The 72089-nt window shown below is 39.3% G+C and overlaps 1 protein-coding gene and 1 pseudogene across 1 annotated transcript; one reads left to right on the top strand and one right to left on the bottom strand.

Annotated features, from left to right (window-relative positions):
- The first annotated feature begins 27813 nt into the window (after positions 1-27813).
- On the top strand, positions 27814-62219 carry BTLA (B and T lymphocyte associated). Its single transcript, XM_055570082.1, has 5 exons — positions 27814-27901; positions 47916-48239; positions 54978-55118; positions 56594-56640; positions 61746-62219. Exons 1-5 carry the CDS (start codon positions 27814-27816, stop codon positions 62019-62021), a joined length of 876 nt encoding a protein of 291 aa, XP_055426057.1. The 3' UTR covers positions 62022-62219.
- Positions 43853-46042, bottom strand: LOC129642908 (Y-box-binding protein 1-like; annotated as a pseudogene).
- Positions 62220-72089: the final 9870 nt, after the last annotated feature.

Here is a 72089-nt window from a genome sequence, read left to right as displayed (position 1 = left end):
TCCCTGCTTGGGGAACTAAGATTCAACATGCTGCCCTGTGGTGCAGGCAAAAAAAAAAGTAAAAGATCTAATTATCAGGACTCTCAAGTTGCAGATCATTAAATGTAATAAATTTAGAACTTTTGGTATAAGTGGCTGCCATGCCTGTTGCCATTCTGAGTGATGATTATCAGTGTATCACCAGTACATTAACTTTAAAAAATTCAAATAACTTACTCTTTGTGACATTGAAGGAACTCTGAAAATAAAAAAATTATATGTATGTACTCCAAGTAAGGCTTGCCTTCTCCTTAAAAAAACTCAGACTTTTAAAATCATGAATGAGTATTGAATTTTATTAAATGCTTTATTTTTACCCACTGAAATTATCAAATACTTCCCCCTCCCCCATTTTTGTGAATTACATTGATTTTTGAATGTTAAACTAACCTTAATACACACTATTTGTTTATAATGTATTATCCATTTTATATGTAGCTGAATTTGATTTGCTAATATTTTGTGGATATTTTACACCTATGTTCATGAGATATATTGGTCTGTAATTTTTCCCTTTCCCTTCTCTCCATCCTTTCATTCAGTCTCTCTCTGTGTCTGTCTTTCTTCTTTCTCTATATTTTGTAATATTTTTGTGAGGTTTTGATATTTTGGACACACTGACCTCATAAAACTAGTTGGGAAAACTTCATCTTCTATAAACTGACCAGATTTATGTAAGATTATGATAAAATATATGTAAGATTTTGGGCTTCCCAGGTGGTAATAGTGGTGAAGAACCCACTTGCCAATGCAGGAGACTTAAGAGACATGGGTTCAATCCCTGGGTTAGGAAGGTCCCCTGGAGGAGGGCATGGCAATCCACTCCAGCATTCTTGCCTGGGTCGCAAAGTGTTGGACGTGACTGCAGCAATTTAACAGCAGCAGCATCTAAGATTCTATATTCCTTAAATATATGATAGACTACACTAGTGAAGTCACCTGGATCTATAGTCTTTCTGAGAAAATTTTGATAATAGATATAATTTCTTTAATGGATGTAGGGAGGCCTATTAAAATGTCTGTGTCTTTTTGTGTTTGTTGGTGTTATTTTTCAAAGAATTTGTCCATTCATCTAAGATGTCAAATTTGTATAAAGTTATCCGTTATATTTTTATTGTCTTTTTAATGTATGTGAAGTCTGTGGCAATACTTTATTTCATATATTGAAAATTCTTTCTAGCTAGAACTCTATCAATTTTGTTGATCTTTTCAAAGAACTTACTTTTGACTTTGATAACTTTCCTTGTTGTTTGCTTGTTTTATTTCAAGGTATTTATATCTTCTCTTTATTATTTATTTTGCTTTTCTTTTGTTAGTTCTTTGAGCTCTAAACTTAACCCATTAATTTGACCTTTCTTCTTTTCTGAAATCAGCATTCAGAACTATAAATTTTTCTCTAAGCACTGAGTTAGCTTCATTTACATACTTTGATCGGAGAAGGTGATGGCACCCCACTCCAGTACTCTTACCTGGAAAATCCCATGGACGGAGGAGCCTGGTAGGCTGCAGTCCATGGGGTCGCTAAGAGTCGGACATGACTTCACTTTCACTTTCACTTTCATGCATTGGAGAAGGAAATGGCAACCCACTCCAGTGTTCTTGCCTGGAGAATCCCAGGGATGGGGGAGCCTGGTGGGCTGCCGTCTATGGGGTCGCACTGAGTCAGACACGACTGAAGCGACTTAGCAGCAACAGCAGCAGCAGCACATACTTTGATAAGTTATATTTTCACTATCATTCTATTCAAAATAGTTTCTAGTTTTTCTTATGATTTCTTCTTTGACCCATAGGCTATTGCGAAGTCTGTTGTTTAATTTCTAAATTAGAGAATTTTTCTAAATATCTTTCTATTGATTTATAATTTAATTCATTTGTCAAAGCAGACTCTATGATTTCAGTCATTTTACATTGATCGAGACTTGTTATTCTATCATTGGTCTACTTTAAACCATGTGCACTTGACTTGAAAGAATACCTATTCTATGGTTGCAAGATATATTTTTGTATAAAAATCAATTAGATCAAAGTGATTGATAGTGTTATTCAGATCTGTCTTTACTAACAATTGCAAGTATATAGCAAATATGTTAATCACTTCAGGCTATGTAGCATGTATGAATAAGAAGAAAAGAGGGGAAAAGCACCTTTTATCTATGAGTTTGATATTTTAGAACTTGACTTTATTGTAATTTTATATTAAAGATTTCTCTGTATAGTTACTAATTATAGGAGCTACTGGTTGGGATAATTATGGTTAATTACCCATTCATGCTAATAGAAATAAACAAAAGGCCCATGTTAAGGACCAGTGGGAGGAAAAATAGTTAAAAGTAGGAAGGATTAGATTTATGATAGTTTGTGTCATGGTAGGGTTTCCCTGAAAGCTCAGTTGGTAAAGAATCCACCTGCAATGCAGGAGACCACAGTTCAATTCCTGGGTTGGGACTATCCGATGGAGACAGCGATAGGCTACCTACTCTAGTATTCTTGTGCTTCCCTTGCGGCTCAGCTGGTAAAGAATCCTCCTGCAATGCTGGAGACCTGGGTTTGAATATTCATTGGAAGGACTGATGTTGAAGTTGAAACTCCAATACTTTGGCCACCTGATGCGAAGAACTTACTCATTTGAAAAGACCCTGATGCTGGGAAAGATTGAGGGTGGGAGAAAAAAGGGATGACAGAGGATGAGATGGCTGGATGGCATCACCAACTCAATGGACATGAGTTTGAGTAGACTCCAGGAGTTGGTGATGGACAGGGAGGCCTAGCATGCTGCTATCCATGGGGTTGCAAAGAGTTGGACATGACTGAGCGACTGAACCGAACTGAACTGAACTGAGACATGGTATGTTGTGTTGTGGCAAGTTTGCTATGCAGTCCCTTTCTATTGAAGAAAAGCAATCCACTATTACTGAGTTCACTCTATTTGCAAAACATTGTGCAATAAACTTAACACATGTATGAAGTAGATATAATCATCACTATTTTCCAAGTGACATAACTAAGAAAAATTAATTGTCAGGTTTATGAGGTTAGCATAGCAGAAAACAATGTTTTGTGTTCATCAATATTTATATTGTTTTCCTGCCTAGACTTGAAAAGTTTGCTTCCCATCTCCCTTGTAATTAAGTGGAGCTGAGTAATAGTTCTTATCAATGAGCTATAACAGTAAAAAGTCCCTCAAAATTCTTCAGTGTTTCCCCTCTCCTGGTACTCAGAGATTAAACTATGAATGGAGAATGCCTGAACTGTTGAATCACCACTGAAAATATGGTGCCCTGTGGTTGCACCAAGCAGATATTTGAGAACTGAGAAGCAAACTTTGGTTAAACACTGAAAGGTGGGAGTTGTTAGTGTATAAAAAAATCTATCCTGAATAAAGTAGAGGGAGCTGGAGTTTGAATTCAGGTTTATTAAACTGAAAGCCATGTTTTTTTTTTAAATACCTCTGCTGTTTCCCCAAAGGTCCAAGAGTCAGGGTAGATACAGAAAGAGTGAGGGTTGCACTATAAAGAAAGCTAAGCAGTGCAGAATTGATGCTTTTGAACTGTGGTGTTGGAGAAGACTCTTGAGAGTCCCTTGAACTGCAAGGAGATCCAACCAGTCCATCCTAAAGGAAATCAATCCTGAATATTCATTGGAAGGACTGATGCTGAAGCTGAAACTCCAATATTTTGGCCACCTAATGCAAGGAACTGACTCATTGGAAAAGACCCTGATGCTGGGAAAGATTGAAGGCAGGAGGAGAAGGGGATGACAGAGGATGAGATGGTTGGATGGCATCACTGACTCAATGGATATGAGTTTGAGTGAACTCCGGGAGTTGGTGATGGACAGGGAGGCCTGGCATGCTGCAGTCCATGGGGTCACAAAGAGTCAGACACAACTGAGTGACTGAACTGAACTGATAGACATCTTTCATTAGCCAGAGGGATTGGAATGGATGTGTATATTAAGGCTGTATATTGTCTCCCTGCTTATTTAACTTATATGCAGAGTACATCATGAGAAACGCTGGACTGGAAGAAACACACGCTGGAATTAAGATTGCTGGGAGAAATATCAATAACCTCAGATATGCAGATGACACCACCCTATGGCAGAAAGTGAAGAGGAACTCAAAAGCCTCTTGATGAAAGTGAAAGTGGAGAGTGAAAAAGTTGGCTTAAAGCTCAACATTCAGAAAATGAAGATCATGGCATCTGGTCCCATCACTTCATGGAAAATATATGGGGAAACAGTGGAAACAGTCAGATTTTATTGTTTTGGGCTCCAAAATCACCACAGATGGTGATTGCAGCCATGAAATTAAAAGACGCTTACTCCTTGGAAGGAAAGTTATGACCAACTTAGATAGCATATTGAAAAGCAGAGACATTACTTTGCCAACAAAGGTTCGTCTAGTCAAGGCTATGGTTTTTCCAGTGGTCATGTATGGATCTGAGAGTTGGACTGTGAAGAAGGCTGAGCGCCAAAGAATTGATGCTTTTGAACTGTGGTGCTGGAGAAGACTCTTGAGAGTCCCTTGGACTGCAAGGAGATCCAACCAGTCCATTCTGAAGATCAGCCCTGGGATTTCTTTGGAGGGAATGATGCTGAAGCTGAAACTCCAGTACTTTGGCCACCTCATGCGAAGAGTTGACTCATTGGAAAAGACTCTGATGGTGGGAGGGATTGGGGGCAGGAGGAGAAGGGGACGACAGAGGATGAGATGGCTGGATGGCATCACTGACTCGATGGATGTGAGTTTGAGTGAACTCCGGGAGATGGTGACGGACAGGGAGGCCTGGCGTGCTGCGATTCATGGGGTCACAAAGAGTCGGACACGACTGAGTGACTGAACTGAACTGAACTGAAGAACTAGTTAACTATTTTTTGGAAACAGAAGTTGGGCTTTGGGGGGTTTCCTGGGCTTCCCTGTTGGCTTAGACAGTAAAGAATCCACCTGCAATGTGAGAGACCTGGGTTTGATCCCTGGGTTGGGAAGATACCTTGCAGAAGGGCATGGCAACTCACTCCCATATTCTTGCCTGGAAAATCCCCATGGACAAAGGAGTCTGGCGGGCTACAGTCAATAGGGTCACTAAGAGTTGGACACAACTGAACAGCTAAGCACACATACTGGTGTCCAGTGGTTAAGAATCCACCTTGAAATGCAGGGCACACAGATACAATGCCTGGTCAGGGAACTAAGATCCCACATGCCGTAGAGCAACTAAGCCCAGTGCCACAACTTGAGACACTGCGCACTGCAACAACTGAAGACCATGTGCCACAATTACTGTGCTCATGCGGCATGACTTGAGAGTCATGCATCACAATGAAAGATCCTGTATGATACAATCAAGATCCCAGGTGCTGCAACTAAGATGCAGCCAAATACATATTAAAAAAAAAAAAAAGAAAGAAATTGGATTTCTTAATCTGCTCTATGTACTTCTTTTTTTTTTAATTTAATTTAATTTTTTAACTTTACAATATTGTATTGGTTTTGCCATATATCAAAATGAATCCGCTACAGGTATACATGTGTTCCCCATCATGACCCCTCCTCCCTCCTCCCTCCCCATACCATCCCCCCGGGTCATCCCAGTGCACCAGCCCCAAGCATCCAGTATCGTGCATCGAACCTGGACTGGCGACTCATTTCATGTATGATATTATATATGTTTCAATGCCATTCTCCCAAATCATCCCACCCTCTCCCTCTCCCACAGAGTCCAAAAGACTGTTCTATGCATCTGTGTCTCTTTTGCTGTCTCGTACACAGGGTTATCGTTACCATTTTTCTAAATTCCATATATATGCATTAGTATAATGTATTAGTGATTTTCTTTCTGGCTTACTTCACTCTGTATAATAGGCTCCAGTTTCATCCACCTCATTAGAACTGGTTCAAATGTATTCTTTTTAATGGCTGAGTAATACTCCATTGTGTATATGTACCACAGCTTTCTTATCCATTCATCTGCTGATGGACATCTAGGTTGCTCCCATGTCCTGGCTATTATAAACAGCGCTGAGATGAACATTGGGGTACACGTGTCTCTTTTCCTTCTGGTTTCCTCAGTGTGTATGCCCAGCAGTGGGATTGCTGGATCATAAGGCAGTTCTATTTCCAGTTTTTTAAGGAATCTCCACACTGTTCTCCATAGTGGCTGTACTAGTTTGCATTCCCACCAACAGTGTAAGAGGGTTCCCTTTTCTCCGCACCGTCTCCAGCATTTATTGCTGGTAGACCTTTGGATCGCAGCCATTCTGACTGGCGTGAAATGGTACCTCATTGTGGTTTTGATTTGCATTTCTCTGATAATGAGTGATGTTGAGCATCTTTTCATGTGTTTGTTAGCCATCTGGATGTCTTCTTTGGAGAAATGTCTATTTAGTTCTTTGGCCCATTTTTTGATTGGGTCATTTATTTTTCTGGAATTGAGCTGTAGGAGTTGCTTGTATATTTTTGAGATTAGTTGTTTGTCAGTTGCTTCATTTGCTATTATTTTCTCCCATTCTGAAGGCTGTCTTTTCACCTTGTTTATAGTTTTTTTGTTGTTGTGCAGAAGCTTTTAAGTTTAATTAGGTCCCATTTGTTTATTTTTGCTTTTATTTCCAATATTCTGGGAGGTGGGTCATAGAGGATCCTGTTGTGATGTATGTCGGAGAGTGTTTTGCCTATGTTCTCCTCTAGGAGTTTTATAGTTTCTGGTCTTATGTTTAGATCTTTGATCCATTTTGAGTTTATTTTTGTGTATGGTGTTAGAAAGTGTTCTAGTTTCATTCTTTTATAAGTGGTTGACCAATTTTCCCAGCACCACTTGTTAAAGAGATTGTCTTTAATCCATTGTATATTCTTGCCTCCTTTGTCAAAGATAAGGTGTCCATATGTGCGTGGATTTATCTCTGGGCTTTCTGTTTTGTTCCATTGGTCTATATTTCTGTCTTTGTGCCAGCACCATACTGTCTTGATGACTGTGGCTTTGTAGTAGAGCCTGAAGTCAGGCAGGTTGATTCCTCCAGTTCCATTTTTCTTTCTCAAGATTGCTTTGGCTATTTGAGGTTTTTTGTATTTCCATACAAAACCTGACAAAGATGCAACAAAAAAAGAAAACTACAGGCCAATATCACTGATGAACATAGATGAAAAAATCCTTAACAAGATTCTAGCAATCAGAATCCAACAACACATTAAAAAGATCATACACCATGACCAAGTGGGCTTTATCCCAGGGATGCAAGGATTCTTCAATATCCGCAAATCAATCAATGTAATACACCACATTAACAAATTGAAAAGTAAAAACCATATGATTATCTCAATAGATGCAGAGAAAGCCTTTGACAAAATTCAATATCCATTTATGATAAAAACTCTCCAGAAAGCAAGAATAGAAGGAACATACCTCAACATAATAAAAGCTATATATGACAAACCTACAGCAAACATTATCCTCAATGGTGAAAAATTGAAAGCATTTCTTCTAAAGTCAGGAACAAGACAAGGGTGCCCACTTTCACCATTACTATTCAACAGTTTTGGAAGTTTTGGCCACAGCAATCAGAGCAGAAAAAGAAATAAAAGGAATCCAATTTGGAAAAGAAGAAGTAAAACTCTCACTGTTTGCATATGACACGATCCTCTACATAGAAAACCCTAAAGACTCCACCAGAAAATTACTAGAACTAATCAATGAATATAGTAAAGTTGCAGGATATAAAATCAACACACAGAAATCCCTTGCATTCCTATACACTAATAATGAGAAAACAGAAAGAGAAATTAAGGAAACAATTCCATTCACCATTGCAACGAAAAGAATAAAATACTTTGGAATATATCTACGTAAAGAAACTAAAGACCTATATATAGAAAACTGTAAAACACTGGTGAAAGAAATCAAAGAGGACACTAATAGATGGAGAAATATACCATGTTCATGGATTGGAAGAATCAATATAGTGAAAATGAGTATACTACCCAAAGCAATTTATAGATTCAATGCAATCCCTATCAAGCTACCAACGGTATTCTTCACAGAGCTAGAACAAATAATTTCACAATTTGTATGGAAATATAAAAAACCTCGAATAGCCAAAGCAATCTTGAGAAAGAATTTTTTTTAATAACAATTTCTCATAAATACAGAACTCTCTTCTTCAGTCCAAACTGAAGAATTTAAACAAGTCCTAAATCAGTCTCTCACCAAAACCATCTGAGCTTCTGTTTTATATTGTTTTCCCAGAAGCAAAATCAGTTCAAGGACTTGAGTATAAGCAGTTTTTTTCAGAAGTGTTTCCAACACAGTATGAGAATGAAAAAATTAGACAGGAATGGGAAGGAAGCAAATATGTGGTTTGTTTTCAAGACAATTACCACTGTAGATAAGGCACTTAATCCCCACCTCCAGAAACTCTGAGAGCAAACACAAAACATAGGGACTGAGGAAGCTGGTGCATATAACATCAGTTTTGTACCGCTCCTGTAACAAACTGTTACAGACACAGTGGCTTAAAATAACACAGTATCTTACAGTTCTGGAGGTCAAAATTCCAAAATGTGTCATATTGGGCTGAAATCAAGGTGACAGCAGGCTGCAGCTGAAAGCTCTTGAAGAGCATCCATTTCCTTGACTTTTTAGCTTCTAGAGGCCACTTACATTCCCTGGCTGGTGTCTCCTTTCTCCCTCTTCAAAGCTGGGACAAGGCCTTGGATTCAGAGCCAACTTGAAGAGGCTCCTATTGGCCAAAGATAAGATACATAAGCAAATAAATGGATAGCTGCAATATTTTAAAATCAATCAAATGTGATCAATGAAGTAGGCAGGAAGAGAATAAAGAGCATGTCTATCCTAGCAAAGCCAAGAGAGAAAGCTTAGTGTCACTTCAAGGGTTTTTCCTTCCATGTTAGATTGAGCATAGTGATTACTGAATTATGATTGACTGCAAAAATGATTCTAGAACAATCTATTACTCAAGAAAGATCAGAACAGCTTTGGGTCAGCTGGAACTCTACTCAAAGTAAGGAGTAGATTGCTGCTACTTAATAAAGTTTGAAGGAATGGTGAAAGATAAAAATAAAGTTATATTTTGATTATAATCCATGTGTCAATGTTATTCAACATACCAGCTACATGCATAAAATATGTGAACTCCATTCCCATGGAGCAGATAATCTAGGAAAGATTTTACATGTGCACAAATAACTATATTGCAAAATAATATGAAATAAGTGCCACAATGGAGGCACAACCAAAATTCTTTAGTTCAATAGGCAGAAATATCAGTTCTGACAATGCTGAGAAGAGCAAGATCTGAGCTGGGTTTTAAAGGATGAGTGGCATTTAGTGGGCAGAAATGAGGGGGAGAACATGCTAACCTGAAGAAATAACTTGAACAGAAATGCAACAGAGAAAATGAAGTGAATGTCTTAAAACCCGTTAGGAAATTCCACTTGTCTGGCAGCAGATGGTATGTGATGGAGGAGTAAGAAGCAAGACTGGAAACATGGATTGGGACCAGGAAATTGGACGTGGCCTTTATCATTGAGTAAAGGTTTGGAATTTATCTTACAGTTGGTCATTGAAGGTTTTTAAATGGGAAAAAGTTCTATCAACTAAAAGAGCATTTTAGGAATGCCTGAAGAATATGTTCAAAAGAAGGGCATGTGGAAGAAGAGAGACCAGCAAGGAGATCTCAGCCATCAAAGAACTGAACTGCCATGGTGGCAGAGGGGTGAAAGAAGAGGGAGGTGCCAAAAATATTTTGAAGGAAAAATTAAAATATGCTTTTGATGAACAATGATGAACGATTAGATAGGGCACTGAGAAAGTGGAAGGGAGTAAGGATAACTGAGGGTCAGAGACTGAGTGATTGTGCTAGGGAGAAGATAATTTTGTGCTTTATAAACTTGAAATAAGTTGATGAAGAGAAACAGAACAATGAAAATGAGAGACTGGAGTCACAGAGAGGGCCTGAGGCAGGAAATAGAGTTTGGGGAGACAGGTCTATAAATACAACCCAGAGAGAGGAAATGAGGACTCAAGGGAGAGGAGAGAAAGAAGAGAAGGGAATTAGCGACGAGCCCTGGGGAGAGACTGACATTTGTTGTGGCAGGAGGAAACGGATGGAGAGCAGGCTGCAGCAGGGCAGGGACCCAGCGCTGCTCTCTCAGATATGCCAGGGTCTCTCAGTGCTTAGGCTGCCCCCAGACATGGATTAAATCAACCCAACTACTCTACCAGGTCCTATCTGAGAGTTGGCACACTAATTGTGGTGAAAGACCAATTTTCTTCTTTCCAATGTGTTGCCATCTTTTGTAAAATCAATAAAAGTTAATTAATAGAAAAATGATCCAGTGCTTGGATGTTATGGCAATGTCAAACGGCTGTGGAACTTTCTGTGGGCTTTCAATTTCTTTATTGAAAATTTCTGTACTTACACATTTTGAAAATAAAATAAACACCAACACACCTGAGTAGCACTAAGAGGAAGTGAGCCAGGATGCTATTCTGGCCTGTGTCAATAGCACTCTGTGTAGGCAAGCTTTTTTAATTTCACTAGGCTTACATTCCCTTGTTTGTAAAGCTGTTATTCAGTTGCCAAGTCATGACCCCATGGACTGCAGCACACCAGGTTTCCCTGTCCCTCACCAACAAGGGAATTAAATTTGCTCTAAAGTCTAAAATGTGTGGTCCTTAAGTATTAGTTCACACTGAAAGGCCCTGACTAAATTATCATTTTTGCCCAGACTCTCTTCCTTGCCCAACTGAGAAAGGTGTTCTTCTCCTGGGAGCCTCCCCTCACCACTGACTCTAATATTTTGAGGTGTATTGCTGTATGTTGAGGCTGGAGGGCTAATCAGGAAAAAGCAAGTCTACAGGGAGCCTCATTTTCTTCAAAACTCTTCTGAGCTAATCTCTAATTATCTCTAACTGTGGCACATAATAAACACAGGAAATTTAAAACAAAAATATTAACCCTGAAACAAAGGTCCCAGATTACACAACAGGATCCATGACTCACTAGCTCAGGATTCCAGGCTACCGGCGTCCTGCACACATGTGAATGTGTGCATTCCCACATCAGCCAGCTGACTTGAGATGGTCAATGGCATTTACCATATCCTGTTCATCATCTATGGTCATCATATGTGTTCATATATGCTCATCATATATGTTTATCAAATGCTAACATAACATGAGGCATAGTGGAGATGTCCAATTAACTCTTTCTCAAATAGATAAATGAACGAGAAAGACTCGTTTCCTTCAAAAGCCCTCCATACTTCAGGCTAACACTACTAAACTTTTCTTTATTCACTGTCCCCCTGGCACTTATTCTGTGAAGAAATTACCTGTTTCTGGGACTTCCCTGGTAGTCCAGTGGCAAAGCTGTGGGCTCCCCATGCAAGGGGAGGAGAACTAGATCTCTCATGCCACAACTAAGACGTGGTGCAGCCAAAAAAAAAACAAAAAACAAACAAAAAAACACCCAAAACTGTTTCTTGCCATTTACTACAGGAATTGTGATTCGTAGCACAATAGAAAATGCCTATTTGGGCTAAATTGTGTCTTCCTTCACTTCCCCCTCTATTCCCCTGCCTTCCAAATTCATGTGAAAGCCCTAATCCCAGTGTGACTATGTTTGGAGATAGAACCTATGAGAAGGCAATAAAGTTTCAGAGAAACCATTAGGAGATAAGGCTGGTGGCCTGATAAGAAGAGGAAAAGATTTCCTTCTCTTCCCGCCAGTCTCTGCTCCCCCAGAGAGGACAGGCCTTGTGTGGACACAGTGAGAAGGCGGCCACCGGCAAGCAAGAAGAGTCCTCACTAGAAACAGATTTTCCAGCATCTCAGTCGTGGACTGTGAGATGGATTGTGAGAAACTAAATTTCTGTTAAGACACACAGTCTGTGGTATTTTGTTTTGGCAGCCCATGCACACTACTATAATACCCTTACTTGATTTCTTCCATGCAAACATCAGAAAAAGGTGACTGAGATCCCCTCACATAGAAAGCTTCTAATTTCCTTTACCACAACCTAAAGGGATCAGGGGATTATGTTTCTGGAGTTTATATTTCATACCTTAGAATCATCATTAATACAGGTATAGCCCACCTCTCAAGGACAAAGCTATTTTTATACAACATGAGCCAACTGCCTGTACTAACTCAATCGTTTTTACCCTTTTTGCAATCACAGACTCCTTTGACAAATGACAAAAGTTCTACAGTAGCAATGTCCTCCTGAACTTTCTAGGATGATGAAAATGCCCCATATTGGCATTGTCCAATACGGTGGCTACCTGGCCAGAAATGAACTATCAAGCTTTTGAAATGTGGTTAGTGACAGAGGATAAGATGGCTGGATGGCATCACCGACTCGATGGACATGAGTTTGAGTGAACTCCGGGAGTTGGTGATGGACAGGAAGGCCTGGTGTGCTGCGATTCATGGGGTCACAAAGAGTCGGACATGACTGAGCGACTGATCTGATCTGATATAGTGCAAACTAATGAACTGAACATCTAATTTGTTTAATTTTAATTCACTTAAAATTAAATAGTCCCCAGTGGCTAGTGGCTACCATATTGTATACCACAGCTCTTTAGTGTATAGACTTCTAAAAGTGCACATATATATTTACAATGAAAATGTTGCAAACCACTGTTCAGGGATCCAATAACAGCCATTAACAACAGTTTTATCTACTCAGGTCAGGTGACTTGTATTGAAAACAAAAACCTATGCAAGAATGAATTTTTTTTTTTTCAGTGTACAGTTGACGTGTGGTCAGTAATTAGAAGTACGTAGAACAAAGAGGACACTAATGGAGAAATATACCATGTTCATGGATCGGAAGAATCAATGTAGTGAAAATGAGTATACTACCCAAAGCAATTTATAAATTCAATGTAATCCCTATCAAGCTACCAACGGTATTCTTCACAGAGCTAGAACAAATAATTACACAATTTGTATGGAAATACAAAAAACCTCAAATAGCCAAAGCAATCTTGAGAAAGAAGAATGGAACTGGAGGAATCAACCTACCTGACTTCAGGCTCTACTACAAAGCCACAGTCATCAAGACAGTATGGTACTGGCACAAAGACAGAAATATAGACCAATGGAACAAAACAGAAAGCCCAGAGATAAATCCATGCACATATGGACACCTTATCCTAGACAAAGGAGGCAAGAATATACAATGGATTAAAGACAATCTCTTTAACAAGTGGTGCTGGGAAAACTGGTCAACCACTTGTAAAAGAATTAAACTAGAACACTTTCTAACACCATACACAAAAATAAGCTCAAAATGGATCAAAGATCTAAACATAAGACCAGAAACTATAAAACTCCTAGAGGAGAACATAGGCAAAACACTCTCCGACATACATCACAGCAGGATCCTCTATGACCCACCTCCCAGAATATTGGAAATAAAAGCAAAAATAAACAAATGGGACCTAATTAAACTTAAAAGCTTCTGCACAACAACAACAACAAAAAACCTATAAACAAGGTGAAAAGACAGCCTTCAGAATGGGAGAAAATAATAGCAAAAGAAGCAACTGACAAACAATTAATCTCAAAAATATACAAGCAACTCCTGCAGCTCAATTCCAGAAAAATAAATGACCCAATCAAAAAATGGGCCAAAGAACTAAATAGACATTTCTCCAAAGAAGACATACAGATGGCTAACAAACACATGAAAAGATGCTCAACATCACTCATTATCAGAGAAATGCAAATCAAAACCACAATGAGGTACCATTTCACGCCAGTCAGAATGGCTGCGATCCAAAGGTCTACAAGCAATAAATGCTGGAAGAGGGTGTGGAGAAAAGGGAACCCTCTTACACTGTTGGTGGGAATGCAAACTAGTACAGCCACTATGGAGAACAGTGTGGAGATTCCTTAAAAAACTGGAAATAGAACTGCCTTATGATCCAGCAATCCCACTGCTGGGCATACACACTGAGGAAACCAGAATTGAAAGAGACACATGTACCCCAGTGTTCATCGCAGCACTGTTTATAATGGCCAGGACATGGAAGCAACCTAGATGTCCATCAGCAGATGAATGGATAAGAAAGCTGTGGTACATATACACAATGGAGTATTACTCAGCCATTAAAAAGAATACATTTGAACCAGTTCTAATGAGGTGGATGAAACTGGAGCCTATTATACAGAGTGAAGTAAGCCAGGAAGAAAAACACCAATACAGTATACTAACACATATATATGGAATTTAGAAAGATGGTAACAATAACCCTGTATATGAGATAGCAAAAGAGACACCGATGTATAGAACAGTCTTTTGGACTCTGTGGGAGAGGGAGAGGGTGGGATGATTTGGGAGAATGGCATTGAAACATGTATAGTATCATATATGAAACGAGTCGCCAGTCCAGGTTTGATGCACGATACTGGATGATTGGGGCTGGTGCACTGGGACAACCCAGAGGGATGGTATGGGGAGGGAAGAGGGAGGAGGGTTCAGGATGGGGAACACATGTATACCTGTGGTGGATTCATTTTGATATATGGTAAAACCAATACAATATTGTAAAGTTAAAAAAAAATTCTTATGAGAAATTTATCATAAAATTTGCTTATGAGAAGTTTCCAAGGTGCAGGAATGGAGGAGCCTTGGGAAGTAAGTGGGAGCCTAAGACTCAGGTGACAAAACAGAGTCACTGCCTTTTTCCCCTCTTCTTTGTATGTCTTCATTGTGTGCGTCCTCAATACTTGGAGTAAGACTGTGTTGCAAGTCTCCAGAAGTGACACCTAGGGCTTCCACAGACACCAGGGACTATAAATCTGAGTTGGAATTTTAAGGCAGATACAGTAGGTTGGTTCACTGTACACCAGAGTTTCTCAACCATGGTACCATTGATATATTGAGCTGGATAATTCTTTTTTTGTTTATTTTTGGCTGCGCTGGGTCTTTGATGTTGTTCAGGCTTTTCTCTAGTTGTGGTGAGCTGGGGCTATTCCAGTCAAGGTGTACAGTGGCTTCTCTTGTTGCAGAGCACAGGTTCTAGGCATGCGGGCTCAGTAGTTGTGGCACAAAGGCTTCGTCATCTTATGGTACATGAAATCTTCTGGGACCAGGGATCAAACCCATGTCCCCTCCACTGGCAGGTAGATTCTTAACCCCTGGACCACCAGAGGAGTCCCTGGATAATTCTTTATCTGCAGTCCATCCTGTGCTTTGTAGGATATTGAGCAGCATCCTTGGCCTTCACCCTCTAAATGTTATTTTCACTCCCACCTCAGTTGTGACAAACAAAAGTATCTCCAGACATTATCCACTATCCTGAAGGGATGAAATCACCCTGCAGTGAAAACCATTCCTCATGGAACTCCAACTCCTTTTCCTCCTGCCTTCTGGGACCCCAGAGGCAGAAAGTGATGATCACATTCCCTGGACTCTCTTTAGACAGGATTCTGTGTGTGAGACTCAGAACATGGCCATGAACATACATCAAAAAGCAGCAGACAAGTGACTTTTCTGACAAGCACAGTCATTGAGGTGTTTGTTTTGTTTTGTTTCTAGAACAGTAGTGATGATGGCCTAGTCTCAGGCCTCACGTGTGTTGAGTGCAGTGGCAGCAGTGTGATTTTGTTATAACAATCCATACTTCGACCTCCTGATGCGAAGAGATGACTCATTGGAAAGACCCTGATGCTGATAAAGATTGAAGGCAAAAGAAGAAAGGGGGCAACGGAGGATGAGATGGTTGGACGACATCACTATCTCAATGGACATGAGTCTGAGCAAACTCCAGGAGATAGTGAAGGACAGGTAAGCCTGGTGTGCTGCAGTTCATGGGGTCATAAAGAATCAGACACTACTTAGTGACTGAACAACAACTGGATAACTGGATATTTCTCTTCGCTCTATTTCTCCTCATTATGTAACATCTACGTTGGCTTCTTGGCACTTCAAGAAATTTGAAATGAATTCTTTTCTGGTTAAACTGGCTACAGATGATTCTGTTATCTGAAATTCAGTCATTTTTACCAGGACTGTGTGCAGAAAGCATCACAACGTAAACTGGCTTTGGTTTCATGAGAAAGCTGGGGAAACAATACTAAGAATTTAGACTTTGAAGACTGGAAAGCTTGTGAACCTACTTATATGACGTTCAACAATCCTTAGATGGCAGAACTCATGCTGACCAAGCTTGTTACATTAATCAATATGTTAGGGAAAATGCAAAATGTTAATGTGTATGTGCTGGTTATTACTGCTTTCATCAAAGTCTGGCAAGATACAGATCAACTCAAACTATAGGCGAAATTAAATAGAACTTGGCTAAAAGAGGCCAAAGACTTGTTGACTGCAATCTAAGTATCTTGAGTCTTCAGTAATTTGGAATCTTGCAGAGTTAACAAAATTCAACTCTGGTGTTTAACCAAATGAGTTGAAAATTTATGTCCACACAAAAACTTCCACATAGATGTTTATAGAAGCTTTATTCATAATTGCCAAAACTTGAAAGTAGCCAAGATATCCTTCAATTGAATGGATAAATAAAATGGGGTATATCCAGACAATGGAATATTATTCAGCATTAAATAGAAATGAGCTATCAAGCCATGAAAAAACCATAAAGGAAACGTAAAAGTATTTTATACTGAGTGAAAGAAGCCAACTTGAAAGGGTGGCATACTGTATGATTCCAATTCTATAATATTCTGGAAACAGTAAAGCTGTAGCCACAGTGTTTGCCAGGGGTTAGACGGGAGGAAGAGAGAGACGAATACGCAGAGCACAGTGAGTTTAGGAGAGTGAAGCTACTCTGTATGATACTATGATGCTGCTGCTGCTGCTGCTGCTAAGTTGCTTCAGTCATGTCCGACTCTGTGCGACCCCATAGACGGCAGCCCACCAGGCTCCCCCGTCCCTGGGATTCTCCAGGCAAGAACGATGGAGTGGGTTGCAATTTCCTTCTCCAATGCATGAAAGTGAAAAGTGAAAGTGAAGTTGCTCAGTCCTCTCCGACTCTTAGCGACCCCATGGTCTGCAGCCTACCAGGCTCCTCTGTCCATGGGATTTTCCAGGCAAGAGTACTGGAGTGGGCTGCCATTGCCTTCTCCGTATGATACTATAATGGTGGCTAAATGTCATTACACATTTGTCAAAACCCATAGAAGGTACAACACCAAGAGTGAACCATAATATAAACTATGGACTTTGTGTGATAATTATCTGTTGATTTTTGTTCATCTGTTGTAACAAACCTTCTACTCTGGGGCAGGATATTGATGGTGGGAGAGGTTGTGCTTGTGTGGGGGAAGTGAGTATATAGGAACTCTTTTTTCTGCCCAATTTTGCTGTGAATCCTAAAACTGCTCTAAAAAAACAAAGTCTATTTAAAAAAAAAATCAACTGTTTTCTTACTCCAACAGTAAAGACTAATGTTTAGCCTTACAAAGAAATAAGTTTCAGATCTCAAGTTTTTTCAAGCAAGTCCCTTAAGAGTTGTTTGTCTGATACTGGGAGCTAGCTTATTAATAAAGAACAAACTAAGCATTATCTTCCCATTTAATCCTCTTTAAAACAGGTGCAAGATAGCTCTCATTAACAGAGCTGGAGGGTGGACAAAGGATAGTGGCCAGTAAGTCTTCTGGCTTAAAAATTCACAACACACGCTCAACTGTGGTCATAAAGGAAAAAGGACCGATGTGTTAGAAGATATGATGCACAATCCAGTCCCCCTTTAGGACTGAAGGACAACTCTTCAGCTGCTTGGAGTGGTCTCAGCTGTCAGTCTTATCTGGGAAATTACTGAAGAGAAGTATCAATACTTCACTAAGGGACACACCACCCTTCCTGAAGACAGCCTGCATCCAATGACTTGTTAACAGAAGTACGTAAAATCCCAGTCCTCTCAGCCAAACTTGAAACGTCTCTAAGGGACCAGTCCAGTTCCAGATGTTCCCCTTGTTGGCTGAAGCCTTTCCTGAGACTGTATCATAGCCTCATTATCCCTCTGCTTAATACTCCTGTCTTCTCTGTTGTTCTATTCAGTGATCCCTAGAGCACTCATTACTAAATTTCCTGCATGCTCATCTCAGCCTCAGAGACTGCTGTCCAAGAAACTCAATCTTCAAAAACTAGGAAGAGACTTCAGAGCCCAAAGGTTAGGGCAATCAGAAGCACAAATGTAGGAACTTGTCCACTGTTGCAGCAGGACATCATTGCTCTTATCAGTAGCTATCTGCATTTCCTTTATACCCTTTTCTGTATAGAAATGTGTGTTATCTTTTTCCTACAAGCTGAAAAGAAATCATATCAACATTTTTACTTTGGGTTTGAGGTATCTTTCTCTATAATATGGAACACTGAGGCACCATAGTCTAGAAAAGATATGGAGAAATATGTTATTTATATCACAATGGACAAAATATTAACTGACTAGAATTTATTATTGTCATATAATAATTTAAACTATGGGTACTATGTTCATTCTTCACTTGGGGACTCCAGTTGTTCTAAAAGCAGGCCTCCTTTATGTTGTTGCTGCTGCTGCTGCTAAGTTGCTTCAGTTGTGTCTGACTCTGTGCGACTTCATAGACAGCAGCCCACCAGGATCCCCCGTCCCTGGGATTCTCTAGGCAAGAACACTGGAGTGGGTTATATCATGCAAATAACACTTTACTCAATAATAAAAAATACTTATGAATTAAAAAAAAACACTATCATAGAAATGTAGGGAGCATATGCCTTAACTTTTAGTTCCTAAGTCATAGAACCATGAGAAGCCACATGCAAATCTGATGCAGAGAATATGTGTCCTCCAAATATCTCAACTTTGGACAAACTAGCAAGGTAAGATGTTGATATTGTCTCTTTTGAAGAGGGATGTGTGTTCATGGATGTTTAAGTGCTTAAAGCTTTGGGCCTTCTTAGTAATGGAATCTAGAAATTTAGTTGTGTAATATTTTTCTTGCCTAAAATGGAAGATTTTATTTCCAAGTCTTCCTTGCAGGAAAATATGGTTATATGATTAAGTCATGTTCAGAGTGTTGTTAAGTGAAAGTTTGGTTATTGGATTTCCAGAAAATCTCCCTAAAGCATCTCAGTCACCCCCAAGGTCTGTTCCCTTTGTCCTCTACCTCCTTCTTTGAACCTATAACTCAGACATGATGCCTGGAGCTGAGACCGCTCATCTTAGATATTGGCCCCAGAAGATGGATGTCACAGTTAAGATAGTGAAGCAGGAAAAACCAGGATTCAGGGGCGCTGATTAATGAGGAGCCACAATATCAGCCCTGTCCCACCTACCTCTATACTTCTTTTGCATGTAAAAGAAACAATGTTCTATTTTATTAAAACCATTACTACTTTGGACTTTTCCACTATACATAGTGAAAGTCGCTCAGTCGTGTCTGACTCTTTGCAACCCCATGGACTGTATAGTCCATGGGATTCTCCAGGCCAGAATACTGGAGTGAGTAGCCTCTCCCTTCTCCAGGGGATCTTCCCAACCCAGGAATTGAACCCAGGTCTCCCACACTGCAGGCGGATTCTTTACCAGTTGAGCCACCAGGGAAGCACATAGCTGAACTCTATCTAAACTGATATGGAACTCAAGTGATGTAATCTTAGAATAGCCCTTTGACTCATGCCATCACTTTTCCTAGGGAAGGTTAGGGAAGTGCTGCCTAGTGGTCTCCATAGTTGCCAGGTGCACGAAGCTTCACAGGAGATGAGCTAGGCTTGAAAATTTCTAGTTTCTTATGGTTTAGCCTCACCCACACTATTTCTAAAAGAAATTCCATGAAAGTTTTAGAATGTAGCAAGTTTCCTTTTGTATTAGCATAGAAGTTTACTGGACATTAACATTTTGACCTTTGCTGGGAATTTGCATGATGGAGAACAAAACATTATTCTTTACTTTTCTACTGCCACTGTAATAGCACAAACTGGCTTAAAACAGCACAAATGTATTCTTTTACAGTTCTAGAGAATCAGATATCCAAAGTGAGTCTTACAAGACTAAAATCAAGACGTCAACAGAGCTGGTTTCTTCTAGTGGCTCCAGAGAGAAGAATCCACTCCTGTCTCTTCCAGCTTCTAGAGGCTGCTGGCATTCCTAGGCTTGTGGCCATATCACTTCAATCTCTGCTTCTGTTGTCACATTTCCTTCTCTTCCAACCCTGACTCCTTCTGTTTCTCTCTTATAAGGATAATTGTGATCACATCAGACCTACCTGACCAATCCAGGATAATTTCTCTCAAGATCCTTAATTTAATCAAATCTGTGAATTAGCTTTTGGCATATAAGGTAGCAGGGGTTAAAGGGCCTAGGATGTGGACACATTTGGGAGGCTGACCCCATTTTTCTGGACATCTTGATTAGAAATCATCCAGGAAAGATTTTTTTCCTTATTTAAAAGCAGTACAAATTGTTAATTATGGTTACTGTGAGATAGGGTTGCCTTTAAAAAAGGTGCCTTCGGTAAATTGAAAACTACTATTAAAATGATTAATGGCAAAAACAATTTGCTGAAAGTATAATAGGCAGGATGATGAGAGTTTATATATTCAGCATATACACTATAAAAAATTTTTTTAAATAGTAAGAAAACTACTGATTCCATTATTTTGATAAACAGTTAATTATACAAGAATAACAATTGACAAATGATAAAAACATTAAGCATAAAAATCCAAAATAAATGGAAAGGTTTACTTTTAAAATTATGATGATAATAACAAGATATTACTAATGGTAAGGGTACAGTTAACCAAATCTGGATGCTTTCATATCTTGCTTCTAGAAATGTACATTGGTCTTTCTTTATGTAGCACAAGGTTTCAAGAATGCTAAAAATGCTCTACTCAGTAATACTACATTTGGGAAATCATCCAAAATGTAGCAGAGCAAAAATGTTTATCTTTATGTGAAAAATTAAGAAAACTGAAACATTCTGCAATAGGAAAATGACTAAATAAACACTGCTATAATTATAAGATGAAATATTACTCAGCTATTTAAATGTATGCTACTGGGGAGTATTTTTTCCTAAATCACTTGGAGAAATGCCTAAGGTAAGGGCATGGAAAGCAGTCCTACAAGGCAACTGATCAGCAGCTGAAAGTCTGCTCAGAAGTCGGGAGAACATGCTTTTCCTGGACCTGCTCTTTCTGAGTTTCCTTTCAAACCATCATGGGAGAAAATTTAAATATATAATTATCTAAGTTTATTAGCACTGACTCCAATTAGCATGAAAAGGATAACCAGACCCCAAATCTAGTCAGTTACCACTGATACCATTTATATGAGTCTACGAAATGCAGAATGAAATGCTATACTTCTGAACTGATTGGTGAATGGCAATTAGTTTCTGCCCAATTGAGTCCTCCCTGCTTTTCTGGTCCCCTGAGAATCTTCCTTTAGACCTCTCATTTGGGGATCTCTTCATTACCAAGCAACTGAAATGTCTGGCACAAATGGACATCCAGGAAGCTGCTGGATATATAACTATGTAATTTCAGATGTGCTGCAGTCCACAGGGTTGCAAAGACTCAGACACAACTTAGCAACTGCACAACATGTAACTTCAAGACAAATTTCTCCCAAATTCTTTCTTTGACTTATTCCAAAATAAAGCTAACTCCATTTTGCTTTGCTATGAAATACTATTTACTTCATTTGCATGTTGTTTTTCTCATAAAGCCATGTGCATAAGGAGAGGATTCTAGTGCTACAACAAATGCAAGTGAAGCATGTGCTGCTGCTGCTGCTGCTAAGTCGCTTCAGTCGTGTCTGACTCTGTGCGATCCCATAGACGGCAGCCCACCAGGCTCCCCCGTCCCTGGGATTCTCCAGGCAAGAGCACTGGAGTGGGTTGCCATTTCCTTCTCCAATGCATGAAAGTGAAAAGTGAAAGTGAAGTCGCTTAGTCATGTCTGACCCTTAGTGACCCCATGGACTGCAGCCTACCAGGCTCCTCCATTCATGGGAGTTTCCAGGCAGGAGTACTGGAGTGGGGTGCCTTCTCCCGAACATGTTCAGTACAGCTCTCAAAAAGACTTTCACTTTATTTGGTCTGATTCCCGCTGTGCTCGTAGCTACTTTCACTTTTATACTTAAAAGGATATGAATTTTTCAAGTTTCTGCCTGCTTTATATGCCTGTGTATTTTGGGTTTTTTTTTTTTTTACTACTATTCCCATTGGTTGGCTGATCTTCACAAATTTTCCCAAATTGACTAACTTAATACTGTGATTTCTACTAACTAGCTTTCATGTCTTCCCACTTTCTACAAAATAGACTCCCCTTATGAAGAATATTACCCATTGAACAAGGCATGTAGAAAAGCAAAATAAAAAGTTGTATATTCAACATTGTCATAACTGTGCAAAATTGATGTGTTAGACTGGGTGATCCAAAAAGCAGGCTCCTTGAAATATGCAAGGATTAGATTAGGGGAAATTCCTATGAGGAAAAAAAAGCCAGGGAGAACTATTAGATTACAAAGTAAGTGTGATCCTGAGTGAAAGCAGGAAGCAGGTTGCATGGAACCATGCTTGAGTGCTGCCTACTGCAAGGGAGGTTTGGCGAGATTCTAGGGGAGTCTTTAAGTTAAAGTAAGTCATTAAAATGATGCTGGGAAAGATTGAAGGCAGGAGGAGAATGGGACGACAGAGGACGAGATGGTTGGGTGGCACCACTGACTTAATGGACACGGATGAGTTTGAGCAAGCTCTGGGAGATGGTAAAGGACAGGGAAGCCTGGTGTGCTGCATTCCATGGGGGTCACAAAGAGATAGACATGACTAAGCAACTGAACAGCAAAATGGTACAGATGAACCCAGTTCCAGAGCAGGAAGAGAGACACAGATGTAGAGAAAGGACATGTGGAAACAGGCGGAAGGGAATGTTGGATGAATTGGGAGATTAGATTTGACAGAAATATACTACCATGTGTAAAATAGATAGCTAGTGGGGACCTACTTAGATAGCATAGGGAACTCAGCTCGGTGCTCTGTGATGACCTAGAAGGGGAGGATGGAGGCATGGTGGGAGGGAGGTCCAAGAAGGAGTGGATATATCTATCAGTTCAGTTCAGTCGCTCAGTCGTGTTTGATTCTTTGCGACCCCATGAATTGCAGCACGCCAGGCCTCCCTGTCCATCACCAACTCCCTGAGTTCACTCAAACTCACGTCCATCGAGTCGGTGATGCCATCCAGCCATCTCATCCTCTGTCATCCCCTTCTCCTCCTGCCCCCAATCCCTCCCACCATCAGAGTCTTTTCCAATGAGTCAACTCTTCGCATGAGGTGGCCAAAGTATTGGAGTTTCAGCTTTAGCATCATTCCTTCCAAAGAAATCCCAGGACTGATCTTTAGAATGGACTGGTTGGATCTCCTTGCAGTCCAAGGGACTCTCAAGAGTCTTCTCCAACACCACAGTTCAAAAGCATCAATTCTTCGGTGCTCAACTTTCTTCATAGTCCAACTCTCACATCCATACATGACCACAGGAAAAACCATAGCCTTGACTAGACGAACCTTTGTTGCCAAAGTAATGTCTCTGCTTTTGAATATGCTGTCTAGGTTGGTCATAACTTTCCTTCCAAGGAGTAAGCGTCTTTTAATTTCATGGCTGCAGTCACCATCTACAGTGATTTTGGATACACATATAGCTGATTGACTTTATTGTACAGCAGAAACTAATACAATATTGTAAAGCAATAATACTCCAATAATAATAATAATAATAATAAATAACAGTCCTGTGTCTTTCAGAAATGGACCTGCCTTGGTGTTTCTGTTGTACTCAGTCATTGGCTAGGAAGCAGAACCTCATGGCACAAATAGGGTGATCAATCTCAGTGTGTAGAACCTGGGGCTTTTAGTCAATTACAACCCTTATATTTGTAAATCTACAAGGTATGCCACCTGTCTTTTCCACGTAAACCCCCTAGTCCCTCCTGGAAGAACAAGTTCATGGCTTCAGACCCTAACATTTTGCTGAGATCTGAAGCTACAGGCACATCAAAGCATGTGCACACCCACAAAAGCAGAAGATGAAACAATTTTGCAGAGCAATGATGCATGCATAAACTGGTTTCCTGACAAAAACAATGAAATAAACATACAAAATGGCATAAAAATAGAAGCACATACAAATATAGCACACACAGGTGCCTAAGGAGAAGTTGTCTCTCTCCCTGCCCATGCTTCAAGGATACAAGTAAACAAGACATAAGCAATCTATATAATTCATCAGAGTGGGAGGAAAGAAAGGAAAACACAATTATCAGGATCCTAGTTTTGTGCTCCTGTGGCTATGGTAAGTGGTTTCATGTTTGTTAAAATATATGTTACTATTTTTGTCTCTTATTGAATACTTCATGACAAGGTTCCAGGTAAGTCTAATGATTCCTGCTTTACAGAGGAAATAATGGGACTCAAAGAGATAATAGATTCAGAATTAAGTAACTTGTCAAAGGACACACATCTAGTGAATAACAGAACCAGAATACATTTTAAGTCTACCAATACAGAAGTAAGGGGAGCAGGGTGTTTGGGCGTATTGCATGTATATATACTTTTTGATTGCAAGGAATTTTTTTTCCCCAAAGCATCTTCAATCTTTTGCAGCCAAGGGTATTTTATACCATCCACCTCATAGTATGAGACTGGTTCTCTCATCAAATGGACACTTTAAAGAGCCAAGGGGAAGAGCTCGATATCAAGTCAGCATCCTTGCCCATCTCAGGAGTGGTGGCAATAACTGTGATCCTTGTTTGTATTCCACTGTCAGTAAGTGACCCCTGCCTTGTTTACCCCTCCAGCCCTCCAGTCATGCTGTGAATACACAACTACTATACTCTCACCTCTTCCAGGCTTTTGGAGGATTACAGCTCTTTCCCTGAGGGACAGGCCCAATGGAGAGACCCTTTTTACATCTCCTGTTCTCAAGCCTCTAGTTCTTTTTGCCTTTCATTTCTGTGGCCTCTTTATGAAGCTGATCCATCCTTGTAAAATTTCTGGAATTCAGACCTTCTTTAAGCTGTTACATTTCTTCTCCTCTAATCAAAGCTTTTCAGTCCCATTCTCTGTGCAACGATGACTGCTATTAGCAAATAAGCATTTTCAACTTGTTCCACCATTTTATTAATACAGGGCTTACTGGTATTCATCTTGTCCAAAGGAACACCTATCTTTGGTTCAGAAATAATTATTGATACAAGTTACTGATCACTTTGCATACATTACCTCAGTTAGCCAAAATAACAGATATTACCATCTGTGTTCTAAGAACAGAAAATGGAGATGTAGAACAGATTTAGTTCTCTGGAAGCAGACATCAAAATAGACTACAGATCAACATCTGTGAAAGAAAGGTGGTTGAAGGGAGATCAGGCAGAGAAAGACGTCAAACTGTAAGCCTGACGTAATCTTAGCTGTGTCAGCTGGGAGCTCTGAGTCAAGTATTGGCCATCAGCATCCCATGTGGAGTCAATAGGGCTGGCCGTTTATATACTTTCCTTGTTCCATCACTGGATGCAGGCTGTTATGGGAAAGCATGAGCTTGGACAAGGGGAATCTCAGCTGAGCAGATCCTGGAGGAGTATACACCTGGATGCTCTCTGTTGACTGCATTCCCCACAGCTAAGAGCAAATCTGTCCTTGAAAAGAAATCTGAGTGGTGTGTCTGTGTCTACCGCAGGCTCTCAGAATCTGGGAAATGTATTAGAGAATCTGCAGCTAGTAAGTGGCAAAGATTCGACAGCAAGTCTTCTGTGACTCAAAAGTCCATGCTCCCTGATAACTTATATTTGGCTTACAAATATTTATCCAAACTGGTTATATCAGAATCACCTTTAAAATAGAGATTTCTTTAAAACATGAATATTTGGCTCTAAAGACTCCAGCTCTGGAGGTACAAAGAGCCAGTCATTCTGATAAAAGTCACAAAAAGATATCTTTTTAAAAATACATTAGGTGTTACATAATTTTTTCCAAATTTTATCTAATTAGCATAGACATTTTTATATGAAAAAATCTTTAGAATAGGGAATCATGAAGGTTTTAGCTGAGATAAACAACATTTTTAGAACTTCTTTCTGATTTGGGATATTCTGAGATCCTTGGCCTTGTGGCTTACGTCTTTTGACTTCTGGGACAATTTTAAAGGCACAATGAGCTTCCCTCAGCTGCTATAGGTCATTTGTATTCCACCTTTAGCATGGGGAAGAAAGCTGTGTAAATATTACATAAATATTTTGCAGGATGTTTACTCCAGTAATGGAAGTACTAAGAAGCTACATGTAGTTGCTCTGGGTTACAGTGTGGTGGTTGAAATGCCTGAATATTTAAGTCTCAACAGTAAAGGCTGATATGAGGAAAGTGCAGTGCTGATTGACAGAGCTCTTTAAAATCAGGAAAAGTGATTTTTCATCTTTGGGCCTCCAGCCATTCACAGTGTCTATCTGAATCAGTTAATACATGATAACTGTCTTTTAACCTGAGTATTGGTGATTTAGCCACTAAGTCATGTCAGACTCTTTGCAACCCTTGTTGTCCAAGGTTCCTCTGTCCATGGGATTTCCCAGGACAGAATCCTGGAATGGGTTGCCATTTCCTTCTCCAGGGGATCTTCCCAACCCAGGAAATGAACCTGCATCTGTTGCATGGCAGGCAGATTCTTTACTGTCTGAGCCACCAGGGAAGATCTTAAGTTAACCTCTAACCTTAAGTACTTAAAGTCATGAAATTTGGCCTTGGAAGAAAATCACCAGCCTCTCAGACAAAGACTTACAACATCAACTGTTGTCAATGACCACATATGTCACAAATCTAGATTTTTAACTTGGAATCTCAAATGAGTGAATTTAACTATCTTCTATTATTAGAAGTGGAGTTGATGAAAATGGTTCCACATTGATCCTGAGCTATCTGATCTTGAACTTTTCCATTTCTTCCTTTATTGTTTCTATTCTATTTAATTCAGATAGTAACCAAATGAAGAACGTTGAAATTGGAAGTTTCCTTTAGTTGATATTCAAGATGTTATTTAGCTCAAAACTTGAATATTTAGAGAAAACATGTAGCCAACACTAATGATGATCTCATCCCATTGATATTTATCTACAGACTGAAGACAGTTGCCTTTCATTCCTTTGTTGAGGCAGGGTTTCTTATCACTCATTTTCTGCATAACCTCAGATGAATCTCCACTGGCCTAATGACAAGAAGCATTCTCATCTTTTTATGACATGATGTTTGGGAAGATAAATCTAAAATTTCTAACATAAAAGAAGTTTTATAATCACAAACTGTGAAAAGGGGGGGAAATGTATACTTATCATAGGTAGTTTTTACCATGAATTTTCTGACCTTGGTTTGATTAAAATCTCAACCTAAATATTTCACCAATATAAATTTCTTTAGAATTTAATTGTTCATTTCACTGAACTTTGAATGAGAAAAACCCCAATGTGGGGCAAAAAGGCTGACACAAAAGGTGTATTTAAGGACTGAGCTGCTTTACGGATCGAAGCATTTGAAACTGAACAGCCAATTTGACAAGAAGCAAAAACCACAGAACAGAGTACCACCTAGTCTTTGTTTTGTTTTACAAAATATTTGGGCTCTTCTTACTGTCCTCTCCCACCTCCTTTCTCTTTATTTATTTTATAGATGTCATTGAAGCAGACAACCTGATCCAACTCTGAAAGATTCAGGGGAGAAAGGGAAGCTTTCTACCTGAACATCCCTGATATAAACAGGAAATGAAGGCATCACTCACCGTGCTTGGAACTGGGAAATTGTTCTGGGGCTTCTTCCTAATTCCTCATGTAGGCATTTGGAGTATCAATGGTAAGACACTGACTTCTTATATATTTCTCAGGGGATGTTGGAAGCAATGTTCTCCCTTGCTGATCTTAGTAGGATATAGTGTTTATGCCTAGTGGATAATGGTAGATGAAATCAAGGAGTTGGATTTGCTCACTGAAGACATGGTAGAAAGAACATAGACCAAATTAGAAAACAGTATTTAAGTCAGAGTTTGGCTGGTTTTCTTAAAAACATGTATAGACCAAATTAGAAAACAGTATTTAAGTCAGAGTTTGGCTGGTTTTCTTAAAAACATATTCTGATCGTAAGAACATAGAACTAGGCAAATGCTATAAATATTTCAGTACAAATTTATCACTATACTAGCTAAAGTGTTCTGGATGCCATGCTGTTGGTGAATAAATAGCTTCTTCTTTTCAAACTGAGACTAGAGGAGTGTTCGTTAGGTGTTGGATAACTGGGATTATACATGACTCCATGGTTACTCTGGAATGGTGGTTTAGTCGCTAAGTCATGTCTGACTCTTGCAACCTCATGTACAGTAGCTTGCCAGGCGCCTCTGCCCATGGGGTTCTCCGGGCAAGAATACTGGAGTGGTTGCCATTTCCTTTTCCAGAGGATCTTCCAGACCCAGGAACTGAACCTGGGTCTCCTGTGTTGCAGGCATATGGCTAAATAAAATCTCCTTAATTGCTTCATGGAGCATGTGTCTTGAGAATACTGAATGAGACAATGCTGAGAAATATGGGATCAGTGCATTCTGTCGCTGCTTGTATTATATTGAAGGTAAAAGGTGTCATGTGATACAGAAAACAGCTTAAATTCTGCATTGATGTTTGGCCAGTTTTGCAAAAATTTTATACAAGTGAAAAAGTGATGAGTTCACTTGTTCCTTTACTTTGTCAGAGATGCCCATATATTATAAAGAGGGAGGGGCTATAAAAGACAACAGAAGTTCCTAATTTCCTGGTTTCAAATAGCCTGCCTTATCCCCACAAGCACATACTCTTATAAGTTTCAAATCAGAAAATATGGTCACTGAAATCCTTTAGCATGTCATCTTCAGTTCTGAAACTGTGTTTTGGAATTTGTCTTCACGATACCAGGATGGCACACAAGCAGCTGCAAAATTAAAAAATCCCCTTCTCTTAAGCGTTTTTATGTTTGTAAGTATTTGGTATTAAGGGGCTTCCCAAGTGTGCAGTGGTAAAGAATCCACCTGCAATGCAGGAGACTCAGGTTCAATCCCTGGGTCAAGAAGATTCCATAGAGGAAGAAATGGCAACCCACTCCAGTATTCTTGCCTGGAGAATGCCATGGATGGAGGAGCCTGGTGAGCTACAGTCCACGTGGTTGCAAAAGAGTCGGACACAACTGAGCACAACAACAACAAAGCTGGTATTGTGCTGATGAAAAGTTTAGATGGCTGGCTGTATTTTTCACTTTAGTTACAACTGAGGTTTAAATATTATTAAAGAGAAATCATACCAGTTTGAAGAATGTGCAGTGCTGTATCACACAGGGAGTACAGTTCAACTCTGTTCCTCCTTTCAATATGTGTCAGAACTGGGTTCATTGACTGGCTCTGCCATTTTCTGCATGACCTTGATTTAGTTTCTTATCCTCTCTTATCCTTAGTTTCCTCACTTGTAAAATAGAGATAATAATAATTTACCTAAATTATGGGGCTATTGTGAAGACTACAGATACAAAAGGTAAAGTGCATAGCATAGTAAACTCACATAATAAAAGTTTGATAAGAGTTGGACACAACTTAGTGGCTAAACCACAAACATTAATGCTGTTTTTGCTAATATTCTTTATACCAAACAACCCACAGAATATTCAAATAAATGGGAAACAAGTTTTAACATTATCATTTAAAATAGTTGAGGTTTTGAAGCTAAAAATAGAATGAATAAATGAAGTATATTGTACAATATATTTAGCCCAAAGTATAGTGACTCGAATTAGTTGAACAATAAAACAGAAAGCCTTGGACAAAGGATTAGCCAGATAGCTTATATATGTTTTTGGATTGCAGCATTACTTGAATTAAATTAGGGATATAGGTTGTTGACAGAATGCACATCCATGGTATTCCCAGGTGGCGCTAGACTCAGTGGGCATGAGTTTGAGCAAACTCAGGGAGATAGTGAAGGATAGGGAAGCCTGGTGTGCTGCCATCCATGGGGTCACAGACAGTAGGACACTACTCAATGACTGAACAACAATGATATAGGTTGGTGAGATTTGTACTCCTGACAGCTGATGACTCTATTCCTTTAAACCTCATTTAGTTTAACCTTTATATCTTAGGGATTTCCTGTGATGTAGTTACTGAATTCTTTACACAGGCACAAAGTTTCAAAGTCTTTAAGAATAGTTTTAAAATAATGTTTCCTTTCCACTTCAAAGCAATGTGAGGTATGTGTATATCTTCTTAGGAATGTGGCTGCATCAATAATAAGGTTGTGGAAAAGGTAATGTTCTCTACAAACTTCCTGTTGAAGGTCCTCCTTCATAGTGAAATAATTCTTGCTTGCATTTTGTGTTTCTCAAAAAAAGTTAGGGGGAGCTTTGTCCCTTTGTATCTGGCATATGATTTCTGTCTGGATGAAAGTAATAGAAGTGTTAGCACATATACATGGACAGATGGGCTGATTATGCTGGCAAGAACAAGGCTCCAAGTGGAGATGCTCTTGTCAGTAGCCTGCCCCATCCTCAGTGAGTGACTCCAGCTGAGAGGCTCTGGACCACTTGATGCTCAACTTATTCAATTTGAGCATCAACCAAGGATTCCAGCATCAAGAAGCCAGGAGCACTGCAGTTAATGTCTGGCTACTGTGTAGACTATACACGTTCTAAACAAAGGCAGGAGGAAATCTTGAATCTGTACTCCACCTCCCTCCCAGATTGTGTTTCTCCAGTATGAGCAGACCATATCCTTGGGTCAGAGCAGAAACGCTGGGGCAAAAAGTGCTTGGAATCTCTCATTCCTTCATATGCTGGTTTTGTAACACAGTGTCTTTATCAGACTTATTTATCTGGATATGCTTATTTGTTCCTCTTGAAATACACATGTTTTATGCCAGAAATAGAGCTTAACCTTCTGCCAAATGCCTGTATATTGTTATCACTAAAGTGCCTGCTATAAGATATGACTGACTTATATGTAAATGTCTAGGAATACATTCTGCAGCTACAGGATTTCCTGGATTAAGGTTTGAAAAGACTAATTCCTGTGTTAATCACAGCCTTGAATAGACTTTTCTAACACTGAACTCTTTAATTAATTATTACTTCCTCTGTCCCACTATCAAAATTTCCTCTATTGTAATATTGAAGTCAGTTTATCTTACTTCTCAGAGACTTTCCAACTTAATTTCCATCATTTGTGAGTTTCACCTTTACTTAACATTTTAGAGCTGTTGAAAGAAAAATATTCACAGGCATTTGTAACCAGGTTCAAAAATGAAACCAATCTTGTTTTTTTCTTGGAAAGGCAATGGTAGAGCAGGTAAGATCATTCCAGATTACTAGATTACTCTCCCATCTCTGCCATTTACTGCTTCTCTGATTATAATCTCTCTGGTTCTCTTTCCTCATCTAAATAATGGGGACAACAATGATATTGAACTTACAGGGATGTTGTTAGTGGTAAGTGAATTAATTCTGTAAAACTGTTAAAATAGTACCTGAAGTTTATTCGCTAAAATTACACAGTAAGTGCTGTGTAAGTTTACTGATAATGGTTTAGCTTTCTTTTTTCCTCCATTTAGTACAAAACTTTATTAGCCTGATAGTCTCCTTAAAGCAGTATTGGGAGATCATCTCTCATTTAAGGCTTACAAAAAGTTGTCTATACACAACTCTTTTTACCAAAAAATATTATTTATTTATTTGGCTGAGCTAGCTCTTAGTTGCCACTTGTGGGGTCTTTTTCTTTTTGGTTGTGGCTTGTGTGATCTGGAGCTTCCCAGGTGGTGCAGTGGTAAATAATCTGCCTGCCAATGCAGGAGATGCAAGGTTTGATCCCTGGGTCAGGAAGATCCCCTGGAGAAGGGAAATCCCATGGACAGGAGAGAGGAGCCGATGGGCTACAGTCCATGGGGGTCTCAAAGTGTCAGATACCACTGAGCAACTGAGCACACACATGTGAGATCTAGTTCCATGACTAGGGATTGAACTTGGGCCCCCTGCTTTGGGAGGATGGAGTCTTAGCTTCTGGACCATCAGAGAAGTTGCTGTAAACAACTCTTGATATCATTATCTCCTTGGTTATGGACTCTGATTTCCATGCTTCTCAATGGAAGAAATTATTTGTTTGCCTGTGTACACATGCAGGGGAATCGTGTTAGTATGCTCAGAATCTAAACATGTACCATATGAGGTTCACATTGAACACAGACAAGAAGAGTGATAGAGGGGTCGTCTAGACAGTCATGGGGAAACATTAGGTTTGTCTGGTAGAGCTCTCTAACTTCTTTTCTCATTCCTGATAACCATGTTTATAAGCATAACATGGAACTTGAATATATCACAAACAACCCATTGTCCAGAAGTGGCTATGAGGAGGGCTGGGACATTTAGATTCTAGCTGGGTGGTGATTATCCTATTTCTTTTTGTTCTGTGATATTAGGAGAATTAATATTGGAGGACCATTGGCAGTTTCTGCCCACACTGATAATGCTAAGTATCTTCTAGGGCTTTGAGAATACCAATGAATCTCAGTATAATCTCTGTAGTAGAATATCTTAGGAAGGTGAGGAAGTATCTATAAAAGAAGTACAGATGGACTTTCCTTTTGTCCTTCCAATAGCACAAAATGGAAGGATGGTTACTCTGAACATCATACATAGCCACTCAAACACTGAAAGCAGTATTTAGAAATATTCATGTTGGTTTCTTATAAAATGCCAAAGGTTCTCTTGAATGCTACTGTTCACAGCTTCTAAGGTATGCTCTAGACTTTTCCTGTCCTGCTTTTTTTCCTAAGGTCACTGTGAGCAAGGTGGAAGGCCTAGCATCTCTGAAGGATTGGCCCAGCTATGCCAGAGTCTTCCTTGCCCAGAACTATCCTCTAAATTGTCAACAAGAATCATTTTTCTGTAGGGTCTATTGAACTGGCTAGACACTTTTGCTATTCCAGAGAGGTGATTACACACTGGCTAACACACTCTCCACCAGATACTCATCTTAATCATATAGGACAGGCAGAACTCTGCAAGACTGGAGTGAATCCTCTGGCCTGGGGAGACAAAGACATGACCAGTAGGGCGGAGTCACAGGGAGGTCATTTGTTACTTGGTGGAAATGTAATGAAGAAATACTCAGAGAAAGCATGAGAAAGCACCCAGAACAAAGATTTTTTTTTTACTTCCTAGTTTTGACCAAGACTGGCCATCTTCATTAGTATAATTCTGAAGAATTTCATGTCTCATATAGACGGTAAAGAATCTGCCTGCAATACAGGAGACCTTAGTTTGACCCCTGGGTTGGGAAGATCCCCTGAAGGAGGAAATGGCTACCCACTCCAGTATTCTTGCCTGGAGAATTCCATGGACAGGGGTAGCCTGGCAAGCTATAGTCCGTGGGGTCACAAGGAGTCGGACAGGACTGAGTGACTAACATACACATAAAAGGACATTTTTCTGTGGAATAGAACCCTTTTTCTATCTCTATAACGTTTATTTGGCTGGTGAATATACAGATCACTGCTGATCCCCAAAAGCAGTTGGAAGTGAATGTTCAGAGCAGAGGCACTTGGGGCAGGCACTGTGGGTTTCCACCTGGCCTCTGCTGCCCACAGGCCTTGTGCCCTTGGACAATTACTCAACTGCTGTGTCACTTCGCTAAATTCATCCTATCCAAAAAATAGTAATGCCTGGCATTTATTATTATGTATTGTGAACCAGCCACAGTGCCAACGACCTTCCTGTGTGTTCCCATGTGCTTTCACAACTACTCTTCTAGATAAGAGCTTGTGCCTTGGAGTTAGCCAGGCCTGGGTTCAAGTCCCAGTCCTGGCTCTGACTCCCGCCAGCTGGGGACCTTAAGTAAGTGGCTTCACTTCTCTATACTTGGTTTCTCCCACTTAAGATAAAGATAATAATATATACTATAACTACCTTATAAAATTTCTTTGAGGATCAAAAGAAATTATGTATGGTACATAATAAGAACTCAAAAATGTTAGTCATATCCCTGTTTTCCTTCTGTTGGGAACACCTAGGATGGGTTCATAGTACTTTGATAATGTGAAATATGGTGCAATTGTGGGCAAGTGGCAATGAAGATGAGGCAGTGATTCTGAAGGTTGATTTTCCAAATGTGATAAACTATCTGACCTGATGATCACTGAAGTTCTCTGCTTGTCCTATTCTTTAATATCTCAGGGAAACGAAATAGTGCAGGCGCTTTGTATACTTTGCTGTTTGACAAAGCTGTGGCAAATACTAGAATGACTGTATCAAGTCAAAAAAATTTCAGAATTATGGCAAACTAGATAAAACCAAGAGCTATATGGCTTAAAATCTTAGATTGCTCAATACTACTGAATTAAAGAGGTAGACTTCAAACTATTCTCCAAAGTAATCACATCACATTATGAGAAATTCTAGCCCTAGAAGAAATTGTTTCAAAATGTGGTCTATAAATACCACATGAAAGCAAACTTAAAGTTTTCACATACCATTTTAAGAAGATTTTAAGAAGAATATAGTAATAGAAAATGAGTGTGAAAATTCTCTCTATTCATTTCATGGTCTTTGTTTTTTAAGTCAAGGGAATAAATACGAATTCATACCATACGTATTCTTGGGGTGAAGTTCATTCTTTCCAGTTCCATTTTTGCTAAAGGAATTTTACATCTTCTAAGTCTGTGTGTGACTATGTGTGGTGTATTTGTGTTTAGACAAGGACGGATTGCCTATCCCTAAAGCAACCAGTATCAGAAAATATGCACAGAAAAGGGAAAAAATCTTGAACTATTTTTTTCATACTACTTCTATGTCTGTGACCTCTATTATATTACATCTTGTTTGTCAGGTAAAAATGTGTGAATCTTTCATCTCACCATAGGAACTGAGATAAGCAAATCTTCATTGCGTCCCTGAAATCAAGCCACAGGGTTTTCCATTAACAAAGATCATCTTTTAAAATAGAGTTTCTGATTTTAACAATGGATGTGTGCATCACCCTTATTCAAATTTCCCCAGATATTCCCAGCACTTCTAGAAATATCTGACTTGTGGTATGGGTCTGTTTACCACAGAGTTAAATAATACGTTTAATCAATACTACATAATAGAACATTAAATTAGTGGTTTCTGCATGCAATGGAATTCCCCTACCCTCATCTCAAGTCACGACATTTCTGGTTTTGTGAGCCAGCTTGTGATGGGAAGTAGGTCATGTGGGCTTCCTGATGCTGTGCATGAGATTCCTTAAGGCTGTCTGGGTGGATGTCTTTCCAGGATCTTTGATGTGTGATTACATGGCAGCTGTTGCTATGTGTGGATTGGCCTTGCCTATGCCCTAAGTCCTGGAGGAGGAAATGGCAACCCACTCCAGTATTCTTGCCTGGGAAATCTCATGGACAGAGGAGCCTGGTGGGCTACAGTCCATGGGGTTGCAAAAGAGTTGGACTTAACTGCTAAACAACAACAACATGCTCAAGTCACTGTGTCATGAGACCCCTAAACCACACCAGTTTGCAAGGGAGAGGCACCTATTTCCTTTCCTTATTAGTACCCGTCTCTCTGCTCCACCGCTCTGCACTCTAAAGCAAGAAAGATCATACTACCAGCATCCTCTGAAGGCCTGTTTCTTCCTAAGTCTGAAGACTAATCTTCTTCTGAGGCCTCCCCATCACATATCGGAAGTTTTTGTTAATTGTTTTCTACCATAGCACCTTCTGATAGAAGCTAAAATCCTGGTTCATGTAAGAGAAAATTATTGGCATATTGTAAGTGTCATGGGCTTCCCAGGTGATGCTAGTGGTAAAGAACCTGCTTGCCAATGCAGGAGACATAAGAGACTTGAGCTTGATCCCTGGGTTGAGAAGATCCCCTGGAGAAGGGCATGGGAACCCACTTCAGTATTCTTGGCTGGATAATCCCATGGACAGAGCAGCCTGGCCAGCTACAGTCCATAGAGTCGCAAAGAGTCGGACACGACTGAAGTGACTTAGCATGCACACATATTTATCACAGTCATTTTAGCTTTTAAAAAAATTATTTATGTACATATTTATGGTCAACTCTAACACCATCTTAGGTCAAATTAAGGCACTCAGGCTTCATTACTGTCATTTTACTGTCATTCATTTATTTCAGTGAATGTAACTATTTTGAACTTTCCATAAATGTAAGAATTTTTCAATAGAGAGGTTAAAATCTGTTAGGGTTTTCTTCATGGGAAGAGTTATAATCAAGGTATATCATCTTTAAAAATAAGAAATAACTGTATTTCATTTAAGATTCATAACCACAAACCTCTTTTTTTCTTAGTTGTTATTGAGTTTTACAGATTATTTACTCTCTTCAGCCCCTTATGGTATTTACACCTGTGGCTAGGCTTGCTCAGCTGGAAGATATTGGGCCATCCAGTTTTTCGTGGTTGGCATGCCTTTCTAATTGGTTGGTCTAGGTATCTGGATGACCACAGAGTGTCATTTCTTAAATATTTTGAGTTTCACCCCAAATGGACATAAATCAGGCCTTTCTACACTACATACTTATAAGATCTAGTTTTTCTTTCGTGCTTAGGTTATAACCACTAAAGTGTATGTTGAGATGCATATATCCTTCACCTTGACATTTTGAGTCCACATCCCAAAGGACTCAGGGCTTCCCTGGTAGCTCAGATGGTAAAGAATCTGTCTGCAATGCAGGAGACCTGGGTTTGATCCCTGGGTTGGGAAGATCGCCTGGAGAAGGGAATGGCAACCCACTCCAGTATTCTTGCCTGAAAAATTCCATGGACAGAGGAGGCTTGTGGGCTACAGTCCATGAGGCTGCAGAGTTGGACAGGACTGAGGGACTAAGCACACACACTCTAAGGACTCAGCTGTGTCTGTTCTGTATCCTTAGTTCACAGACAGCATAGAGTTGTGAGCAGGGGATTTTTATTTTCTTGAAGCTCTCTCTGTTCAGTCTCAGGGTACATCATGCTTCTCACTTTCATACTTTTTCTAAGGCCATCTCCTTTTGCTATCCTTGGGAAGCAGAAGATCTCCTTTTGCCATCCCTGGGAAGATGGGAAGATCAGAAGACCGAAGCATAAACACTTATATAACTATAATACAGTAAGGCATGTCATGGGGCATTTGGTGTGGCATCAAGTGGATGTGGGTTACTAGAGTGTGTTGTGTAAGGGAGGGGAATAAGTTTGTATAAAAAAGCAGGGGATAAATGCCATTTGATGAAGGCGGGACATTTTTAAGTAGGTACTGAAGACTCTCTATAGGGTTTCAGGCAAAAAAAAAATCGTGCAATTGATTTTTAATTTTAAGAATATAAACTGTGACAGTAATGTGGAGAATGAATTTGGTTGGGGAAGGGGAAAAAGGTCAAGTTTGGAATGCAGAAGGCTAGTTGTTAAGCTGTGACAATAATCCTCATGAAGTAGAATGAGACCCAAATTAAGGCAGTGGCATAAAAACAAATTCAAAAGATATTTTGTATGCTGAATTAACTTAACTTGGTGGCTGATAGAATGGGGCAGGAGACAAGGATGGCACCCACGCTCTAGCCATGTTATTAGGTAGACAGTGATATTATACTGCAATAATGGAAAGGGCACCAGAACTGCCCTAGGGTAAGATTTGGAGGTGGAGAAGATTCAACCTCCTCCTTGAAGTTTTCTCTGACAGTCCAGACAGAAAGGCTTTCTCCCTCTAAGAGATCTGAAAATTCTGAGAGATTATATCTTGTCAAGATTTAAAGAAAAAAAATCATATTGGAAAACTGAAGAGCCAAGTGAGGCTCTTTCTGTATCCCCTTAGCACTAGAAACTGTTCCATTACTAAATAATCAGGAACAGTGTGATGTCCACACTCCTGGGACATGAGCCATAAGGGAGTACATTATCTGTACAGAGTTTTAAAACAAACAACAAAAGTCAGTCTACTTTTAATGACCACATACCAGCAATTCTGAACAATATCAGTGATAAAATATTTCCTCCACACCCAAATATTTTGGTCTAAGTTCTAAATAATTACTATGGTTACTCCTGAGTTTTAATAATATGTATGTAAGTTTCAAATGAGTACATTTTTCAGTACTTTCCCTTTGATAAATATTGCATCTACATGAAAGTTAACTTAGAAAACATCCCTGTTAGAGAGTTGGCCCTGCACACATACAAATTCAGCTACATATGGGCTTCCCTGGTGGCTCAGGAGTAAAGACTCCATCTGCAATGCAGGAGGTGCAGGAGCTATGGGGTTCAATCTCTGGGTTGGAAAGATCCCCTAGAGTAGGGCATAGCAACCCTGTAAGAACCCCAGTATTCTTGCCTGGAGTAACCCATGAACAGAGGAGCCTGGTTGGGCTACAGTCCATGGAGCCGCAAAGAGTCAGACATAACTGAATCGACTTAGCATGCACACAGGCATGTTCACTTCAAGAGTAAATTCATAATGTTCAGAATTACTTGAGCTTGCTTTAGGCATGGTTTGTGTCTCAAATCCCTGTGGTACTGAGAGAGTCAGTTCCTAGGCAGGTTGATAGGGAGTCTAGGGGTCCCCAAGGAGAGAGGGGTCTGGAATTCTCAAGGAGGAAGAAAGGACAAGCTTTTTTTCTTTCTCCACATTCCTTAGGATTATTTAACAATAATGTATCCTGCCTAAGGACAGTCTTTGGATTCAACCTTTTGTTATCTTAAAATGTAAATTATGGGAGTAGGTCTGATGAGGTCTTTACACCCTCCAGACATTCTTGGGATTATATAACCTCATTGTTAACACTAGCAAGCGGGTACTCTTTCTGCCCCCTTCTGATGCCTATGTCAGAAGCTTTCTCTATCTCCTTTATACTTTAATAAAACTTTATTACACAAAAGCTCTGAGTGATCAAGCCTCGTCTCTGGCCCCGGATTGAATTCTTCTCCTCCAGGGGCCAAGAATCGCGGTGTATTCACGTGATTCAACAACAACCTTTCAGTACTACATATTTCTGCATTAAAACAGTAGATTTTAAATAAGCAATAATATCATAGTGATTAGAGAGACAAGGAAACATAATGTAAAGTTTCATTTCTTTTGTTCCATGTAAATATTTTGAATATTTGTTTAAAATTCAACACAATGAAACAAAACACAGGCTGTGAGGTGCAATATTTTTTCATGCATGAACTAAAGTTTATATCTGAAATGTTTTATTGACTGATATCTTTATAATTGAAATGCTTTATTGACTAATAGCTATATAGTTGTAGATTTATATTTTATAATCTTTAAAGTGTTGTTTTAAAATTAAAGAATGAATCAAGAAAATAAAACTTATGATAGTAGTAGTGGACAGTATAGTAATTGTTTATATTATATTTTTTATAGAACTTTAGTTTTAAAAACTGGAAAATTACTTATATAAACCACAATATCAGGCTGCAACTAAAGGATCCAAGTTTTCACTGTTTCAGTTCAGTTCAGTTCAGTCGCTCAGTCGTGTCCGACTCTTTGCAACCTCATGAATTGCAGCACGCCAGGCCTCACACTGTTTAGATACATATAAAAGTATTAAATAAATACCTATGCACTTTTCCTTTTTTTGCATTCTCTTTTTCAGATATTTTAAAACTTTCTTTGTTTTTTTTTTTTAATAAATTTTTTAGCCATGTGGTATGTGGGATCTTAGTTCCCCCACTGGGGATCACACTTGTGCCCCCTGCATCGGAAATACAGAGTCTTAACCACTGGACTGCCAGGGAAGTCCCTGCATTGCTTTATATATGAAGTTTAATGACAAAAAAAGTCAGTTTCTTTTCTGGCCATTTTATTACATGTTTCATTTCATGATTATTTCTGAATATAGAAAAAAAAGGTTGTTAAAAATGATGCACTCTGGGCATCAATTATACTAGGTATACCCTAGCCATGGAATATATATTCTGTAATAATGCAGTAGCAGTTTTCATGAGAATTTTTAAAAGGAGAGGCGTCCTAAACCTATAGTGACTTAAAAAGGGATACTTCATCCTATGAGAGCCTGGAGATAGTAGAGGTTTCATCATTCACTGCATGCATTTATTTTAATTATTTTTAGCATTGAAAATGTCCCACCCATTAGATATAAATATTTGAGGAAACAGCAGAAACAGTAACTAATATTGACTGATAAATCCAGCCAAAAGCAACTGTGATCTTTATTCTTTTTCAAAAGATGTTTGACAAGACAAATCCCTTAGGAACAGCTTTGGATATCCTGAATGTCATAAAATGATTATGTGCTGTGTTGTGCTTAGTCGTTCAGTCGTATCTGACTCTTTATGACCCCATGGACTGTAGCCCACCAGGCTTCTCTGTCCATGGTGAGTCTCCAGGCAAGAATCCTGGGGTGAGTTGCCATGCCCTTCTCCAGGAGATCTTCCCAACCCAGGGATAGAACCCAGGTGTCCTGCATTCCCGGCAGATTCTTTACCATCTGAGCCACCAGGGAAGCCCATAAAATGGTTATACATATTAAGAATTCAGGAAAAGCAGCAAAAAAGTGTCAACATGCTTGTCAGATGGAAAATTAGAATTGTATCATTTACCTTGGTGCATTATTCCTGACTGCAAACATCCATTTTAATTTCAGGCAGGTAGACAGTGTTAACGTCTTTTTCTAGAGGGAATACCCTTGATGAATTTTAATGCCTGTTCACAAGTCTCCATCTGTTCTTTCCTCCACTCAAGAAAAATTCCTGTGCTACTCAGTGTGACAGCCAATGATCTTCATCCTTCTGATAACATACAAGAACCACAGTGGTGTTTCTATTATTCCATTGCAGGTCATTGATGTGGTTTGGGCTAACAGCTAGCTCATTTCCACTCCTAACCCACTTTATGCACTCCTCCCAAGCCCACAGTCATGGAATCCTGGAACTAGTCAGGACGCTCATCAGTGCTACTAGCATTGGGTGATAGCCCAGTAGCTAAATGGAAGGGTGATTATTGTTGCTGTTTAGTCGCCAAGTCGTGTCTGGCTCTTTGCAACCCCATGAACTGTAGCCCTCCAGGCCCCTCTGTCCATGGGATTTCCCAGGCAAGAATACTGGAATGGGTTGCCATTTCCTTCTCAAGGGGGTTTTCCTGACTCAGGAATCAAAGTCTAGTCTGCAGCTTGCTAGGTAGATTCTTTACCACCAAGCCATCTGGGAGGCCCAAATGGAAAGGTAACACTGTAATAGAATGAGAGACCTAGATGTCTTAGAGACTTAGCATCAGTAACTCACTGAGAGAAGTGAAGTTGAATATACGTGTGTAGGAGAAGTTGACTTCCTAATTTTTGTTGTTGTTGTACAATTTTTTCATCGGCTTTATTTATTTATTTTTGCCATAGTATGTGGCATTTGGGGTCCTAGTTCCCTGACCAGGGATTGAAACCCTGCCCTCTGCAGTGGAAGCATGGACTCTTTAACCACTGCACCAGAGAAGTCCCCTTTCATCTTATTTTTTAAAGAATTGAGGGCCAGTGAGGCTGGGTGGCTATCAATATCACACCATCTGTTAGCATTTGAACAACCAGGTTTAATTGAATATTCTCATTTTTAGCTATTTATATGAACTTTATAAGTATTCCAAAAGAATCAGGCTCTGTGTTTTCTCATGATAGATAAACAACATTTAAACTTCTCTCCCCATACCCCAGTGCTTATTCCATTTACTCTGAAACAACTAGTTATCTACATATCAGTATTTTCAGAAAACCATGATCCAAGAGTGTATCAGTTCCCTGAATCTGCCATGAGATACCTGGATAGTGTACCTTTTTCCCTTCAACTTCCTCAGACTTAAAATAGTTCCCCTGTCCTGTTCACTGCTCTGATTATCAAAAAGCTACTCACTCAACTAAGGTTCATCTCAAATATAAACTTTCCACTCAGCTTTGCCCCTGTAGTCACAGTTGAAATTAATCCTCTGCACACCCAAGCAAGGTCTGCACCTTTTTATAGTGTTATTTCATTCTCCCATCTGTCAAGCCTATTTCCCATTAGAAGGCAAGCCCCTTCAAGGGAGGTACCTTGTCTTATTTATTCCTATACCCCCTAATAACTAGCATACAAGGTCCCTCTGAGCCTTCCTTTCAGTTCAGTTAAACTTGAAGAATGGTAGTTAGTAAATTTATTCCAGAAAAGTGGCATTGATGGTTAATCTTACCTCACCAATTAAATGATACATTCTTTGAGGTTAAAAAGCTCTTTACCTATAACTATCTTGTTTTTCACGGTGCTGGCACAGAGTTGCAGGCTTCATAGACTGTGATCAACTTATCCAAGAAAATAAAAACAGAAATTAGAAGGCTGAAGTAGTTTATTAACTTCAGGGAGGGAAATGGACTTCTTGAAAGACTGGTTTCACTTGACCTTTCTGCTTTTGACCTCTTCCCTTTTTTTGTTGCAGTTCCATCCACATTCAGGCATAATGCTTTTAAACACTTTCTTTTGGAGAATTATTTTACCCTTCCTCCTCAATTTTTCAATAACCTCAAAACTTGACTTTGAATTTGCTTAATTTTTTCTGAATTTTTGGAAACCAAAAGTATTTACGTGACCTTGTCTGTGATCTCAGAGCACTTGTAAATATCTAAATATTCAAGATTTTCTAAATGTTCTCTGCAGGCCACTTGTCTCAATATGATTCTTGAAAACCCAAACAGTTTACAATTAACTTTGAGCAGTGTTTGATGAGATGTAAGCATAAATTACAGTGAGAGATTTATAAGTGATAGGAAATAGCTAAAAATGAGAATATTTATGCTGGCCAGAATATAGAAATAAAGTGGAACATTATGCTAGGTAAAGTGGTACACAGAATGCAGGACCATTATTTGTCCCCCAGTTCAATGCCTGACTAGTCCTCAACCTTCTTTATCTTTAAAAAAGAGTTTTCATTATAATCTCAGTTATACTTTTATTACTGTAACCTATGATACTATGAATCTATTAAAGTCTATAAATCTAATAATTTGCAATCACTGAAGGAAATTAATAAAGAGGATGGATGGAATATGTTGCTGAAGCAAAAGTCACTTAGTCGTGTCTGACTCTTTGCAACCCTATGAACCATATAGTCCATGGAGTTCTCAAGGGCCAGAATACTGGAGTGGGTAGCTGTTCCCTTCTCCAGGGGATCTTCCCAACCCAGGATCGAACCCAGGTCTCCTGCACCGAAGGCATATTCTTTACCAGCTGAGCCACAAGCTGAGGAAGTGTACAAAATGGGGAACTGCTGCTGCTGCTGCTAAGTCGCTTCAGTCGTGTCCAACTCTGTGCGGCCCCACAAGGGTCCCCCATCCCTGGGATTCTCTAGGCAAGAACACTGGAGTGGGTTGCCATTTCCTTCTCCAATGCATGAAAAGTGAAAAGTGAAAGGGAAATTGCTCAGTCGTGTCTGACTCTTAGCGACCCCATGGACTGCAGCCTACCAGGCTCCTCCATCCATGGGATCCTTCAGGCAAGAGTACTGGAGTGGGGTGCCATTGAAGACCGAGCCAAAAAAGAACTATAAGAATGTAGGAAAAGGAACTCAGAGAGAAAACACTCTTAAGACTTTCCTGGAAAAAAAATAAGATAAAATATATGAATCACTACATAGTGCTTAGGCATCTTGGCCTCTTTCAGTTATTTTGTTTCACCACCATACAGTGTTGGGCCCATAGTAGAGTATTTCATGATTTATATGCACTCATGAGGTAACTGACAAAAAGATTAAGCAGTTGTCATGAACTGGTGCAATTTCTCATGCTCCTTTTATGCATGTCTTTTTTTTTTTTTTTAAGACCTTTATTAACAGGTGCTTGCAGTTTGTTGACTTTTTTTTTTTTGAAAAAATCAAGCTGTAAACTTTTATTACAAATTAAAAATGAGGTTCTTAAAAATCTCAACTTGACCAGATATGAAACAATTTAAAAACCTTTAAAGGTGTATTGAGAAAAAACAGGCTTTTTTTTTTTTTTTAAACACGTTTGTCATTACCAAAAAGAGACGTCTTTAGGTAAAAATAATAAAAACCCCATGCTGCATAGGTAATGCAGATAGTTCTAGTTATCTGGTCAACAGGCAAAAAGCAAGCACTTAAGGTCTTCAGCTCCAATCTTTTGTTCATTTCTTATTGCTGGAATTTCATATTCATTTCTTCTTGTTGGATGACTAAACCGGATGATTGTAGAGATGGTAAGCCGGCATTTACTCAGCCCCGCGCCTCGGGAGCGGATGAATTCTCAGCTGGTGGATCGGCTGCTTTTGTCTCTTTGCCATCTTGTGGTTTAGGGTTTTCTGGGCGTCTGCGTCGGTAATTGAAGTTGCGGCGGTACAGACGTTGAGGTGGCTGCTGACCTTGGGTCTCATCTCCTTGGTTTTCCTTATCTTCTTCATTGCCGTCCTCTCTGGGCTGTCTTTGGCGAGGAGGGTCCCTGCGGAATCGTGGTCTGTAGCCCCGATACATATTCTGTCTCACTGGTCTACCTTGCTCTCCTGCACCCTGGTTGTCAGCACCCTCCATCACTTCTCCCTGCACAGGAGGGTTGGAGTACTGTGGTCGACGCCCGTAGGGTCTCCGCATGTAGTAAGGTGGGAACCTCCGCCTGCTGTAGGGCCGGCGCTGTTGGGCCTGGCCTTCGGGAGCGCTCTCCGATCCCTCATTCTTTTCCCCACTCGCACTATTCTGGTAGTTCTGCTGGTAATTGCGTGGAGGACTCCTGCGACGTGGATAGCGTCTATAATGGTTACGGTCTGCTGAGTATTTGCTGCCTTGCACTGGAACTCCACCAGGGCCTGTAACATTTGCTGCCTCCGCACCCTTTTCTCCTTCAACAACATCAAACTCCACAGTCTCTCCATCTCCTACACTGCGAAGGTACTTCCTGGGGTTATTCTTCTTTATGGCAGTCTGGTGTACAAATACATCTTCCTTGGTGTCATTCCTGTTGATGAAACCATATCCGTTTCTTACATTGAACCATTTTACTGTTCCCAAAACCTTCGTTGCGATGACCTTCTTGTCCCCGCCGGCAGGCGCCGCCGATGTGAGGCCGCCTGGGCCGCCGCTCCCTGCGCCGCTGCCCGTCGTGCCGGGCTTGCTGTCGGCAGCGCTGAGGGCGGGGGCGGCGGGGGGCTGCTGAGTCTCGGCCTAGCTGCTTATAGTTGCGGTGATGGTGACTGGGGCCGGCTGCGGCAGCTGCGGCTCCTCCCGGGGTGTGATGGTAACTAGGCCGGCGGCGGCGGTGGGGCTGCTCAGGGCTCTCTGGGGTCCGCTCTCCGCCCCCGCTACCGATCGAACTCATGCATAAGTCTTAAAAAGCACAATGTTGTTGTTCAGTAGCTAAGTCGTGTTCAACTCTTTGCCACCCCATGGACTGCAGCATGCCAGGCTTCCCTGTCCTTCACTACCTCCCAGAGTTTGCTCAAATTCATGTCCATTGAGTCTGTGATGCTATCTAACCATCTCATCCTCTGCTGCCCTCTTTTCCTTTTGCCTTCAATCTTTCCCAGAACCAGGATCTTTTTCAGTGAGTCAGCTCTTCAGATCAGGTGGCCAAAGTATTGGAGCTTGAGCTTCAGCATCAGTCCTTCCAATGAATATTCAAGGTTGATTTCCTTTAGGATTGATGGGTTTGATCTCCTTGCAGTCCAAGGGTCTTCTCCAGCACAAGTTGAAAACATCAATTCTTCAGTGCTCAGCCTTCTTTATGATCCAACTCTCACATCCATACATGACTACTGGAAAAAATCATAGCTTTGACTATATGAACTTTTGTTGGCCAAATGATGTCTCTACTTTTTAATATGCTATCTAGGCTTATCATAGCTTTCCTTCCTAGGAGCAAGTGTCTTTTAATTTCATGGCTGAAGTCGCCATCCACAGTGATTTTGGAGCCCAAGAAAATAAAATCTGTTACTACTTCCACTTTTTCCCTATCTACTTGCTACAATGTGATGGGACCAGATGCCATGATCTTAGTTTTTTTAATGTTGAGTTTTAAGCCAACTTTTCACTCTCCCTTTTAACCCTTATCAAGAGGCTTTTTAGTTCCTCTTCACTTTCTGCATTAGAGTAGTATCATCTGCATGTCTGAGACAGGAAAGGTAGTCCCGTATTCCCATCTCTTTGAGGATTTTCCAGTTTGTTGTGATCCACACAGTCAAAAAACACGATATTCTCCAGCAATTAATAGATGGATACTTCCACATAAATGTACATTCTAAACAATTGAATTTGCCCCTTTGGAAGCCAAAACATTTTTTGAAGTAACCATTTCTGATGAAATTTTTGTAAAACAGACTGAACACTTATTTGTTTCTAAAATTGGATGGTATTAATATTAAACATAAAATTTTATTGTTGATTCAATGTTATCATTATAAATAAGTTATTAATCTGTATTATATAACATAATTATGCTCTGGGTTAAATAGGAAATAATAATGGAATTGTAAGAATTGTGAATAAAAATGAGATAAATTTTGAATCTTGTAATATTTATTTTGTTTGCTTGGAGAGAATTTCTTTTTCATATATCTTGGCTATAAATTATATTTCAGATACTGAGGTTACCTGGTATAACCTTTCCTGATAAGGGTAACAGAACTTATTCAATAATATAGAGAATTAAAACATTTTTTCTTAGCTTCAGATTTTATGTGCAACTGACTATTACTAACAGAAGGCTCAGAGAAGATAATAGAAAAACCTGTTTCCAGGAAAAAATTGCTCTTCCCACCAAAACAAAGGAAAATATATTTCCTGTATGTCAGGTCAGTAGGCAGAAATTCCAGAAGAGGTGGATAACTGCTCTTCCTCCCACTTAGGAAAACATAAAAAATTCAATTATTTCAAAACATCCTCTCTTCAGAAATTTATCTTGTATTGCATGTCTCCTACATAGAAAAAGGAATGGAAAAATTTCAAGGTAGGTGTCATTAAAGCCATTGAAACACAAGTTTAAAAAAATGTAATGCCAACTATCATAGGGAAATATTTGTCTACAAAAATTTCTTGTCTCCCAGTTATTGAACTATACCTGAGCTAGTAATAGACAATGTAATTACTACTCAAGAAACAACAGCAGAGTAGTGATAATGAATTATAGAGTAATGGACTCTAGTATGAGTTTAAATCTTGATTATTTTAATTATTAGAATATAACTTTAGGTAAGGTCTTTATTACCTCAGTTTCCTTATGCAGAAAACAAGATTCATAATAATATAATATATTATTTTATTGTGAGGATTAAGTGACTAAAATATGTAGTATGTTTTGAACAGTCTCTGGAATATAAGTAGCAAGAAGTTATTATTATTTGCTGCTATTGGAGTAGCTTCCTTTGTGGCTCAGCTGGTAAAGAATCTGCCTGCAATATAGGAGACCTGGGTTCGATCCCTGGGTTGGGAAGATCCCCTGGAGAAGGAAAAGGCTACCCACTCCAGTATTCTGGCCTAGCGAATTCCACGGACTGTATAGTCCATGGGGTCGCATAGAGTTGGACATTACTGAGTGACTCTCACATTAGAGTAGCTACATGATAATAAAATAAACCTAATTAGAATAAAATATAATTTTATAATAATAAACTGTTAACATTTTAGAAATTGAGGAAATTATTGAACAATTGAGAAATTTGTTTAATTTTTTTTTAACAAATATTTATCATGTATCTACTATGTGTCACAGCAGACACTCTGCTAGTAAGGGTTAATATACTGTAAAATGTTATCTGAGAAAATTATAGAATCATGCTTAATAAATCTTTCACAGAAACTGTTGAGGTGGCAAATATTAGTCCTTCCAAAACAGAATTGATTTTAATTTTGCTTTTATCTTCCAGGAGACAAGTCATGTGATATACAACTTTACATTAAGAAATATTCCATGTATGTTGTATCATCAGGGGACCCATTTGAACTGGAATGCCCTATGAAATATTGTGCTGATAGACCTACTGTGACCTGGTGCAAGCTTGAAGGAAACAATTGTTTACATCTTGGGGACAGACTTCAGGGGTCTATGGGTTGGGAAGAAAGGAAGCTTATTTCAGTGTTTATTTTGCATTTTAATCAAGTGCTTGCTAGTGACAGTGGGTCATACCGCTGTTTTGTGAACTCTTCATCTGGATTCATTGAAAGCCACTCAATTACCATTAATGTGACAGGTGAGTTCTAGATATCAAGACTAATTTTTTTTGTTATGTTTTAAGAAAAAGAGGGCTCCAATTCTCAAGTGATTATGTTAGACATTGAACTCATGTGAAATCTAGATTGTGATGTGTGGTCACCTACGTGTCTGTGTGTTTTGGAGTGAGACAGTGAAGAGTAGAGAAAAATATATAATAAAATCCTTGGTCTTGCCTCTAGGGGATATAACATTTATTTGATAAGTCTAAAATTTTATCACAGAATCATGAGAAAAAAATTGCAAAGTGAATATCAAATTTAATAGTAGACAGCTTTTTACTTTTTGCCCTTAAATTTTTTTTCTTATATTTATCAGTCCTTGACTTTGTGGTTATAAATCCTTGAACTTATGTTTGTGTTGCTCAGACAATTACACTCTTGTTAATAGTTCACAGCTTGCACAGAGGGCAATCAGCACACAAACAATCTGACTACTTGATGAGTCCTGAGAATACTCATGGGTTTCGCTGCCTCCCAGTCCCTTCTCAGAGGCCCTCAATAAGCTCAACAACAGAGGAAGGACAGGTCATGTTGGGCCAAACTGTGTTGAATGAAACATGGAAAACAAATAGAGAAAAGCAGAAGAGATTTAAAAATAGTTGGTTTATGAAAATTCCACAGCTAATATCGTTGGGCTTCCCACAGAACTCAGTTGGTAAAGCATCTGCCTGCAATGTGGGAGACCTGGATTCAATTCCTGGGTCAGGAAGTTCCCCTGGAGAAGGAAATGGCAACCCACTCCAATATTCTTGCCTGGAGAATCTCAAGGACAGAGGAGCCCAATATCATACTCAATGATAAAAAAATTGAAAGCTTTCCCCTCAAGAACAGGAACAAGACAAAGATGTCTACTTTTGCCATTTCTATTCAATATTGAACTGGAGGTTCTAGCCAGAGAAAGTAGGTAAGAAAAATAAAAGACATCTATTAATAACTTGGAAAGGAAGAAGTGAAACTATGTCTTTTCACAGGTGACAGGATTTTAAATATTAGAAAATCCTTAAAAATCTGCACAACCATTATACTAGATCCAATAAATGAATTCAACAAATTTGTATTATCAACACAGACAGTGACAGTTTTCCTTCCTTTCCAATCTGAATTCCTTTTATTTCTTTTTCCGTCTGATTGTTATGGTTAGGACTTCCAATAGTGCATTGGATAAAATTGGTGAGAACTGGCATCTTTGTCTTGTTTCTGATCTTAAAGGAAATGTTTTTAGCTTTCCCCCAGTTGGTTACGATGTTAGCCGTGGACTTGTCATATATAGCCTTTATTATGTTGAGGTGTATTTCCTCTGTACACACTTTGCAGATAGTTTTTATCATGAGTGAACACTGCATTTCATAAAAGCTTTTCATGTACCTATTGAAATGAGCATATGGTTTTTATTCTTCAATTTGTTAATGTGGTATATCATATTGACTGAATTGCAGATATTGAACCATCCTTGCATCCATGGGATAAATCCCACTTGGTCATGGTATATGATCCTTTCAGTGTATTATTGGTTTCTGTTTGCTATTATTTTTGTGAGGATTTTTCCATCTATGTTTATCATTGATGTTTGCCTGTAGTTTTCTCTTTTTTTATGATATCTTTGTTTTCTTTGCATCAGGATCATTCACCATGATTTTTACATGTATGTCCATCAGGATTATTGCCCTAAAATACTCTTTTCTTGTACTTTTCTTATTTTTCTATCAGGATATTACTGGCCTGGTAAAATGAGTCCAGAAGCTTTTCTTTCTCTGCAATTTTTGGGAATAGTTTGAGAAGGATAGATGTTAAGTCAGAGCTGAAATTAAGATCTACAATCTGTATCCCTTGAGGCCTAATTTCAGAGGGAAGGGAGGCAGCATTCCCTCCTAAACTGTATGTCCCAAGGGGATGACTGGAGAAGAGTGTGAAGGGTGAAGTAGTGAGAGGGGATATCTAAGAGCAGTGTAGGAGACATGAAGGGCATTTTAAGTTCCCTCTCAAGATTTCTGTTCTTCTAATTTCCTACTCTCTCACCTTCTTATCATTCCCTTTCTTATCACATTGATGATTCGTGCTCCTGAGCCCATTAGAAATTCTCCAAAACTTTGTACTCTTGTCTGTCAACAGCCTTCCACTCTGTAATTGGTTCCCTCCTGGAGTTTCATGATCAGCTCAGACCTTCACTATCTTCCTTCTAAATATTCTAATTAGTTGTATAAACTACTTATCTTTTAATTATCCCCACTTTTGGTTCATTTCAGCCAAAAATCTTCCTGACATACTTAATTTGCCTAATAGGCTTCTTTCATAATGCCACTCTTTAGTTGAGTCCCCTGCAGAGCTTTCCCAGTGCTTACACTATTGGGCTGACACCAATCTGCCTCCACTTATCAAAATTCTACCTCTCCTGTCAAGCCCAACTTATTTTCTAATTCTTTATGAAGTTGTCTATGTTTATCCTACAGAAAGTGACTTCTCTTTCCTAGTAATTTTTGTGTCATTTAAGATCTTGCCTCTCATTTATCACAGATTTCCTTGTACCACAGATATGTAGGGAAATGTCTTTTATCCCATGAACGGTTATGATACACTGGCAAGCAGGAACTATGTCATATTTCTTTGGATCATCCTTGCTTCCTTTACAATAGTCAAATGACTCATTTAGAATTGTCTTTGAATTGGGTGTGGATTTTCCTTTTGTGAAGTGATTAAAACAAACAAAACAAACCTTAAAAGCTTCTGCACATCAAAGGAAACTATTAGCAAGGTGAAAAGACAGCCTTCAGAATGGGAGAAGATAATAGCAAATGAAGCAACTGACAAACAACTAATCTCGAGAATATACAAGCAACTCCTACAGCTCAACTCCAGAAAAATAAATGACCCAATCAAAAAATGGGCCAAAGAACTAAATAGACATTTCTCCAAAGAAGACATACAGATGGCTAACAAACACATGAAAAGATGCTCAACGTCACTCATTATCAGAGAAATGCAAATCAAAACCACTATGAGGTACCATTTCACACCAGTCAGAATGGCTGTGATCCAAAAGTCTACAAGTAATAAATGCTGGAGAGGGTGTGGAGAAAAGGGAACCCTCTTACACTGTTGGTGGGAATGCAAACTAGTACAGCCACTATGGAGAACAGTGTGGAGATTCCTTAAAAAACTGGAAATAGAACTGCCTTATGATCCAGCAATTCCACTGCTGGGCATACACACTGAGGAAACCAGAATTGAAAGAGACACGTGTACCCCAATGTTCATTGCAGCACTGTTTATAATAGCCAGGACATGGAAGCAACCTAGATGTCCATCAGCAGATGAATAGACAAGAAAGCCATGGTACATATACACAATGGAGTATTACTCAGCCATTAAAAAGAATACATTTGAATCAGTTCTAATGAGGTGGATGAAACTGGAGCCTATTATACAGAGTGAAGTAAGCCAGGAAGAAAAACACCAATACAGTATACTAACGCATATATATGGAATTTAGAAAGATGGTAACAATAACCCTGTGTACGAGACAGCAAAAGAGACACTGATGTATAGAACAGTCTTATGGACTCTGTGAGAGAGGGAGAGGGTGGGAAGATTTGGGAGAATGGCATTGAAACATGTAAAATATCATGTATGAAACGAGTTGCCAGTCCAGGTTCGATGCACGATACTGGATGCTTGGGGCTGGTGCACTGGGATGACCCAGAGGGATGGAATGGGGAGGGAGGAGGGAGGAGGGTTCAGGATGGGGAACACATGTATACCTGAGGCGGATTCATTTTGATATTTGGCAAAACTAATACAATTATGTAAAGTTTAAAAATAAAATAAAATTAAAACAAAACAAAACAAGAAGAGTGTCAAAGAAAATTATTTTCTTTCTGTATCAGGGAGTACTCAATGAACTGAGCATGATGTAAGGAGAAAAATATACTCTGAAATTATATTTCAGGACCATGCTTTTGGTAAATAAATTTTGGAGCTATGATATAAAATCTTTCATTTTTTCCCTTGAAATATCTTTCTTATGGAGTATTGGAACGTTTCCTGTTTTTGTGCCTGACTCTGCTTTGCTTTTTATGTTTAAGTTAAAAATCAGTGGGTTGCCTGGTGGCTCAGATGGTAGAGTCTGCCTACAATGCAGGAAACCCAGGTTTGATCCCTGGGTCGATTAGTCCTTGTGAAAGCAGAATTGTGACAGAGTCCGGGTTTGGGTGCTTATCCAATTGTTAGCCAGGAAAGCAATGATCTCACAGAAGGAAGAAAAGCAGTTTGCAAAGTCTTGAGAGGAAAGTCAACAGAACAGTCACTGAAACATACACTGGCCTGCAACTGTGTTCTCTCCAATCTGCCTTTGGTCAATCAGTCCCTGATTAGGAGCTTCACAAAGGCAGATGGTGATGATTTTAGCATTAGAGTGGGGGTGTAGGAGTGGGCAGAAGGTGAGAAGCACTATCTTTTTTTCAGAATTTGTTCCCACCACATGATCAAAAGCCTTCTTTCCTTGTGGCATTCATTCTATACTCCCTTGGAGCACCTGCTGAATGTATATCTTGTTATTCCAAGTGCTAAAAGAAATCCTATAGGCTGAATTGTTTCCTTATACTTAAGGAGGTGGAAAGAGGGAGTCAAAGCAGACAGAGGAAGGTTGGGTTGTATTTATACAGTCTCTCTCTCTTTTTTAAAGTTTTATTTTGTATTGGGATATAGCCTATTAACAGTATTGTGATAGTTTCAGGTGAACAGCAAAGGGACTCAGCCATACATATACATGTATCCACTCTCCCTCAAACTCCCCTCCCATCCAGGCTGCCACATAACAATGAGCAGAGTTCCCTGTGCTATATACATTTTGGTTTTTCATTTTAAGTGTAGCAGTGTTTTATAGTCTTTCTTTAAGACTCAAAATAAACCCAGGGACTTTTGTCCATGAACTTGAAGTGATGATCTACACATTTTCCAAACTGCCTTTCAGCTGAATTATTGAATTCTCTGTTAGTATGTAAATACAGATGTCTTCTCGGAGACTAGCTCTGATTTTGGACAAACCTGAGTAGAACCTTCGTTGTTTTCACAACCGATTTCAATTCTTTATCTTGTTTTTCTGTTTCAGAACGGACTCAAAATAATTCAGAACATCCTCTTGTAAGTAAGTATCAAACTTGCCAAATAAAATCAAGGAAATAGATTGTTATGTGCTCGGAAAGTAAAACAGGTTGCATCTTCTTCATTGAGTGGATTTGTTTGTACTAAGTTATCTGTTGTGGGAGAGTCCTGTGCTCCTATCCATTCCCCTCCCCCAGACAGCTAAATTTGTCACTGTTCGTAATAAGTTGGCTGCTCGCCTAAACAAAATAGCAGCTGCCACATGAACAATACAGTATTTGTTACCACTAAATTACCAAACTACTTCATTCCCAGATCCAGTAGCTCCTGACCACATTTACCCCAAAACCAAGGATATGAGGAAGGAATGTATAACTAGGTTAATATATCTAGAAATAAAGCCTTCCTGAACAAACAAAATTGAGTACAAGTACAAAGTTAAAAGATTTATGATGAATTCTGATATTTTCTATTTTGTTATCTTTCATTTTTTTGACTTCATTTGTTATCTGTTAAGTTGTTGACAACACACTAGTAAGTTACAATCTATCATGGAAAAACAGGGCCTTAATGCACGGTGTGTGTGTGTGTGTGTGTGTTAGTCGCTCTCTCATGTCCGACTCTTTGCGACCTCATGGATTGTAGCCCACCAGGCTCCTCTGTCCATGGGATTCTCCAGGCAAGAGTACTGGAGTGGGTTGCCATATCCTTCTCCATAATGCACATTAACATTGATCAATAATAATGGGAACCAGTTGTATGCCCATAGAAGCATATCTGGAGATGCCAACAATATTTGAAGATAAATAAAAGTACTTGGAAATATCAGGGTTAATGAGACAACACAAAGCATTGTGTTAAAGGAACTTCAATTTTGTTTCAAAAACATGTTGGCTTGAGTCCCAGCAACTGCCATTTACTAGCTGTTAGACTTCTGGTAAGTCTTGGGACAATTACTCTTCTCAGAACAAGTGACTGGATTAAAAAAAAAAAATACTCCTTACTTTTCTTCTCCTCTGTTTGCTGTTCTCTGCTTAGTTTTCTTAAGTGATCATTATGAAAATTAAATGAGACATTGTAAATGAAAGGGCATGGTGAAATACTTTCTGAGAGCTGTTATGGATAGTGTTTTACAGGCGATTAATCCTAGCAGACAGAGAAGGCAATGGCACCCCACTCCAGTACTCTTGCCTGGAAAAATCCCATGGATGAAGGAGCCTGGCGGGCTACAGTCCATGGGGTCACTAAGAGTCAGACACAACTGAGCAACTTCACTTTCACTTTTTACTTTCATGCATTGGAGAAGGAAATGGCAACCCACTCCAGTGTTCTTGCCTGGAGAATCCCAGGGATGGGGGAGCCTGGTGGGCTGCCGTCTAGGGGGTCGCACAGAGTCGGACATGACTGAAGCGACTTAGCAGCAACAGCAGCAGCATATACACTCAGCATTAAAGCAAGAGGTGGGGGAGAGGACTAAGTCCTGGGGTTCTTGGGAGAAACCCCTTAAAAGAGAAATAGAGGCATCAGCTAGAATTCCATTCAAGTTCTGACAGTTCAGAGGGTGTTACTTCATTTGTCTCATATTTTCTAACTGTCTTGAGTATTAATGAACATTTCAGATACAAAGAATGCCTCAAGACCACTCTCCAAGGAAGAGATGGTAGACCGACAATGGATCCTTTATAGTTTGCTTCCTTTGGGGGCTTTACCTCTACTCATTACCTGTTTCTACCTATTCTGCTGCCTTAGAAGGCACCAAGGTGAGTTCCATCTTCTCTCTGCTGCTCTGTGCCACACATTTGGGGTTCATTTACATTGGCTGATAGATTTTTAGTTAGTTTCTGGTGGTTTTTCACACAATATTCTACTATGAAACATGGACAGTGGTTTCCTGGGGAATAACTCATCTTTCCACCAGAAAGCCAAATGGATGAATTCAGATCTCCTCTAGTCTTGAAGAGGCATGCTCACCACAACAAAGGCTTGTGGTGAGGAGGTAATATTGCTGGGACTTATTCATTCTACTTGGGTCCATCATAGGAGGAATTCTTCTAACATTCAGGGTGTTGAAAAGGAGGCTGAAATAATTTCACAGATCAACATGTCTGCATTGAATTAGTTTGCCTGGTCCTGTTTTCCACAGTCATATCACATTATGCCAGTCATCCACACACCTGTCTAAATGAAGACCCAATGTCCCCAGAGGAAATTCTTATGTCTGTGCTTACTGTTGCCATCATAAACAGACGCTTGAACTGAATCCCTACCCAACATTAATGCATTTGAAAACGTGGTTTTGACTATGATCAGAGAGGTGATATTTTGAAAACAATTACTTTCTATTTCTGTAAGAATTCACGTAAGGTCATTAGTGAACACTTAAACACGTTAAGAGAGAGGGGTATGACGAATCTGGTCTAGCTGGGGTCGAAACCAGGTCAGTCCTCTCTCTCTTTCCTTTTTCCCTTCAGTCATCTTGTCTAATTCCTTTCTCCACAGCAGCAGCCACAGTGTAGCTATAGAAACTAAGCTGGACAGAGCAGTCCTTATTTCTGCCACAAGAGAAAGCCTTGTCTGAGCAAAAGTGCTCTTGGTGTTTTGTGGTGAGGACTTCTGGAGCCTAGAACCTTCTCAGGATGCTGAGAGACTCCTCTGTGACTCCAACTCCACTTCTGCAACACCAAGGCTCTTTCAATGGCTCCCTCTCCAGTTTCCACCGCCTTTCTTGAGGGAGCTGGAGCTTCAGAAAAAAAAGCAAGGATAAATCTTTTGATTTACCACATCCAAAGTGAACTAGGCCAAAGGAGATCCCAGCTGTGTAGGTGACAGGAAAGCTGTGAGTGTGGCATTACATACAGAATGTCCCCAGAAAAAAGAGTCCCAGGTTTTTAAGGTGCTGGGCTAGGTCCTGTGCCCTCCTCTTGGCTATGCCATAGGCCGTTCTGGAGTGAGGAGTGAAGAACCAATGAACAAAATGGACAGCACGAATTCTTACAAACAGAGGTTTGTGTGTCATGATGGACATAGCAAATAAAGAAGCCCAAACTAATAATAATGCTGTGGATGATGTGCACATGGGTGAGTTTGCGTGGGGAGGCGTCCCCACCTCTGGGACTGATTCTAGAACCTGTATTCTTAAATGACCCTAACTTACAAGGAATTGAGGAAGAATTTTATTTTGTGCTATTCTTTACCTCTTTTGGTATTTTATTTTATTTTTCTTTTTGAATTGCAGGGAGACAAAAGAAGCTTTCTAATTCAACAGGAAGGGATACTAACCTGGTATGTTTGATGGTATATAACACAACCTGTGTTATACCATGCTAATATTTATATATTTTTAAAAATTTAATTGGGTCTATGTAACACCATGTGCCAAGTACTGTTCTAAATGCTATATGTATTTACCTACTTTTGAAAATGTGTTTATTTTACATTTACTTTAGTCTGTAGCAAAGATTCTTCCAGATTGTTGCTTAGTGGCTAAGTCATATCCAACTCTTTTGCGACCCCATGGACTGTAGCCCACCAGGCTCCTTTCTCCAAGGATTTCCTAGGCAAGAATACTGCAGTGGGTTGTCATTTCCTTCTCCAAGGGATCTTCCAGACCAAGGGACTGAACCTGTGTCTCCTGCATTGGCAGGCAAATTCTTTACCACTGAGCCACCTGGGAAGCTCTTCCTTGGGATTAGCAAATCTCATAAGTGAGGCTTATAAGGCATAGAAGGCAGTGTAGAACTTAAGCAGAAAAGTCAGAGGCTGAACTATACAACGTTGACTCTGTTCTCAACCTGTTATGTGACTTCGGGCTATTGATTTATTCTCACAAAAGTGCCTTAAGTGTTTCCAGAAGGGTTATTCAGTCACTAAGTCGTGTCCGTCTCTCTGTGACCCCATGATCTGCAGTATGCCAGGCTTCCCTGCCCTTCACTATCTCCTGCAGGTGGGAGTAAATAAAATAATGAATTATAAATAACCTCATAATATCAAGTATGATTTCTTAATGAGTCATACCAGCAGATAAAGAAGCATGATCACAGGTCTAGTTACTATGCAAAAATCACTCATAATGTGTGTGGGCTCATTAAGGAGGAGACCTGGTAGACAGAGCAAAGGGTTCTCTGGAAACAGAGCAGTTTCCCAAGTTCTTGGAATACCAGTTTAGACCTTTCTTTTGGATTCAATGTTCTGTAAAGACTGGAACTCAAAATAGAATGCAAAATGAAGCAACATATTTCTGGAAAAAAATTTTATGTAGCTCTGATTAAAAACAAGTAGTCATAAACAAGGTACCACAAAAAGAATTTATGTGGATGTGGGTTTTTCCATTAGGAGTAGTAATAAAGATGTATTCAACGTCTTAAAATTTCCAGAAATGCCAGAGGCAGATATAACCAATAGTTCTACATATAATATTAAATGGTACCCAGCATTCCCCACCAAGTAGCTTAATATTAAATAAAAGTAAATACATTCAAATTAAGAAACTTGTATGAAATTTTTAGTATTATTGTGTTGGGTGCTAAGGTTTTGTTTCTTCACATAGGGAAATTTTCTTAAATGTGATTTCCTTTCTTTCTATAGTGAACAACAACAAAATACACTCTGTTACAATCAGCCCTAAAAGCTATGACAACATTTAAAACAATGATCTAGGGGCTTCCCTGGTTCCTTAACCAGTCCAGTGGTTAAGATTCCAAACTTCCACTGCAGGGGCCTTGGGTTTTATCCCTGGTCAGGGAACTAAGATCAATCATGCTTTGGCAAGGTAAAAACAAAAATCTAAATAATTTACTGGGCATGTAAAGCCCAGGTTGGCTAAAATATAGTTACATTTCTTTCTCTGTAAACTGGATGAATTATTTATGATTTGCAGTTGAACTCAAGAGGGGTTTTTCTATGTGTACAATTATCGGGGAATTTTGTTTTATGATCTTCATGTATTTCATAGGATTTCAGAGTTTTGCCCCATTTGAGTTATCAAGCATTTCAGAAAATAATCAAGGAGATACTGTATTAGATCTTTGAGACTCAAATTTTGTCAAGAGGGAATTGTATGTGAACCAGCAGAATAGAAATCCAAATTAGAAAAAGGATAATATAAAACATACTTTTAAAAGTCAAAATTTTAATCCTATTCCAGAATGTCCTTTGAGGGTATGAAAGTACTTGTTTAGTATAAACAAGTGAATTGCATATTTTCTGAAGTGCTTTACAGACTGTGGCTGCTGCTGCTAAGTTGCTTCAGTTGTGTCGGATTCTGTGCGACCCCATAGACGGCAGCCCATCAGGCTCCCCCATCCCTGGGATTCTCCAGGCAAGAACACTGGAGTGGGTTGCCATTGCCTTCTCCAATGCATGAAAGTGAAAAGTGAAAGTGAAGTCGCTCAGTCGTGTCCGACTCTTAGCGACCCCATGGACTGCAGCCTACCAGGCTCCTCCCTCCATGGGATTTTCCAGGCAAGAGTACTGGAGTGGGGTGCCATTGCCTTCTCCATTACAGACTGTGGAGTGCTATACAAATATAGAATAAGACAGCTGCTTCAGTTTTACCATCTCTACCCACCATACCATTGTGCACCAGCCTTGTGGCACCCACCCACTTTGATCAGGTGCCACAGAATAGGTTCAGCCACCATGCTTTCTTTTACCTAATTTACTCTAACAAAGTTTTCCATGGAAACCAGCCACCTTTTGGGATGGGAGGCAGGTAATTGAGTTGACAAACTACATAGATTGAAAAGTACAACAGAGACCTTGTTGATATGTTAAAGATTTACGGCTAGTTATGAGAGGGTAACAGGCAGGAAGGCCAGGGGTCTCCAAACGGAGGAAATAGGCTGCAAGTGTCAGACATTTTTTTCTCTCTCTCTTAAGTAGCAGAAGGAAACAAACTAGTGATATATTTTTTCTCCTTCTCTATACAAATTTAAAAAGAGGTTTTTTCTTAAAATACTGTGTTGCCATAATGACACCTGGTTCCGCCTGAACTTAACTTTTCTCAAATTTTGAGCTAACCAATACATTTTTCTTATGGAAATGTTTGTCTTAAGCCATGTTCTGTACTATGCATCTACTGCAGTTTCTGTCTTCAAGTCAGTTCACCTAAAGGCTCAGAACTGACTTGACAAACCAATATGTTATACTCATACATTGTTCTCTTAATCCATGTAAACAAAACTATTTGCATGGTAATCTGCTTTTCTTCAAGATTCAGATCAATCATTTTATGGCCCAGGATGACTCCCCTGGTGCCAAAATTATCTCAAAATGCATCTTGTGGGTGAGGAGCCTAGTGCCATTCTCTGAGTTTTGAGACATTCCTTTCTTTCATTAACAGACTGCTAGAGAAGGCATTGGCACCCCACTCCAGTACTCTTGCCTGGAAAATCCCATGGATGGAGAAGCCTGGTAGGCTGCAGTCCATGGGGTCTCTTAAGAGTTGAACACAACTGAGCGACTTCCCTTTCACTTTTCACTTTCATGCATTGGAGACGGAAATGGTAACCCACTCTAGTGTTCTTGCCTGGAGAATCCCAGGGACGGCGGAGCCTCATGGGCTGCCGTCTATGGGGTCGCACAGAGCTGGACACGACTGAAGCGACTTAGCAGCAGCAGCAGCAGCAGCAGCAGCAGTAACTATATAACATCCAGCTAAAGACTAGTAGGCGGGTACTCTTTCTGCCCCCTTCTGATGTCTATGTCAGAAGCTTTCTCTATCTCTTTTATACTTTAATAAAAATTTATTACACAAAAGCTCTGAGCCATCAAGCCTTGTCTCTGGCCCCCAGTTGAATTCTTCTCCTCTGAAGGCCAAGAATCCTGGTGTCTTTTGTGGTTCAGCAACAACCTTTCAGTTATTAGGTCACATGACAGTCTTCTTCTCCAGAGCTCCTCCAGAGACTTAAGTAGGGCTTCTTTGAGACACTTTCCATCTGAGTCAAGAGATGAAGAAGATTAAATGAATCTTGCTTCTTTCAATCATTCAGCCTTGGTGTTATTTCCTAGGCAGCTAGGCCATCGGAGGGAGGCAGTATACTCAACAGTTAACACTTCATTTGTCAGAACAGAGTTAGACATGTTTGCATGGTGTGTGTGTGTGGGTGTGTGTTGGTTACTCAGTCAAAACGGACTCTTTGAGATCCCGTGGACTATAGCCAGCCAAACTCTTCTGTCCATGGAATTCTCCAGGCAAGAATACTGGAGTGGGCTGCCATTCCCTTCTCCAGGGATCAAACCAGGCTCCCCTGCATTGCAGTGTCTTTACCACTGAGCCACCAGTATAGAACTCTGTATACATCACAATGTGGAGACAAAAGAGCAGGTAAGGGATATAGGTTATCAGGTTAGGCATATCAGGTTAAGGACCTGATACCTCAAAGAAATTAGGCCGAACCTCAAGAACATAAATTGACTGGTAATATTGGGATTTATAAAATTGAAATAAGTCTTAGCATTAAGATGGTATCTTCATTTTTTACCAGCCGGGTCCCTTGTATAGGTAGAAATAGCTAACAAATAACTGAAAAAAGTTTTTTAAAAAATCAGGTTTCGGTACTTTTAGTTTACATAAGTTCACATCTTTCTTGAAAACTTTAAGATATTTGACTCAATTTGGAAGTGTAAGAAAATCCTTGTGGTGGAAATAACAACTGGAATATCTTTAGAACTTTTTCCCAAGCTTTGTCCACCCACATCAAATTGATAGCAACTTCCAGTCCCAGGTTTCAAATCATAATAATATATCTTGGATAATATTTATTCTTCATAGTATATTCTTTTTGTCCCTTAGGGAGTAACTGTTCTGCTTTATCTTTAATTGTTTTATCCTAAACTGTGTTAATGCTATACATTATATTACACATCTCCTGATGTTCTGAAGGGATATTTTATGCTTTTCTCATTAATCTGATGTGTGGTTTCCATTTCAAAGAGGGGTCAAAAAGGGTTCTGTGAACTCAAAAATGACCATAAATAAAAGGGAGCTGAAACCCAGTGCTCTGTGACAACCTAGAAGGTTGGGATGGGGTGGGAGATGGGAGGGAGGTTCAAGAGGGTTGGGACATATGTATAGCTGTGGCTGACTCATGTTGATGTATGGCAGAAAACTTCACAATATTGTAAAGCAATTATCCTCCAATTAAAAATAAATAATTTTTTAAAGCACAAAACTCTTTCAGAAGAACATAGTGGTCTTTAAGCCTTTCACCCTTTAATAAGTGAGAATCTGCTTTAAGGAGTAGATGTCAACACCTACAATGAAGAATAGATTATTTCTCTCCGTGTATAACCACTCAATTTATCCTACACTCATAGTTTCCTAGTGGATGTGCACTATCACATCCTTAAGTTGTAATTAAAGAAATCTTTTTTTTCCTCTCTTTTAGGTTGATGTTCCCCAGTTCTTTAGGAGTGAGCCAACTGAAATCAACATCATGGAAAGTTCCCAAACATTGCATTTGGAAACTGGAATTTATGATAACGACCCCTGGTTCAGGGTCCGGAGAGAGTCTGGGGTTTATTTTAACCCAAGTCTGGAAGAAAACAAACAGGGCATTGTTTATGCTTCCCTGAAGCATTCGGTCATTGGAATGAACCCAAGACAGGCAACACATGTGCAAGAAGCACCCACGGAGTATGCCACCATATGTGTGAGGAGTTAAATCTGGTCCTGATCTCCCGCCAGTGGTCAGCGACTGATCTGCTAGTCAGCACCGCTACTGAAGGCCAACAGAAAGTCAAACACGGGTCCTTGGCTTGAGAAATTTCACTTTCAGGAGGTTCACCTCAGTGCTTGGGTCTTAAGCATCCACAGGACAAATGACTAAAATTTCTCCCAGAAACTTCTTTGGGAGTTTTTTATATTTATAGCCTTGGGCAGTAAAATCTTTTTTTTCCAAAACCAAATGATGTCATTTTTAGACATCATTTTTCGACCCAGCTACATTTAACCTGCTACACAGACTCAATATTTTCTTTGGGACTACAGAGAATGTAGGACAGAAAGGTTTAGATTCTCTAGATCAGTTCACTATATACTCTTGAAAAAGAAGTCCCAATTCAGATAACTAAACATAAATACAGTGATGACTGTGTGTCTGTTTCCAGTCTTCCATAATAAGAAATTTTTATCAATCTAATATTGGAATTTCTTAAATGTAAAGGAGAAATAATTTTAAACTTGATGATATAAGAAAAGAATGGAAAGAATAAATGATGCAATAAAGATGTGGAATATACCAACTAGATACAGGGTAGATGTTCCCCATGCCTGACAAGCAAATGCTTATATCTATCCTGTTAGATTACTAAGCAAATAGAGGTAGTAAATATAGCAATTAATGTATGATGCATTTATAAAGTGACTGTGTGTGGGTAACATAGACTAATATATATGAATGTGACATAATGCTACTGAGTTGTTACATTGGGACAAAAGTAATTGCAGTTTTGAACTGTGAATTTTGAATCATTATAACTAGGTTCAAGGACATCTTTATTAATCAGAATAGGAGCCATTACAATCAACACATTTTTGCCAACAAGAAATAAGTTTGTTTATTCCTGTAGCACAAAATTCATACTTGAGGATTTGACAATTCTTGGAAAGGATTTTCTGCCTCCTGCTGGTTGTGGAAGCATTTTCCCTGCAAAATATTGTCCAGATGCTTGAAGAAGTGGTAGTCGGTTGGCAAGTGGTCAGGTGAATATGGCAGATGAAGTGAAATTTCATAGCCCAATGCATTAAACTTTTGAAATGCTGGTTGTGCGACATGTGCTTAGGCATTGTCATTGAGAAGAATCGGGTCCTTTCTGTTGACCAGTGCTGGCTACAGGAGTTGCAGTTTTCTGTGCATTTCATCAATTTGCTGAACATACTTCTCAGATGTAATGGTTTTGCCAGGACTCAGAAATCTGTAGTGGATCAGACCAGCAGCAGACCACCAAACAGTGACCATATCCTTTTTTTTGGTGCAAGTGTAGCTTTTGGAAGTGCTTTATAGTTTCTTCTTCATCCAACCACTGAGCAGGTCATTGCTGGCTGTCATATAAAATCCAGTTTTTGTCACACATCACAATCTGATTGAGACATTTCTCAATCATTAACATCTTGTTATTGTTGCATAGAGTAAGAGAAGACGACTCTACAAAATGATGATTTTTTTTTTTTTTTTTTTTTTTGATTTGCAGTCTGCTTACGAGGCACTGACTTATAGAGCATGGTCACCTTTCCAATTTGCTTCAAATGCCAAATGACCATAGAATTGTTGACGTTGAGTTCTTTGCAATTTCTCCTGTAGCTGTAAGGGTATCAGCTTCAATGCTTGCTCTCAATTGGTCGTTGTCAACTTCCGATGGCCAGCCACTGTACTCAACTTCAAGGCTCTCGTCTCCTTTGCAAAACTTCTTGAATCACTGCTGCACTGTACATTTGCTACCAGTTCCTGGGCCAAATGCATTGTTGATGTTGCAAGTTGTCTCTGCTGCTTTACATCCCATTTTGAACTCGAATAAAAGGATCTCACGAATTTGCTTTTTGTCTAACATCACTTCTATAGTCTAAAATAAATGTAAAATAAATAGCAAGTAATAAGTCATTAGCAGAAAAACATAAAGCAAGAAATGCACATTAAAATGATGTATAACATAACCATATTTATTTAGAATGTATTCCAATATCAAAGAGCAAAATTCAACAGTGCAAAGCTGCCATTTCTTTTGCACCAACCTATGGGTTTCATGCACTGGAGAAGGAAATGGCAACCCACTCCAGTGTTCTTGCCTTGAGAATCCCAGGGAGAGGGGAGCCTGGTGGGTTGCTGTCTATGGGGTCGCACAGAGTCAGACACTACTGAAGTGACTTAGCAGCAGCAGCAGCATGGGATTCCCTGGTGACTCAGTTGGTAAAGAATCTGCCTGCAATGCAGGAGACCTGGATTTAATCAATGGGTCAAGAAGATCCCCTGGAGTAGAAAATGGTAACCCATTCTGGTATTCTTGCCTGGAAAATTCCATGGACAGAGGAGTCTGGTGGACTAAAGTCCATGGGGTTGCAAAGAGTTGGACATGACTGAGTGCACATGCACAATCAATAATATACTAGTGGGTGTCTGAATAAATGTAAAAATCATTGTCAACAGGTATAATCAAGCAACTGCAGATTAATGGCTTAAACTGCATCATTGTTTACCTGATACCAAATTAAAAGCACAATTGATGGAATGGAGAAAAGTCCAGAATATTTAATTGGCCAGTATGGGTCAACATACTTTGATTTACTGTATCTGTATCTTGCTGTTTTTCTTATCAAAGATTAGGGGCAGATCATACATGGTAAAGTAGTGCAATTTGATAGCCATTTATTTTAAAATAATGAGGTTGCAGCCACTTAAAAGTAAAGCATTAACTCAAAATGGATTAAAGATCTAAATGTAAGACCAGAAACTATAAAACTCCTAGAGGAGAACATAGGCAAAACACTCTCTGACATATATCACAGCAGGATCCTCTATGACCCACCTCCCAGAATATTGGAAATAAAAGCAAAAATAAACAAATGGGACCTAATTAAACTTAAAAGCTTCTGCACAACAAAAAAAAACTATAAACAAGGTGAAAAGACAGCCTTCAGAATGGGAGAAAATAATAGCAAAAGAAGCAACTGACAAACAACTAATCTCAAAAATATACAAGCAACTCCTACAGCTCAATTCCAGAAAAATAAATGACCCAATCAAAAAATGGGCCAAAGAACTAAATAGACATTTCTCCAAAGAAGACATCCAGATGGCTAACAAACACATGAAAAGATGCTCAACATCACTCATTATCAGAGAAATGCAAATCAAAACCACTATGAGGTACCATTTCACACCAGTCAGAATGGCTGTGATCCAAAAGTCTACAAGTAATAAATGCTGGAGAGGGTGTGGAGAAAAGGGAACCCTCTTACACTGTTGGTGGGAATGCAAACTAGTACAGCCACTATGGAGAACAGTGTGGAGATTCCTTAAAAAACTGGAAATAGAACTGCCTTATGATCCAGCAATCCCACTGCTGGGCATACACACTGAGGAAACCAGAAGGGAAAGAGACACGTGTACCCCAATGTTCATCGCAGCACTGTTTATAATAGCCAGGACATGGAAGCAACCTAGATGTCCATCAGCAGATGAATGGACAAGAAAGCTGTGGTACATATACACAATGGAGTATTACTCAGCCATTAAAAAGAATACATTTGAATCAGTTCTAATGAGGTGGATGAAACTGGAGCCTATTATACAGAGTGAAGTCAGCCAGAAAGAAAATCACTAATACAGTATACTAACACATATATATGGAATTTAGAAAGATGGTAACAATAACCCTGTGTATGAGACAGCAAAAGAGACACTGATGTATAGAACAGTCTTATGGACTCTGTGGGAGAAGGAGAGGGTGGGAAGATTTGGGAGAATGGCATTGAAACATGTAAAATATCATGTATGAAACGAGTTACCAGTCCAGGTTCAATGCATGATACTGGATGCTTGGGGCTAGTGCACTGGGACGACCCAGAGGGATGGTATGGGGAGGGAGGAGGGAGGAGGGTTCAGGATGGGGAACACATGTATACCTGAGGCGGATTCATTTTGATATTTGGCAAAACTAATACAATTTTGTAAAGTTTAAAAATAAAATAAAATTTTAGAAAAAACTGAAAAAAAAAGGTTAAAACTGTAAAAAAAAATAAAATAAACAAACCATAGCACATCCATACAATGGAAATCACTCAAAAATAAAAGAAAAAGTTACTGATTAAAAAAAAAAGTAAAGCAAGAAGAGATGAAATTATGAATTTCCAGTGTACATGGTCTAATTATTTCAAAAATAGCTTGTAACATTCAACAGCTTGAGGCTCTTAGGATGCTCAGATGCTTCTGAGAATAATGCAATAGACCTCATACAAAGTGGATAACAAAGGTTAGGATCTATTTGAGCAAATACATAAACTACTGCACAAGTGAATGTGGGATGTGAGAAAGTATGTGTGTGTTATTGTATAGAAGGGAGGGTAGATGATTTACAGAAATGGTTAAAAAAAATCCTGAAAAAACTGACATTCCATTTAAGCTTACTAAAGAAACTCAAACTATTAGAGTAAATGAGTCATTAAAGAAAATATATGAAAAGAATGTATTATGTCATGGCAGTTAATATGTTGGTTGGAAAAGAATTTCCAGACACAGAGTTTCACAGAAAGGAGTGGGTTTATTAAGAATAAAGGGCAGAGAGAATGTGGTCGCTGCAAGCACAGAGGGCTGATCTGACAGGCTAGCAAGAGCTGATTCTTTTAGTGGGTTAGTAGCCAATTTTTTTAGCCTCAAGATAAAGAAAATTCCTGCGGAAGGTTGGGTGATTGATTAGGGTGTTATAAGGTGAGTACCAGAGTGAGCATTTTTGCCTAATATGGGTCAGGAAGCTTGCTGGTGGTGTTGAGCAGAGCTTTGGCAATGGTTCCAAAGGGGCTCAGTCAGTTCTGGAAATGACTTTGGATATGGCTCCGCCTCTGTGGCCTTGGTGAAGGCCTTGTGGCTTTGGGGAAGGATTCCACAAGATGTGGGGATGGGAGTATGACATTCCATAAAAGTTTTTGTTCCAGAAAGACACAACTGAGATTCGGTAGCAGAGTTTTTCTTATTTAACACTGGCGTTCAGACTTTGCTGCTTAGGATTAGGTTGTGGAAGTTGTGTTAGAGTCACTGTCATCTAGCCAGTATGATAGCACCTCTCCTAGCATTTTGAACAACCAGTTCTAGGTAGGCCCTTTCAGCCAGGACACACTTATGGGCAACTAACTCTGCAAAAGATATACTAGAATGGCTGCTATGCTTTTAGAAATAAAAACAGGAAGTATGGGGAGGATATATTTAGCTGTCCTTATCAGATGAACACACAAAGCTGAACAGTTTCTTCATGATTTCTTTAATTTAAACAACAAAATATTTCTATTATTGAGACATTCTTAGCATACCTTATGGTAAAGATAGCATTAATGATGATTGCAACTTTAAGTGATTTATACTTGTATTTGTACCATGCTGCCCAAACCACAAATAATTTAAATTTTTTATTCCTTCTTAATAAAATGTGCCAGAGTTATATATGTCCCCAATAAATCTATTTCAGTATTATCTACATGGTTTATATCATTAATAAAATATGAAAAAATATAATAATTTAATGAATATTAAACTTGCTAATTATTCCCAATAAGATAAAGTTATTAAAAACATTTGGAATCAATTTGGTATTGCTTTATATACAAAAAAAGTGTGGAAATGAAAGAGAAGAATGATTCTCCAACCTTATGGAATATAAAACAACTTGAAGAACTTTCAAAACTGCAGATTACCAGCTCCCAGCACTAAGAAATTCTGATTCAGGAAATCTAAGATATGACTCCACAATCTTCACCGTTGAAGGACACCTCAGGTAATTTTAATGTAGGTTTCCCAGTGGATAGGCTAATTTGTTTTATGTGGTTAATTTGACAGCTTTGCCCACTAACTGAAACTTTCTAGGACCCAGAATAGATTATCTGGCCTGATTATACTTACACACACACACACACACATATACACTTCTTTAAAGAGCAGTTTTAGGGTCAAGGAAGTTGAGTGGAGAGTACAGAAAGTTCCCATATGTCCCCTGCCCTCAAACAGGCACAGCCTTTTACATCATCAACATCCTGGTCCAGAGCAGTGCATCTATTATAATCAATGAACCAACCCTGATACATCAACAAAATTCCATAGTTTACATTAGGGTTTCCTGGTGTTGTAATTCTTCGTGTCTGACAAATGTATAGTGAAGTATCAGTCAGTTCAGTTGTTCAGTCGTGTCTGACTCTTTGTGACTCCATGGACTGCAGCACCCCAGGCCTCCCTGTCCATCACCAACTCCCAGAGTTTATCCAAACTCATGTCCATTGAGTCAGTGATGCCATACAACCATCTTATCCTCTGTCATCCATTTCTCCTGCCTTCAATCTTTCCCAGCATCAGGGTCTTTTCAAATGAGTTAGTTCTTTGCATCAGGTGGCGAAAACATTGGCATCAGCATCAGTCCTTCTAGTGAATATTCAGGACTGATTTCCTTTAGGATGGACTGGTTGGATCTCCTTGCAGTCCAAGGGACTCTCAAGAGTCTCCTCCAACACCACAGTTCAAAAGCATCAATTCTTCAGTGGTCAGCTTTCTTCACAGTCCAACTCTCACATCCATACATAACCACTGGAAAAACCATAGCCTTGACTAGACAGACCTTTGTTGGCAAAGTAATGTCTCTGCTTTTTAATATGCTGTCTAGGTTGGTCATAACATTTGTTCCAAGGAGCAAAAGTCTTTTAATTTCATGGCTGCAGTCACCATCTGCAGTGATTTTGGAGCCCCCCAAAATAAAATCTGTCACTGTTTCCACTGTTTTCCCATCTCTTTGTCATGAAATAATGGGACCAGAGGCCATGATCTTAATTTTCTGAATGTTGAGTTTTAAGCCAACTTTTTCACTCTCCTCTTTCACTTTCATCAAGAGCCTCTTCAGTTCTTCACTTTCTGCCATAAGGGTGGTGTCATCTGCATATCTGAGGTTATTGATATTTCTCCCAGCAAGCTTGATTCCAGTTTGTGCTTCATCCAGCCCAGCGTTTCTCATGATGTACTCTGCATAAAGTTAAATAAGCAAGGTGACAATATACAGCCTTGACGTACTCCTTTCCTGATTTGGAACCGTCTGTTGTTTCAAGTTTAGTTCTAACTGTTGTTTCCTGACCTGCATACAGATTTCTCAAACAGCAGGTAAGGTGACCAGGTATTCCCATCTCCTTAAGAGTTTTCCACAGTTTGTTGTGATGCACACAGTCCAAGGCTTTGGTATAGTCAATAAAGCATAAGTAGATGTTTTTCTGGAACTCTCTTGCTTTTTCGATGATCCAGCAGATGTTGGCAATTTGATCTCTGGTTCCTTTGCCTTTTCTAAATTCAGCTTGAACATCTGGAAGTTCACAATTCATGTACTGTTGAAGCCTGGCTTGGAGAATTTTGAGCATTACTTTGCTAGCGTGTGAGATGAGTGCAATTGTGCGGTAGTTCGAGCCTTCTTTGGCATTGCCTTTCTTTGGGACGGGAATGAAAACTGACCTTTTCCAGTCCTGTGGCCACTGCTGAATTTATATATCTATATCTATATAGATAGATAGATAAACATATATATATATACATATATATATATAGTGATGTATATCCTTTATTATAACAATGCACAGAATAGTTTCACTGCCCTAAAAATCTCTTGTGCTCTACTGCTTCATCCTTCCCTCTCCTCAAACTCCTGGCAACCATTGGCACTTCCCATAGTTTTGCCTTTTCCAAATTGTTGCTTAGTTGGAACCATATAGAATGTAGCCATTTCAGGCTGGCTTCTTTCACTTAATAATATGCATTTAATGTTCTCCCAGGTTTTGTTTTGTGTGTGTGTGTGTGGCTTAATAGCTCAGTTCTTTTTAGCACTAAATGAGAGTCCCTTGTACTGCAAGGAGATCCAACCAGCCCATTCTGAAGGAGATCAGCCCTGGGATTTCTTTGGAAGGAATGATGCTAAAGCTGAAACTCCAGTACTTTGGCCACCTCATGCGAAGAGTTGACTCATTGGGAAAGACCCTGATGCTGGGAGGGATTGGGGGCAGGAGGAGAAGGGGATGACAGAGGATGAGATGGCTGGATGGCATCACTGACTCGATGGACGTGAGTCTGAGTGAACTCTGGGAGTTGGTGATGGACAGGGAGGCCAGGCGTGCTGTGATTCATGGGGTCGCAAAGAGTCGGACATGACTGAGTGACTGAACTGAACTGAACTGACCTGAATATTTCATTATCTGGAAGTACCAAAGTTTATTTATTTAATCACCTACTGTAGGACATCTTGGTTGTTCCCAAATGTTGGCAATTTTGAATAAGGTTGTTGTAAGCATCTGTACACAGGTTTTTGTGTAGAAATCAGTTTTCAATTCATTTAAGCCAATACTAAGGAACTTGACTGCTACATCATACAGTTTGTTTCAAGCTCCCCAGGTGGTGCTAGTGGTAAAGAACCTGCATTCCAATACAGGAGATGTAAGAGATGCAGGTTTGATACCTGGGTTGGGAGGATCCCCTGGAGGAGGGCATGGCAACCCAGTCTTCTTGCCTGGAGAATCCCATGGACAGAGGAGCTTGGCAGGCTATAGTCCACAGGGTCACAGAGAGTCAGACACTACTGAAGCTACTTAGCACACGCATAGTATGTTTAGTTTTGTAAAAAACTTTCTTCTGCCTTCCAAAGTGGCTATGTCATTGTGCACACCCATCAGCAATGAATGAGAGTTCCTGTTGCTCCACATCCTCACCAGTATTTGGTGTTTTCAGTGTTTTGGATTTTGTCCATTCTAATAGATGTGCAGTGACATCTTATTGTCTTAGTTTGCTTGGTTGCATCTGATGATGTGACGTTGATCACCTTTTCATATGCTTATTTGTCATCTGTGTATCTTCTAGGTAAGGTATCTGCTAAGGTCTATGGCCCATTTCTTAACTGGGTTGTTTCTTTTCTTATTGTTGTATTTTAAGAGTTCTTCGTATAGTTTGGATAACAATTCTTTATCAAATATGGCATTTGCAAATATTTTCTCCTGGTCTGGTCTATGGCTTTTCTTCTCATTCTGTTAATGATCTTATCACTTATAGAACTTATATGTTACTATGCTTGCTGCCACATTAGGCTATAGGTTTCTTATGAGTGAGGATTATTCACATTCCACTTTCATTTCTTGGCTTGGTGTTTGACACATAGTAGAATGTTTAAGGAATAAATGGTTGTGTTTGTGTAGTGTCATCTATACTCTCACTACTCAAAGTCTGACCAAGTCAATCAGTTGGATACGCATCCTACCACATAAAGTTGTGAATCAAGAGAGCCTTGAGCATCTTCACAGTTCAGCATTTGTTCAGTTCAAGTGAATCATTTGGTGAAAGAGAAACATTTATTTCCTAAGTAATTTATTTTCTTTATATTATATCTTTTTTAAAACCTCCAAACCATTAAACCAACACAATCCACTCAAATTACACTCTTAGGATAAATGAAAAAATTGAAATTATATACCAAAGAATTTTCTGACCACTTCTCTTGATTAGTGGTGGGTGGTAACCTGTGGTATGAGCTTTATCCTGTGAATCACTTATTTGCAATGTCAGATGTGTTGATGACTACTCATTCATTATTAATTTTTATCGCTATGACTTTAACCTCAGAATTCTTTAAACACAATACCTCAAAGAGCTATGAGTCAACTATTGAGAGGGCAAAGGGCAGAAATTTTTACTTTTCAGTTATTCAGGAGAAGATTTAATTGACATGTGAAATGCACTCAAGTAACTAAAAATTAAATGGTGACTTGATAAATAAATGCACAAGGCTCAGAATAAGAGAAATTACACTATGAAATATGAGAGAAAAAAAGAGGCACAATACTTGACAGATTTATAAAGGATTAGAACAATATGATAATTAATTTCATTTATCAATTTGTCTAGGCCATGATACTCAGATATTTTGTCAAACATTATTTTAGAAGTTTCTGTGAAGGTCTTTCCTAGATGAAATTAATGTTTAAGTCTGTAGACTTTGCGTTAAGCAAACTGCCCTGATAA

This window comes from Bubalus kerabau, chromosome 2 (genome assembly GCF_029407905.1).
Source record: "Bubalus kerabau isolate K-KA32 ecotype Philippines breed swamp buffalo chromosome 2, PCC_UOA_SB_1v2, whole genome shotgun sequence".
In the NCBI taxonomy this organism is placed as follows: Eukaryota; Metazoa; Chordata; class Mammalia; order Artiodactyla; family Bovidae; genus Bubalus; species Bubalus kerabau.
The sequence above is the reverse complement of the archived record's forward strand: the minus strand, read 5'-3'. Positions and strand labels throughout refer to the sequence as shown.

Bases quoted from the DNA above. Each gene is read 5' to 3' on its own strand.
- BTLA (XM_055570082.1), top strand. From the start codon at position 27,814: ATGAAGGCATCACTCACCGTGCTTGGAACTGGGAAATTGTTCTGGGGC. The intron at 27,902-47,915 runs GTAAGACACTGA...TTTATCTTCCAG, and splicing joins AGGCATTTGGAGTATCAATG to GAGACAAGTCATGTGATATA. The intron at 55,119-56,593 runs GTGAGTTCCATC...TTTGAATTGCAG, and splicing joins CTGCCTTAGAAGGCACCAAG to GGAGACAAAAGAAGCTTTCT.